This window comes from Zingiber officinale, chromosome 9A (assembly GCF_018446385.1).
Source record: "Zingiber officinale cultivar Zhangliang chromosome 9A, Zo_v1.1, whole genome shotgun sequence".
NCBI classification, from domain to species: domain Eukaryota; kingdom Viridiplantae; phylum Streptophyta; class Magnoliopsida; order Zingiberales; family Zingiberaceae; genus Zingiber; species Zingiber officinale.
Genome location: NC_056002.1, coordinates 68,983,270 through 69,055,358, shown reverse-complemented (window position 1 = coordinate 69,055,358; position 72,089 = coordinate 68,983,270). Strand labels below are relative to the sequence as shown.

Here is a 72,089-nt window from a genome sequence, read left to right as displayed (position 1 = left end):
CGTACCTGGCCAGTGGAGAGGATTCCGCTTTTTATTCCACCTCATCTAACCTCCACAGTCATGAGATGGACCTCGGTTTTTTAAAGATTGTTAGGAAACGACGTAAGTCGAAACTACAATAATAGTTTAAGGAATCTTTTTCTTACCCCAGATCTACCTTCTTTGTCGTTTAGCATACCTGTGGAGACTTCTAGAAGCTATTTGTCGCCAAATTAATTAAACTATCATATGATCACATATTCTTATGATTCACTTGTTACATACACTTGGTTAGTCACATAAGCCCATTCTGTATATATGAGGAATATTTTCTATTGTACTAGTCTCGGCCGGTATTCTATACTCGGTCAGTTATTTATACCCGACTAGGACTCTACTATTATAAATATGCTAGAAACCGTGCAAGGTTGAAGACCTTTATGCTCGATCTACTTTCCATGCTTGACCGGTCTATTGAGCCTGACCGGTCATACCTTACCGACCGAGATTAACCAATCGGCCGTATACAAACACTATTGCCCGGTAGACGTTCCCTCGGTCGGCCGTATGCTAAGGATCGTGCGAGACTAAACGCCTCTGTGCTCAGTCGGTGTATTGAGCCCGTCCGGTCACACCTTATCGACTGAGATTAACCAATAAGGCATATACAAACACTATTGCCCGGTAGACCTTCCCTCGGTCGGTCGTATGCTAAGGATCGTGAGAGACTAAATGCCTCTATCCTCGCCCGGTCTATTGATCCCGGCCGATCATACCTTATCGACCGAGATTAACCAGTTGGGCGTATATAAGCATTCAGGACAACTTAAGGCTAAGTTCTTCTACGTTTGATCAGTTTCTTACACCTGGTTTGTCTTTGCCTGCCGAACTTATATGATCGGTTGGTCTATTACGTTCGATCGGTCTTTGCCTTCCAAACGTGTAACAACACTCTTACCAAGTCAAACCTTTTTTCTGCCTTCCTAGTCCTTATTGTAACACCCATGAAATGATAAGCTATACATATGGGTATTTTTTATTTTAGAATAAAAGAAAAAAAAGAAGAGAAATGGAACTAGAAACCAAAATGAAATAAAAAAAAAGAGAAGTTAAGGTTTGAATCTTGAACCTCCCACAAATGATAGAGTTAAATTAGTGTATGGTAACCACTAGAGTAATGAATAATATATGAATAGAAAAGAATGAAAATAGTAGTTAAAAGTGAGAATATAATTAAGTAAAGGAACAAGAGAAAAGCAAGTAGCTTTCCTCCTCTTCCTCTTGGTTAAGAAAAGAAGCAAGCAAAAGACAAGTTGTCTTTCTTCCTTCTTCTCTATTTTCGTGGGAATTAAGAGAGTGAGGAGATAGAGGAGTTAAGGGGATGAATGGGGACATGTTCATTCTCATTGGGAATAAATAGGAATGAGAGAAGAAAAGGGAAAGAAAGTTGGTTAATTCTTCCTTCTTCTTCTTCCTCCTCCTTCCTTCTCCTTCTTCCTTCTCCACCGAGACCTAAACCTCTTCCTCTCTCATTTCCGAAAATCCAAGCTAAGTTTCTTCTTGCTAAGAAAAACAAATTCACAAGAAGGAGTCCTCAAGATCTACTCCTTACAAGCAAGAGAAAAAAGGAGAAAACTAAGAAAAGAAGTTTCTTCTTCCTCTTCACAAGGGTACCATCTTCCTTAGGAAAAACAAGCAACAAGTTGTAAGTATCCCCTCACCTGTGATACAAGTTGTTTACATGTTTTCCATAAGGTTAGACTGCTTAAAAAAAAAACCTAGGATCACTTTTTGGAAATTTCGGCCAAAAACTTGAACAAAGGTTTTAGATAAAGCTTAAGACCAACTAAGCATGCTCACTATGCTCTTATGATATGTACCCTAGTATAGGAGTTAGTGAATGTTTCTTATGCTTGTATGCTTACCTAAAACTTAGATCCATGCTCTTGAACTTCGGCCAAGTGTGAAAAAAATATTAGGAAGGCATAAGACCTAAACTAAATATGCTCACTATGTCTTTATGATATGTACCCTATGATAAGAGATTAGTTTGGTGTTTTTATGCTTGTATGTTGCTTTAAACCTAAATCTATGCTCATGAAGTGTTCGGCCATGATAGAGAAATTGACTAAGAGAGGTTAAAAATTTAGTCTACCATGATCATGACTTGCTTATTAATATGTTATGAAGAGTACTTAGTGTTTTTTCACACTTGTATGATTTTTGGAACCGAAATACATGCCACCTTAGGGAATTAGGGTTTCAGCCATGATCAATTTTAGGGTCCAAGGAAGCTTAAATATTAAACCTAGCATGCTTATGAATCCCCTTATGATATGATATGAAGTTAGCTAGATATTCATGCTTGTATGTTATTTAGAGCTTGATTTTCTTCTTCATGAACTTTCGGCCATGATAAAGATCAAGACCTAGGAAAGCTTAAAAATTGGATTAACATGCTTATGACTTTCCTTATGATATGATATGAAGTTAGCTTGATATTTATGTTTGTATGTTGTTTAGAGCTTGATTTTCTTCTTCATGAACTTTCGGCCATGATCAAATTTAGGGTCCAAGGAAGCTTAAAATTAAATCTAGCATGCTCATGAATTCCCTTATGATATGATATGAAGTTAGCTTGATATTTATGCTTGTATGTTGTTTAGAGTTTATTTTCCTAATTCATGAACTTTTGGCCATGATAAGGATCAAGACCTAGGAAAGCTTAAAAATTGGATTAACATGCTTATGACCTTCCTTATAATATGATGTGAAGTTAACATGAGATTCTTATGCTTGTATGTTGTTAGAGCTTAATTCCCTTCTTCATGGACTTTCGGCCATGAAAGAATTAGAGACCTAGGGAAGCTTAAAAATTGGATTAACATGCTTATGACTTTCCTTATGATATGATATGAAGTTAGCTTGATATTTATGCTTGTATGTTGTTTAGAGCTTATTTCCTCCTTCATGAACTTTCGGCCATGATAAGGATCAAGACCTAGGAAAGCTTAAAAATTGGATTAACATGATTATGACCTTCCTTATAATATGATATGAAGTTAACATGAGATTCTTATGCTTGTATGTTGTTAGAGCTTAATTCCCTTCTTCATGAACTTTCGGCCATGATAAGGATCAAGACCTAGGAAAGCTTAAAAATTGGGTTAACATGCTTATGACTTTCCTTATGATATGATATGAAGTTAATATGAGATTCTTAGGCTTGTATGTTGTTTAGAGTTTAAGTTCATACTCTTTGAACTTTCGACCATGATGGGATTAGAAGCCTAGATGTGCCTCACATGCTACGTTATGAATTAAGAGATGTTATTTAATGATTCCATGCATGATGATGTTTTTCTATGATAGGTGATGTGTTCATTTATGTATACCTATGAACCATGCATGATAATGTCTCTTATGATGTGCTATATGCTCAAGTATGCATGCTTTATGATATGACAAGTAATATGCTCATTTATGTATGCTTATGATCCATGCATCATAATGTCTCTTATGATGTGCTATGTGCTCAAGTATGCATGCTTTATGATATGATAAGTAAAGGCTTAAGAGTTGCTTCCCTATTTGTTGGGATTAAGAGCACTCTCTATGATATGACAAGTGAAGGCCTAAGAGTTGCTTCCCCTTGGGGACTAAGAGCACTCTTCATGATATGACAAGATATGATATGCTATGTTATGACATGAACCATGATATGCTATTTTACTTTGTATGGCTTGTACCAAGGGTGGGCTCCATAAGCGCCCCTAGGCCGACGGACTATGAACGGGTCTAGTAAAAAGGGATGGGCTACTTAGTACGCCCCTAGGTCGACGGTCGTAGTACAGGCCTAGTTCCCTAGTAGGTTCGGGGCTAACTACCCTGTCCTAGGGATTGCATGCATTTATGTATGTATGTGGTACAAGCCGGGCCCTCATTATGATATTATGTTCAAGTACTATATGATATGTTTAAAGACATCTTGCACATGACATGACACATGTTTTAAAAGACATCTTGCATGATATGATTTATGATATGATATGCTATGCTCTTATGATTTATATGACATGATGCTCTTATGATTTATGATATGATATGCTTTTATGATTTATATGACATGATGTTTCTTATTAATGATATGATACATCATGATATTTCTTTATGATATGCTATGCCCTTATGATTTATATGACATGATGCTCTTATGATTTATGATATGATATAGCATGATATTCTTTATGAGATGATATGTTATGATGCTATGTTTTCACAATATGATGTTAGATGATTATGTTTCCATTGTTATATGCTTATGTGATTATGCTATGATATATGATTTTTGTGAGTAGGAAAGGATCTTACTAAGCTTGTGTGCTTATAGCATACTTTCCTTGTACCACAGATAAAGGCAAAGAATGGATGAACTAGGGGAGCCGCAGGAGAGGCAAGAGATGTGTGTGGTGGTGGCTCGGCTAAGACAAATAAAAGACCTGCTTATGTTATTTTTTTTATGTTGACATGAACTAAGTTTATTTATGTTAATGTTCCGCATGACTTCATGATACTTCCGCTGTTTTACTTTAGAAAGAAATTTTAATATGCATGTATGTTTCCGCAAGTAGTAAAGTAACCCCACCCTACTAGCAGGAGGGGTGGGCGTTACACTTATTGCCCCCTTCTTCTCTCGTGCAAAGGGTCCACTTCTCATAACCCATATCACTTGCCTCCCCTTCAAGTCTAGTGAAGGAGGTGTAGCCGACTGACTAGACCTAAATCTATCTCTGTCTTCTTGATACCTTCTATGGCCACCCCATGATAACTTTTACAATGATCTGGTGACATCTTTTTACAGTGATCTCGTGATTTCTTTTATAGTGATCCCATGACTCTTCCTATAGTGATCTCATGACTTCTTTGAGCAAGTTAAATAGAGTTGTGCTCTTGCTCCCTTCCCCCTTCACCTTCGCTTCTTGTAGTCTTACTTTCCTCTTAAGATTTACTGAGAGTCATGACTTCGAAACCCCCTCCTTGTGTTAGTTGGAGCCCTAGAGCCAATTATTTGATGATTGTATTATGGACTTGTTGTATCATATTCTTATATAAATAAAGGTATTTGTTTATTTGGTTATTAGACTTACTTGTATTGGTGCCAAATAAACTGAGTATAATAGCGTCCTTGAGTAGAAGGTTCTTACCTATATCAATCGGTTAGTTGAACCGATAGTGAGATGATATAGGGAACACTACTCTTAATCATTCCTAGTCGAGTATTAACATTCAGGGACAATGTTAATGCAATAAGACAAGCATGTAGGTCAACTCGATGACTTGATCTCACAAGTCATGGATATAGAGATATCAAGTTGACACATGGGTATGCATTGGAGAATGTATACTGAATGACCCACCATGAGAAAGTATCATGGATCGTTATATGAGTGTCATATACTTTCTCATGTGACTATTAGTATGACTACTAGTCCTTAGACCTGAAGTCACTATGGTTCCCTACATAAGGAGTTATGTACTTTGGTTTCGTCAAACGTCACCCGTAACTGGGTGGACTATAAAGGCGATTACTGGGTATATAACGAATTATGCAGAGGGATGTGAGTGATGTCGATGGAATTTATCCCTCCTATATGACGGGAGAGACATCGATATTCTTGATAGAGTGAGACCACGAAGTACATGGCCATGCCCAAACGAGTCAATATGAGATATTGAGCTCATTTGATTTAGTGAGTCTACTTGGAGTTCAAGATTTAGATTGATTAGAGGATGACACGATCTATGCCTCACATTGATCAATCTAGATGTCTAGGATAGAAGGACACTTGTCATATATTGTGAGGAGTCACAATTAGTAGTCACAAGGTGATGTTAGATCTCAACATTCTTGTAACTTGGGTAGTAATGATGTGTTGCTAGATACCGCTCATTACTTATGCTTCTAAATGGGTTTAGGGGCATTGCCAACGTTACAAGAACCTATAGGGTCACACACAAAGGACAATTAGATGGAGATTAGGTTCATATGATGAACCAAGAGGATTAGATTCATTTGATGAATCAAATTGGATTAAGAGTAATCCTAATTGAGCTAATTGAGTTGGACTCAAGTTGATTCATGTGTTCAATGAGTCTAATTTAGATTATGATTCATTGAATCAATTTAATTAAATGAATTAGATTCATTATATTAAATTGTCTTGAATTAAATGGTTGGATTAGATCAACCATGAGAGAGATTAAGTCAAGTTTGACTTGACTTGAGAGGAAGAGGAAGAGTCAAGTTTGACTTGACTATTTGCCACCTCATTTGTGAGTTGGCATTAAGAGGACTAATGATGATGTGCCACATCATCATAGTTGGCACATGTGTGTGCCACCTCATGGAGGTTACAAGTCCTCTCTTCAATTGCCTCCACATTTAATGAAAAGGAGTTACACTCCTTAATGTGGCCGGCCACTTATGGGGTTTTGATGAGGTGAATTTCATTCAAGCATTTTGTAACTCTCATCTTCTTCCTTGCTCCAATTATTCTCTCCCTCTTCTCTCCATTGCCGAGACCTTCTTGGAGTGCTAGCACACTCTAAGGTTCTCCCTCCATCGATTTGTTCGTGTGGATACTTCTAGAGGGTTGTCTACTTTGACAATCTTGAGATCTGGCACCTTGGACGAGCGGGATGTAACACCCACAAAATTTTAAGATAAGTATATGAGCATTAATCTCTTTAGAGCATGAAAGTAAGAGGAATCAAAGAAATAAATAATAGAAATAAAAAAAAAAAAGAGGTCAAGGTTTGAACCTTGGACCTCCCACAAATAATGAAGATAAATTGATGCATGACAACCACTAGGATAATGATTTACATATGGATAGGAAAGAATGGAATCTAAGTTAAAGGTGAGAAGAAAAATAAAAGAAAATTAAGCAAAAGAGCAAGAGAATACCAAGTGACTTACCTCCTCTTCCTCTTGGTTAAGAGAAGGAACAAGAAGAAGGCAAGTTGCCTTCCTCACCCTTCCCTCTCCTCATTTTCGTGGGAATCAAGAGAGGAGTGATGGATGAATTAAGGGAAGGATTAATAAAGGCATAAATTCCCCTCATGATGAATAAATAGAAAATGAGAAAAGAAATCTCTCATTTTTTTCTCCTTCTTCCTCCTCCTTCTCCCTTCTCTCTTCTCCACCGAGACTGGGGTCTTCCCTCTCCTTGATCCGAACACTAAGTTAAGTTCTTCTCCAAGAAAGCTAATTTCTGAGAAGAATCTTCAAGTTCTAGCCCTTCCAAGCAAAGGAAACCAAAGGAGGCACAAGAAGAAGAAGCTTCTTCCTTTCTTTAGCAACTAGAACATTTTTTCTCTAAGAGAAACCACAAGCGAAAGGATGTAAGTTCCCCTCACCTGTGGTACAATAGCTTATAGGGATTTTTCATGTAAATAGATTTGCTTAGCAACCTAGGTATTGTTTCATGAAAATCCATGGTTTTTAACCAAGATCAAAAGAAAGAATCTAAGTTTAAAGACCTAACTAGATGTGCTCAATATACTTCTTGTGACATGTATATTATGGTAGGAGTTTATCCTTATGTTTTTACGCTAAAAGGGTTATAGGTTCATGAACTTAATATTTCGGCCAAGCATGAACAAAAGAACTAGAAGAGCTTCAAAACTAAATTAAGCATGATCTCTTGTACTCATAATATGTGCTCTATGATAATAGTGTGGTTAACATATTTGTTCCCAATTGTATGTTGATTTAACTTAATTTTCATTCACATGGGTATTCGGCCATGATAAAACTAAAAGCCTAGGAGAGCTTTAAATCTAAAACTAAGCATGCTATGTTTCTCTAAGATAGGGTAATTATGATGTGCCATGATTGTATGAAAATATAAACCCTATTTCATATGCAAGAAGATTCAGCCATATTAAGATGTGAAGCCTAGGGAAAATTTATAACAAGTCTAAGACGCTCATGACCTTCTTGATGAAATGATATGAAGTTAACTTGTTGCTTTTATGCTTATTTGTTGCATAGAATGATGATTACATGTCTATAACCTTCGGCCACTTAAGGTTCCAAGACCTAGGATGATTAGAACTTGAACCAAATTGCTTATGTTATTTCCTTATAAATGATACCATGAAATTGTGTAGGTTCTCATGCTTTTTAGGACACTTGAACTTTGGTTTTGAGTCCTACACCATACGGCCATATCATGTTTAAGGGCCTAGGAAACCTAGAACCTAACTCAACTATGCTCATGTTAGTCCTTAAAATGTTTGCTATGAAATATGTTTAAGGTTCTCATGCTTTTAGGACACTTGAACCTTGGTTTTAAGACCTATACCATTCGGCCACATCATGTTTAAGGGCCTAGGAACCTTAGAGCCTAACTCAACTATGCTCATGTTATTCCTTGGAATGTTTGCTATGAAAGTTGTTTAAGGTTCTCATGCTTTTAGGACACTTGAACCCTAGCATCAAGTCCTACAAGTTTCGGCTATGATGAAAGTAGAGACCTAGGAATCTAAGAACCCAAACCAAACATGTTCAAAGTATTCCTTATGATGTAAGATATGATAAAGGCTTGGGGTTCATATGCTTTCATGTTGCTTACTAAACTAGGTCACAAATTAGCATGTTTCGGCCATCACATGATATTAGGGTAGAAACCTAATTATGATCTTTTATGTGCCTCACATGCAATGCTTTATGACATGATAAGAATATGCTATGTAGCTATACTCATTTATGTGATTAGGACTTATGAGTAACAATGTGCTATATGCCTAAATTCATGATATGCTGTGTGCTCAAATTTATGATGTGCTGTGTGCTTAATTATGCTTATGACCATGATATGCTGTGTGCTCAAATTCATGATATGCTATGTGCTCAAATTTATGATGTGTTGTGTGCTTAATTATGCTTATGATCATGATATGTTGTGTGCTTAAATATGATTATGATATGCTGTGTGCTCAAATTCATGATGTGCTGTGTGCTTAATTATGCATGTGATCATGATATGCTGTGTGCCCAAATTCATGATATGCTATGTGCTCAATTTCACATGCTTTAAGTATGCCTAAGAGTTGCCTCCCTACAAGTGGGATCAAGAGCACTCTTCATGATATGAATATGACATGAAAGTTATGCTAAGAATTATATTATTATGACATGCTACTTTACTTTTAAGGCTTGTACCAAGGGTGGGCTCCATAAGCGCCCCGGGATCGATGGACTAAGAAACGGGCCTCGTTAGGGATGGGCTTCTAAGTGCCCCTAGGTCGATGGACTAAGAAACGGGCCTAGTATGTATGCCTTGTAGGGTTCAAGACTTGCTACCTTGGACCTACATAGGACGCGTGCATTTATGTATGTGGTACAAGTCGGGGCCCTAATCATGTTGAGATTATGTTTAAGTATGTATGTTATAAGTTTTAAAAGACATGTTGCATATATTTTCATGATGCATGTTTAAGAGTTCACCTTGCATACACCTTAGGTGATGCCATGATACCTTATGTTTATGACATGATGATGCCATGATATTTATGATGATGCTTATGACATGTATGATGTTTATGTTGTGTGATACCATGATATCTTATGTTTATGTTGTGATCATGCCATGATATGCTACAGGATATGATGAAATTAACTCCATATGATATGACTTGTGTTCTTAATATGCTATACGATTTTTGTGAGTAGGAAAGGAACTTACTGAGCCATGAGTGCTCACAGCTTACTTTCTTGTACTACAGATAAGGGCAAGGGATGGATGAACTAGGGGAGCAGCAGGAGGGGCTAGAAGGATGTGTGTGGCAGTGATTTGGCTAACGAAAAAGAAAAGACCTGCTTTCATAAAAAAATAAGAATTATGCCTAGCTTTATGTCACTACTTCATAACTCCATGATATTTTATTATGTGTTTGAGTATCATGTTTCAAAAATATGTTAAGTATGCTGTGTGGTTTATATGTTAGATGATTTGTCATGGTGAATTTAAAAGCTAAAGAAAAGTTTTAAAATTTTACGAATAAGACTTCCGCTGTAATTAGTAAGTATGGTAAAGTAACCCCCGTGGCCTTAGCAGGAGGGGCGGGGCGTTACACGGGATTTGCGAAAGGCGCGCATCAAGGGTAAAACTCGTACTCTAATGTAGATCTAGAGTTTGTAAACTCGTACTCGTAGTTTTTTTTTCAAAATTTTATTCTTTGCACAGATCCGGTGGTGGGGGTTTCGGGGTTTCCACGACGCGAAAAAGTGGTTTTCACGGCCCGAAAGACCCAACAGTGGTATCAGAGCCACGTGCGAAGCGAGTACGAATTTAATTTGTTTTTTATGAAAAATATAGGTTCTGTAACTTCCTGTAATTTTATGATTTTTATGGGTATTTTTCTCGTAGAAGCGAAGCACAAGTGTTTCGACACTTGTAGGCTTCGACTACCGAGAAGATTTTTCTGAAACGGCAAGGTTTCACCCCAAAACTTTTGGGACAGCAGGCTAAGGCACTGTAGGATCGCTTAGGGACACTCGTGATGGTTAGATCGCGGGTAGGGGCGCTGCCCCTGGCCCCGCAAGGGGATTCGTTCCACGATTGTGCCTGAAAAACGCTAAACGGGACCGCCGGGAATTTTTACTCGTAAAAAATTGTAAAAATTGTAGAAAAATTACAGAAAATTATAGAAAATACATAATTTAGAATTATGTATTATTTGTAATATTTTTTGATAGTCATGGCCCAAAAAAAGACCCAATTTGATTGGAAATGTGTTGTAATTCATATTACGGCCTGCGCGCCGTCATTTGTGTTGTGTGTGCTGTATATTTGATACGCGACCTGCGCGTCGTGCCTTTCTCCATTTATTCTTGTTGTAAATTATTTTAGACTCGAATGTAACTCGAGTTTCAAAAATTGTAATGTACAAAATTGGAGCGGTGGAAGATCCACTCGAGACGAAGTTACGAGGAGGGCGCGAGCAATACAAGATAGTCAAAGGGAGGAGCTTGAGAAGCTGTTGACCTTAGGTTGACCATCTGATCTTCTCATTGCCTTGAGAAGATCGTAGTAGGGCCATGACTAATCACAAATAATTTAATTAATTGCTTGTATGTATATGATGCATAATTAGTAATTAATTAGTGCCTAACGATTAGATTAGATCTAAATCGTGTACAAGATGCACCCTCTCGATTAGATTAGATCTCAATCACGTCAACTCAAATGCCTACCGTGCCGTGATACCTATCACTACCTCACTCACATGTGTTGTTGAATCTGCCAAAGGGCGAAGTGGACCTATGAGTAGGCAATGGTGCAAGAGTTGCTGTTATAGCTATAGGAACATATTCCTTATCTTTGCCCACTGGACTTGGTTTAGAACTTGAAGAGTGATGTTATGTGTTTGCCTTAACTAAGAACATCATCTCTGTTTCTTGTTTGGACAAGAAAGGATTCTCATTTGTAATAAAAGATAAATGTTGTTCCGTTTATTTCAATGAAATGTTCTATTATAGTGCATATCTCGTGAATGGACTCTATGTTCTAGACTTTGACAACCCAATCTATAACATAAATATCAAACGGTTCAAGTCTAATGATTTGAACCAAATATATCTCTGGCATTGTCGCTTAGGTCACATAAATGAGAGCCGCATATCCCAACTCTATAATGATAGACTTTTGGACTCATTTGATTTTGAATCATATGAAGTATGTGAATCTTGTCTTCAAGGCAAGATGACAAAAACTCCATTCAGTGGATATGGCGAAAGAGCTAATGACTTGTTAGAACTCATACATACTGATGTATGTGGCCCTTTCAGAATAGCAACTAGAGGAGGCTATCATTACTTTCACTGATGATATTAGTAGATATGGCTACGTGTATCTGATGAGACACAAGTCAGAATCCTTTGAAAAAGTTTAAAGAATTCAAGAATGAAATACAAAACTAACTTGGTAAGCGTATTAAGATGCTTCAATCAGATCGAGGTGGGGAATACCTTAGCCAAGAATTTCATGACCATCTCGTTGAGTGTGGGATCATATCTCAACTTACTCCACCTGGCACCACAATGGAATGGTGTATCAGAAAGGAGAAATCATACTTTAGAGAACTTCCTAAAGTATATATGGTACGATCGATGATGAGCCAAATAGAACTTCCTACTTCCTTCTGGGGATATGCTCTAGAGACGGCCGCTTTCACACTAAACCGCGTTCCATCTAAGGCTATCATAAAGACACCATATATAATATGGACTGGGAAGAGTCCCAAGATGTCTTTCATGAAGATTTGGGGATGTGAGACTTACGTTCGACGACAAGTCTCAGATAAACTAAGACCCAAATCAGATAAGTGCTACTTTGTAGGATATTCCAAGGAAATAAAGGGATATTACTTCTATAATCCCACATAAGACAAAATGTTTATTGCTAGAACTGGTGTCTTTCCAGAAAAGGAATTCATTTCTAGAAAAACTAGTGGGAATCAAGTCGATCTTGAAGAAATTCAAGATACACAAACTAGCACCGAGGCCTTAATGGAAACTCAATAGGTACCACAAGATATTGTGAATCATGATTTTGTTACACCACAAGAAATTATGGAGCAACAACCTATTCAAGTAGCACAAGCTCTACGCAGATCTGATAGGGCCCGTTATCAACCTGAGAGATATTCTTTTCTCTTGTCTGACAATGGTGATGTAGTGCTAGTTGGTCTCAATGAGCCTACGTCTTATCAGGAAGTTGTACAGGGCCCAGATTCTAAGAAGTGGCTAGAGGTCATGAGATCTGAAATAGAATCCATATATACTAACCAAGTATGGGCTTTGGTTGATCCACTTGAAGGGGTTAAACCCATTGGGTATAAGTGGGTCTTCAAAGTGAAGACTGACATGGATGGGCATATGCATACCTATAAAGGTAGATTGGTAGCTAAAGGTTTCAAGCAAATTCATGGTTTAGACTATGATGAAACTTTTTCAACAATTGTGATCCTCAAGTTTATTGAGTAATGGATTAGACTCATTGGTTTATTGAGTTAATGGCTTATTGGGTTAATGGTTAATCTAATATTCTAAATCCAACCCATTAAGATTAATGAATATTAATAAAGATTAATATATCATTAATCAAAAGGAAAATCAAGAGATAAAAATATTTGTATTCATTGGATGAATACAAAAGTCATTTGAAAAAGTAACCTTTAGGTGAAGTAACTGTTGGAACCCCAAGGTTATTTTGGTGTGATCAACAAGTTAAGTTAGGTCCTGTGTGTTTTTAACCTTGTGTCTAAGTGTGCAGGAGCTTAGGAGCATAGGTAATCGAGTGAAAGACACAGCTAGCAAGAAGGATGACACGCGGTGCATCCGAGGGACGAGGCGCTGCAGATGAGTACATTGGCGGGCAGGAAGGAAGTGCGCGGTGGTTCCGAGGGATGAGAAGCCAGAGTGGAAGACTGCTCGGGGAGCAAGAGACGCAGCTAACGAGAAGGTCGGCACGGGGTGCAACCGAGGGACGAAGACTACGGATGAGTACACTGGCGGACGAGAAGGAGGCACACGATTCCGAGGGACGAGAAGCCGGAGCGGAAGCCTGCTCGAGAAGACCGGAAGTTGGGTTCGGTTGAACCCTATTATGGATGGCAGAGATCACCCAAGCGAGCGAAACTAGAGTAGAAGACCCAGACCGAAGCAGACGGAACCGGAGCAGAGGGCCCGGACCGAAAAAATCAACATAGGTTGACTTTGGGGTCCCAGGCGCCCGGAACCATTTCAGGCGCCTGGAACAATCCGGGGCGCCCGGAACCATTCCAGGCGCCTAGAACAGTCTGGGGCGCCCGGAACCATTCCGGGCGCCTGGAACAGTCCGGGGCACTCGGAACCCTTCCAGGCGCCTGAACCAAAATTTCATCCAGATCACGATCAAACCGCAATCTGTGCGTAGGGGATAAAATTTTATCTCCCCCAGGGCGCGTGGAACCCTTTGGGGCGCCCCGACCAAGGCTATAAATATAGCCTTGGTCTAGAAGCTTTTATTCATTCCAAGCAATTCATTTTCCAACACTTGTACGCTTCAGTTTAGTTAGCTTCTTTCTTTTCTTGCATCATCATTATAAGAGGCTTCTCCGCCTGAAGGGGATACTAGTGCAACATCTTCCTTGGATTAACAACCTCCCCGGTTGTAACCAAGTAAATCCCTGTGTGCATCTTCTTTTACTTTTTGTCTATTTACTTATTATGCAAGTTTTAGTTTAAGAAGTTCGAGAAGGGTTGGTCTTTATTTTGGCAAGCTATTAACCCCCCTTCTAGTCGGCCCCGGCGGTCCAACAGTAGCCTTTTTAGTAAAGTAACCTTTTTGGTGATGTAAGCTATTTGGTAAAGTAACGCTTTTGTGAAGTCATCTTATATAGATGAAGTGACCTTTTGGATGAGTGTACTCTTCTTGGTTTTTGCTCTTCTTCCTTCTTCCACTCTTGGCCAAAACTTCCACAAGAGGTTGCTAGCACAACTTTTGGTTGTTTCTTTCTCCATTTTGTAAGTTCATGAGACGGGTAGAAAACGTGTTCGTGTGGATACCATAGAGGCGCGGATGTGTTGATCGCGTTGAGATCTACATTCTAAAGAAATGTTGCTGTTGGGATTGCGAAGGGCACGCAACAAAGGTATATGTCTTTTAACAAAACTTAGTATATGGTTTCCTTTGCATGGATCTTCTGGATAGGAACTTATTTTTCCACTGTGCTTTTTGGCGTGTTTAGCGCTATAGTTCTGATCGAACCATAGGATCGGTCGATCGAACCCTGATGACTCAGCACAGTTCAGATTGAGCAGAAGCAAAGAAGGAAGAGCGACTAATCGGTTGATCAAACTAGGGGATTGGTCAACCGAACAATCATCACTTAATGACGCATTAATTCCAGATCTTGGCGAACAGGGAAGGATCTCTGTTCGGTCGACCGAACAAGGAGATCGATCGACCAAACAAGGGGATCGGTCGACCGAACACTTAATTGTCATTAAATGTTGAAGATCGAATCAGCATAAGATCTTAGCAAAGATGGAAGGGAGCTGGTTCGGTCGATCAAACCAAAAGGATCGATCGATCGAACGTTGACGACTCTTATAAAAGTGAGCTCGAGGTTCGAGGCTGAGGCAACGAAATTTGATCTGTTTGAAGTTCATCTCTGTGCAAGCTACTATCCGTACAACTACTCTTCATACGCAAGCTACTGCTCCAAGAAGTGCCGACAAGCTGCATACTCATTCTTAAGTTGGTATAATTTTACTAGCTTGTAATTGTACTTATTTATTGTAGTATAGTAGGTTGTTATTATCTTACTCATTTGTACACATTGCTTCTTTCTGAGGTTTTCGGAAAGAAGAGTTTTAGTGGATTTCTCATCGGTGCGATTAAGGATAGCAGGCCTTGGAGTAGGAGTCGACCTATGTTTCAAACCAAGTAACCGAATTATGTTTTCTATTTTTCGCTGCACGACTTTAATTTTAACAAGTAAAAGGATTATTTTTAAAAGCGCGATATTCACCCCTCCCTCTATCGCACTCTTTTGACCTTTCAGTTCATTTGGTCCATGATCATATAATTAGCTGTGCAACAAGTATATGACTTATGGTACAACTCACATTAGTCGAAACCAATGCGTTGCACCATCATTTATTTTTGGAAAGGCTCTCCTCGAAGCTCATCCCGAGGCACTAATCTCGTATTGTCACCACACATGCACGTATTCCTCTACTTATCCATATAACTCTTTCATATCATACATCGCAAGTATACATGCATGGTTCTTAAACTGTCTTCATAAAGAGAACTACTTATAACTTCACATGGTATTAGTTACACATTGGAACCATATGACACATGCATATTATCATCAATTTCATAACATACATGTCCCTAAAACAACTAACTAATCTAACATACTAAGTTATCAAAATATAATTGAGTGCATATATTAAACCCTAAAAGTCAGAAACACATAGAATTAACATATAACTCATTAAGTTAACATGATGAAGAGAAAGAAGAAACATGGGCATAGCTAGATCCAACATCCTAATTCCCTAACATTAACATGTGACTCATTAGTTAGCATGATAAGAAGCAAAAATAAACAAAGGTATAACAAAACCAAATTCAAAAAATTTACATATATCTTATGCACAAGATGGTTAGTTTCATGGCAACTTAACCCCTAAGATCCGAACCTACACATGACACAAAGTAATCATAAACTTGGGTTCAACCTTATGGTATCAAAATTTCTAGGAGCTATCATGGTATCAACATCTAAGTAATAAAAGAGCATGAGGTCTTATACAATCCAAACCCTACAAATCTATAAAAGCTAACATGGTATCATCTCCTTAACACATACATACAACCAAACCAAAACTTATATAGGGTACCTAAACATATATGAACTTAAAGAACTAAAATAAAACAAGATGTGAGAAAAACATGGAGCAATGGTAGTGCAATATCATGATGAATAAGACCCCCTAAACAGAATTTAGAACTTCTCCCATAAATCTGAAATTTAAAAGTTTAATACTTAGAATTAAGCATGGATCTTCTAAGGGAAGACAACTAGAAGCATGTCCCAGATTGTAATGCAACATTCATATTCATAATTCTTAAAACAAAATTTAAAACTCACCACAATAGAACCAAAAGCAGCAAGGTCACAACATAATTCCATATTCGGCAATCAGTGGTATAAAAATCATTTGAAATACATCTTTGATCTGAAAAGGGTTCTGTAAACTGGTAATGAAAACTAATTAAATTTTTTACATTTCAATAGAATACACTGAAGTAAAATGTATTCACCCATTGAAACTAATTTATACCACAACCAAACCAAAAGAAGCAGGGTCACAACATAATTCCAGATTCTTCAGTCAGTAGTATAAAAATTATATGAAATTCATCTTTGATCCAAAAAAGGGTTCTATAAATTGGTAATGAAAGATAACTAAATTTCCTACATTTCAATAGAAGACACTGAAGTGAAATTTATTCACTCATTAAGGCCAATTTATACTACAACAGAACCAAAAGCAGCAGGGTCACCACATAATTTCAGATTCGTCAGTCAGTGGTATAAAAATCATATGAAATTCATCTTTGATCCGAAAAGGGCTATGTAAATTGATAATGAAAGCTAAATAAATTTATTACATTTCAACAGAAGACATCGAAGTGAAATTCGTTCACTCATTGAGTCTAATTTACACCACAACAGAACCCAAAGCAGTAGGGTCACAACATAATTCTAGATTTGTCAGTCAGTGGTATAAAAATCATATGAAATTCATCTTTGTTCTGAAAAGGATTATGTAAATTGGTAATGAAAGCTAACTAAATTTATTACATTTCAACAGAAGATACCAAAGTGAAATTAGTTCACCCATTAAGACTAATTTACACTACAACAGAACCAAATCTAACAAATTATAAAATCCGAAATTTCACAAGACATAGAAACTAAATAAAACAATAACATGGTTGAGAGCATGCCTTTAAATCGTAGCTACCAACCCCTCCTTTAGTTGTCTTCTCTTAGAGCTCTAGAACCAGTGGAGTTGGGTGAGGTGAGGGTTTAGGACCCGTGAAAACAAGAAGACAAGGTAGAATTTTAGGTGAGGGTTTAAATAAAAGAGGGAAATTAGGATTTGGTCTCAATTTCTAATTCCTACCAATTTTATAAATGCTAAGTCCTATATATTATTTTTACAAAAATTAATACTAAGTCTAAATAGAAATCTATATCCATGATTATATAATTCCACACACACACACACACACACACACACACACATATATATATATATATATATATATATATATTACTTAGTCATATAAATTTTATTCATGATATATATAATTTATAATACTATAGTTTCTTAATTAGTTTATATGCACTATATATATTTTTACACGTTCCATATCTTATATTTATTTATGCTTTATAATTTATATTATACATTTTATATTATATAATATATTATTTCTATATTAATTAGATAAATAATCTATAAAAATTTATAGACATATAAATACTAAGTCTATATATTTATATTCTAGTACTATTACGTTATATAAATTTATATATACATACAAAGTTTTATCCCTTTATAAATGCTAAGTCTTATAATTCCTATATACTAAGTTTTATCCATTTATAATTCGCAAATTATAGGTTCTTAATTATTATATACACATTACATTAAATTTATACTCTATAATTTGTGTTATATATATAATATATATAATATATATTATTTATATTTCATTTCCAAATTGATTAGATGGATAATTTATACACATAAATTATATAAATACTAAGTCTTTATATATTTGTATTTTTCCATTTTCTTAATATAATTAACTAATCCAAATTTTCTAATTGTAGGCTAACTTAATTAATTAAATCTATTTATGTAAATAAATTCTTAATTAAATCAAGTGAACAATTACAACTACCCCAATAAATATCTTTAATTAAATAAATTTGAAATATAATTAAATTATAATTAATCTAATAAATACTCTTAATTAAATAAATCCATATTCTAATTAAATTATCATTTAATCTAATAAATTCCCTCATTAAATAAGTGGTTTCAAACATTACAAGGAGAGTCATCTCAGTTTCGAAAAACAAAAAAAAAAACACTCATGACAATTAAAGCGCCTTGAATCAATTTGAGGCCCTAAATCATGTAGGGCGAGTCGGGTATGATATATATATATATATATATATATATATATATATATATATATGACAATTAAAGTGCCTTGAATCAATTTGAGGCCCTAAATCATGTAGGGCGAGTCGGGTATGATATATATATATATATATATATATATATATATATATATATATATATATATATATATATATATATATATATATATAACACTCATGAAATGATAAGCTATACCTATGAATATTTTTTCTTTTAGAATAAAAGAAAAAAAAGAAGAGAAATGGAACTAGAAATCAAAATGAAATAAAAAGAAAGAGAGGTTAAGGTTTGAACCTTGAACCTCCCACAAATGATAGAATTAAATTGGTGTATGGTAACCATTAGAGTAATGAATAATATATGAATAGAAAAGAATGGAAATAGTAGTTAAAAGTAAGAATATAATTAAGTAAAGGAACAAGAGAAAAGCAAGTAGCTTTCCTCCTCTTCCTCTTAGTTAAGAAAAGAAGCAAGCAAAAGACAAGTTGTCTTTCTTCCTTCTTCTCTATTTTCATGGGAATTAAGAGAGTGAGGAGATAGAGGAGTTAAGGGGATGAATGGGGACATGTTCATTCTCATTGGGAATAAATAGGAATGAGAGAAGAAAAGGGAAAGAAAGTTGGTTAATTCTTCCTTCTTCTTCTTCCTCCTCCTTCCTTCTCCTTCTTCCTTCTCCAACGAGACCTAAACCTCTTCCTCTCTCATTTCCGAAAATCCAACCTAAGTTTCTTCTTGCTAAGAAAAACAAATTCACAAGAAGGAGTCCTCAAGATCTACTCCTTACAAGCAAGAGAAGAAAGGAGAAAACTAAGAAGAGAAGTTTCTTCTTCCTCTTCACAAGGGTACCATCTTCCTTAGGAAAAACAAGCAACAAGTTGTAAGTATCCTCTCACCTGTGGTACAAGTTGTTTACATGTTTCCCATAAGGTTAGAATGCTTAAAAAAAAAAACCTAGGATCACTTTTTGGAAATTTCGGCCAAAAACTTGAACAAAGGTTTTAGATAAAGTTTAAGACCAACTAAGCATGCTCACTATGTTCTTATGATATGTAACCTAGTATAGGAGTTAGTGAATGTTTCTTATGCTTGTATGCTTACCTAAAACTTAGATCCATGCTCTTGAACTTTCGACCAAGTGTGAATAAAAGATTAGGAAGGCTTAAGACCTAAACTAAATATGCTCACTATGTCTTTATGATATGTACCCTATGATAAGAGATTAGTTTGAGGTTTTTATGCTTGTATGTTGCTTTAAACCTAAATCTATGCTCATGAAGTGTTCAACCATGATAGAGAAATTGACTAAGAGAGGTTAAAAATTTAGTCTACCATGATCATGACTTGCTTATTAATATGTTATGAAGAGTACTTAGTGTTTTTTTTCAGACTTGTATGATTTTTGGAACCTAAATACATGTCACCTTAGGGAATTAGGGTTTCGGCCATGATCAATTTTAGGGTCCAAGGAAGCTTAAAAATTAAACCTAGCATGCTCATGAATCCCCTTATGATATGATATGAAGTTAGCTAGATATTCATGCTTGTATGTTGTTTAGAGCTTGATTTTCTTCTTCATGAACTTTCGGCCATGATCAAATTTAGGGTCCAAGGAAGCTTAAAATTAAATCTAGCATGCTCATGAATTCCCTTATGATATGATATGAAGTTAGCTTGATATTTATGCTTGTATGTTGTTTAGAGTTTATTTTCCTACTTCATGAACTTTCGGCCATGATAAGGATCAAGACTTAGGAAAGCTTAAAAATTGGATTAACATGCTTATGACCTTCCTTATAATATGATATGAAGTTAACATGAGATTCTTATGCTTGTATGTTGTTAGAGCTTAATTCCCTTCTTCATGGACTTTCGGCCATGAAAGAATTAGAGACCTAGGGAAGCTTAAAAATTGGATTAACATGCTTATGACTTTCCTTATGATATGATATGAAGTTAGCTTGATATTTATGCTTGTATGTTGTTTAGAGCTTATTTCCTCCTTCATGAACTTTCGGCCATGATAAGGATCAAGACCTAGGAAAGCTTAAAAATTGGATTAACATGCTTATGACCTTCCTTATAATATGATATGAAGTTAACATGAGATTCTTATGCTTGTATGTTGTTAGAGCTTAATTCCCTTCTTCATGAACTTTCGGCCATGATAAGGATCAAGACCTAGGAAAGCTTAAAAATTGGGTTAACATGCTTATGTCTTTCCTTATGATATGATATGAAGTTAACATGAGATTCTTAGGCTTGTATGTTGTTTAGAGTTTAAGTTCATACTCTTTGAACTTTCGGCCATGATGGGATTAGAAGCCTAGATGTGCCTCACATACTACGTTATGAATTAAGAGATGTTATTTAATGATTCCATGCATGATGATGTTTTTCTATGATAGGTGATGTGCTCATTTATGTATACCTATGAACCATGAATGATAATGTCTCTTATGATGTGTTATATGCTCAAGTATGCATGCTTTATGATATGACAAGTAATATGCTCATTTATGTATGCTTATGATCCATGCATGATAATGTCTCTTATGATGTGCTATGTGCTCAAGTATGCATGCTTTATGATATGATAAGTAAAGGCTTAAGAGTTGCTTCCCTATTTGTTGGGATTAAGAGCACTCTCTATGATATGACAAGTGAAGGCCTAAGAGTTGCTTCCCCTTGGGGACTAAGAGCACTCTTCATGATATGACAAGATATGATATGCTATGTTATGACATGAACCATGATATGCTATTTTACTTTGTATGGCTTGTACCAAGGGTGGGCTCCATAAGCGCCCCTAGGCCGACGAACTATGAACGAGTCTAGTAAAAAGGGATGGGCTCCTTAGTACGCCCCTAGGTCAACGGTCGTAGTACGGACCTAGTTCCTTAGTAGGTTCGGGGCTAGCTACCCTGTCTTAGGGATTGCACGCATTTATGTATGTATGTGGTACAAGCCGGACCCTCATGATGATATTATGTTCAAGTACTATATGATATGTTTAAAGACATCTTGCACATGACATGACATGTTTTAAAAGACATCTTGCATGATATGATTTATGATATGATATGCTATGCCCTTATGGTTTATATGACATGATGCTCTTATGATTTATGATATGATATGCTTTATGATTTATATGACATTATGTTTTTTTTATTGATGATATGATACATCATGATATTTCTTTATGATATGCTATGCCCTTATGATTTATATGACATGATGCTCTTACGATTTATGATATGATATAGCATGATGTTCTTTATGAGATGATATGTTATGATGCTATGTTTTCACAATATGATGTTAGATGATTATGTTTTCATTGTTATATGCTTATGTGATTATACTATGATATATGGTTTTTGTGAGTAGGAAAGGATCTTACTAAGCCTGTGTGCTTATAGCTTACTTTCCTTGTACCGCAGATAAAGGCAAAGAATGGATGAACTAGGGGAGCCGCAGGAGAGGCAAGAGATGTGTGTGGTGGTGGCTTGGCTAAGACAAATAAAAGACCTGCTTATGTTATTTTTTTTTTATGTTGACATGAACTAAGTTTATTTATATTAATGTTCCGCATGACTTCATGATACTTCCGCTGTTTTACTTTAGAAAGAAATTTTAATATGCATGTATGTTTCCGCAAGTAGTAAAGTAACCCCGCCCTACTAGCAGGAGGGGTGGGCGTTACAATATATATGACAATTAAAGCACCTTGAATCAATTTGAGGCCCTAAATTATGTAGGGCGAGTCGAGTATGATATATATATATATATTCCTCAAGGGAATATTTTCTCAAAACTTTGATCTCTACTTTCTTATAATAATTTATCATTCAAGTATCAACTAGGTTATGCTAGTAGGATGGATTAATTTTACACTATATTAATCCATATAATAGAGCTTAAATGTCTTATTGCTGCTAGTGGGAATCCAAAATAATTCATTTGAATTAAAAAATTAAATACGTTCTTTAGTCCATCAAAATGCTAAATTTACAATAATTTTTTTTTTAAAAAAAATGAATAATTATGAAGTTTCTATCTTTCAGACCAATGAAGGTGAAATGATTAAGGTAAAAACATAAATGAATATTTAAGAGTATTAATTTGGTGTAAAAAAATATAGATACGTTATATTAATTATTTTTTTTTAGTATGTATCTTATGGATATAGAGGGAGATAAATGTAGGTACATAAGCGTTAGGTATATGGTGGAGTAAATTCTAAATCGTCAGTTCCTAAGAATCGACTCCTGATTATTTCGTCAGATATGTCATGTACCACCATCTATGCTACACCTTGGGGGCCATTAATTTGGCATAAAGGTTCTATGACTCTAGACGCTTTACACGATTGGTCCATTGTTATTTATAGAAAGATAAATAAACAAATTAATCATGCCACTATATAAAAGGATATTTCTCTTGACTTCATTAAAAAATCAACTTTATTTGATTGATAATTTTATCATGTGATAATCTAACTCAACTAAATCATGAGATAATTTTTTAAGAGCATTAAGAACGTATTAGTGGTCTTGCCTTTTTTTTATTCTAATGGTCCAAATTTATCAAAATGGTTTAAGGCAAACCACCTTCTTGGATTCGAGAAAGCCAACTGGGTGAGGAGAAAGCAACAAAAATACTTATTAGCATTAGGAGCATCAAAGTGATTTGACTTGAACAATTTTGAGACCAAAACAAATTTATTGGTGTCAACTAAAAAAAAATTCAAATAGAAGATTGATTTATGTATTTAATTGTATTTTTATTTATCTTAAAAAAATAAATTCGAAATAATATTAAAAAGAAAAAAATATAATTTTTTTTTTAATTGAAGATTGATTTGGTGATTTAAAACTATCAAAGGGTAAGAGGAATAATTTGTGTCCAAATCGGATGTATCAATTCAGAAGACAGAATGTATTTTTATTTCCTTCCTTCTTCATTTCTATTTTTATTTGCTTCCTTTTTTATTAGGGAATGAATTTTATTTCTTAAATTTAGATAAATCGTCCTTCTCCATTAGTGAATGAATTTATTTCTTAAATTTAGACTAGTACATAGCTGATATAAAAATATTTTATCTAAAATATAAAATTTAAGAAAATTGATGGCAAATTATTGTTCAAAACAGATGATATAAAAATTGTTCAGCAATTCAAGTTATTCTTTGCTTCCATCTGCTACTTTTCTTTTCTATCTTTAAAGATGCTGTCAACCTGCACACCGTTCCTAGCCACAAGCGCACCTACCAATGAATTTCTCGAATGCGCCAAAGTCCGGCAACAGGTTCTTTTCGAGCAAAAGCAAAAGCAAAGCTAAAGATGAACACTGGCGTCGCGAATCCAACCAGCGCCTTCCAATTTCTAACGCGGCAGCTCCACGATCCCGCCTGATCCGATGCAAATGTTCACTTCCTTTCTATCCAACTCACCAACTACAAAACGACACGTTTCGACTATCAGCTGACTGGGATACGTGGCCTTCTACGAGCTCTCCTTGGTGGCGTGTCTGAGGGCTGAATTGTTGCATTCGATCCGCGTCTCACCACAAGCTACAGAAGCTCTCGCGTCCGCTTCGGGCTTTTCTCGGTCGTTATCAATGAACACTAACTAATTTGAAAGGCACATGTAAAATAAGTAAAAAGGGTACGGCAGTGGGAGAGCCTTCCTCATTTCCACGATCTGATCGTCTGATTCCCTTGCCAATTGCCGGAGGGGATCGGCGATGTCCTTGTGCTATCGCCTACTCCCCGGCGCCTCAATCATCCCGCCGTCGGATTCCCGGCTTCAGATTCTCCGACTCCGACCGGTCTCCGTCCGCTCGGCGCTCTGCGATGGGATCTCCCGTGCCCTCCGAGCCGAGAGCAGATCACGGTTCTCCGAGCCGGTCGTGCCCCCCTTCCAGGAAGGCGGATGGTCATTCTCGAGGGTGCGATCTCGATCGGCGAAAGGTATCGGTGCTATAGGGGAGATGATTGGGGAATTAGAGGTGGATCTGAGGCGGCAGAAAACGGCGGAAGTATTGGCCGCGGCGGCGGTCACGGTGGTCCTTGGCACCGGCAACCGGGTGCTCTACAAGCTCGCGCTCGTGCCCCTCAAGGAGTACCCTTTCTTCCTCGCCCAGTTCGCCACGTTCGGGTAAATTCGTCTCTCTCTCTCTTGTTTGCACGCGTCTCGCCCCCGAGACCTGCTTTTCCCCCTCCCTTACACCCTCACCTCCCGGTCCCACCAATTTTTTGACTTTTATATCCCTTATTCAGCGTCTATGTTTTTTTTTTACAAAATTTTATTTCTTTTTAATCAGTTTTTTTATCAATTTTTTTTTAACGGTTTTATTTTTTAATCAGTTCTTTTATCATTTTTTTTAATCAATTTTATTCTTTTTAAATAATTTTTTATTATATATTTATCATGGTAAATAATATTTATTTAATATTAAAAAAATAGTATAATTTTTTAATATTTTATTTATTTTTTAATTATATATTTTCACATTCCACCCCCTCTTCCAGCTCCATCATATTATTTACCTTTATACTATTTTTTTATTCCATTTTTTTTATTTTTTATTAAGTATTTTCTCGACAAGAATATCATATTTGTAATCTGAGATCAGATTCTATGTCCCTAATTTTCTCTGTCCCCGTGTTTCACTCGTCGCCTCAGCCCACTATCGGCGACCTCTGGCCGTCGTCCCGACCAGAACTATACCCTAGGGGGAAGGTGAACCCAGGAGGATCGCCATTGACACGATCGACATCGGTATTCGACCGAATCTGAGCAGGAACTCAGATCGACGGTGAAGGAAAGTTTGCTCAGATCCGATCAAATTTTGACGCTGATCGCGCTGATGCGACCTCACTACGTTCACCTTCCCCCTAGGATATAATTTTAATCGAGGCGGCAACCGAGGGCCTCCGACGGTGCCACCGACGATGGGCTAAGGAGACGAGTGAGAACAAGAGCAGGTGATATTGGAATAGAGGATTGATCTCTCGTAATTTTTTATTTTTTTTTAAATAGTAAATTTTAGGGGTTATTATTTATAAAAAAATTTAAAAGTAAAATATGGATAAAAAATAAAAAAATTTGATGAAAAAATAATAAACAAAATTTATTAAAAAATAAAATTAAAGAAGTAAATACAACTGGAAAAAATTTAAAGAAGTAAATAAAATTAGAAAAAAAATAATTTGTTATTTAAAGGAGGGGTGAAAAAGTCATTTAATAGAGGAGAGAGAGGGGGGTGGGCTGTCAGAGGGGGTGGGAAAAGCAATTTACCTCGCCCCCACGGGCTGGATCAGCTGGAAGGGTGCCTGACGCTTGCAACGTAGGTTTCGAGTCGCCAGTTGCATACGGACATAAAACCTCGGTTTGCTGCGCTTTAAATTCCACTCGACCCCAGTCACTCCTCCTGTCCAACTTAACCATGATTTATCCCCTTTAGATATCTGTGGGGCCGGACCCGGGGCCGCTAAGGTGGCGATTCCACCTTTTTGCAATCGTTTGCACGCGTCTCATTTAGGGGCGTGTTTCTGTTGAGGTGCGAACAACCGCTGACACGCTCTAGCTGCAAGCAGGCGGCCAAGGTGAGTTAGGAAGCTCGGCTCCAAGGTCGAAGCGCGTCGAGAAAAGCACGCTGACAAACTTTATGAAAAAAAAAGGAAATAAAATCTACTGCGGGTATGCGACAGGTTCACTGGTCTCGCATGTCTTTCGTTAATGTAGTCAGCTTATATTCGAATGGACCAGCTTGCTTACTAATGCTTCATACTGTTTGCCACCAGTATAATTTAACGAGAGGTCCTCATTGAGAGAGACAGATTGGTTAGAAGGTATCGTTTTAGGTTATTTAGGACTGAGAGACAGATTGGTTACAAGGTGTTATTTTGAAGTTATTAAGACAAAGGGCCCACGGTTTGATAATTTATTCTTTGTATTACCAGACTTTTTTTTAAGAGCTTGCAAGTGCAACTATGCTACATAAAGCCCGAAAAAATTTGGAGATGGTAGTGTGCAGGGACAGATTGATCATTGTTAATGAGACACAGTAGCCGTGCCTTCTGCAGGAAAAAAAAGCAGAACATGAACGCTCTATAGGGTAAACTGAAGAAGGGTCTTTTTATGCAATTAGATGCTATTTGTATGGTTCTTTGCAATAGGGACCAACTTTGATGCTTGACCATGTTAAGATACATGAATAGAGTTCAAACAAGCCATTTTTAATAAGCAGAATGATAGCTAGTCTTATCACAAATGTCCTTCTACAGATGAACTCAAACACACTTTTAGAAAAATATAAAAACACTCAAAAATATATAGATGATGAATGCATTGAAGAATCATTACTTTGTTTACATTCTTTCAAAAGCATTTGGATTCATCTTAATATTTCATCTATAGAGTGTTGTGAAGCAAAAGATCTAATAGGTAGCCTGTTTGTCCATTTTCAAACAAGGAGTGCCTTATTTGATTGTTTTTTTTTTCAACATTAGGTTTGTTTGAGCAACTTCCCTTTACTTCCTGTTTCCTTTGAGTTTTGCCTCTCTTTGCCAACATATGATAGGCTACGGATCTATAGGTTGGCATCCAATCCAAATCAAATTTGGGTAATAGTTATCAAAGTTTTAGATCTATAACTAATACTTGATAGTCTTGACACTATTAGGGTTAAGACGATTAGCGTCAAAACTTTCTTTAATAATATCATTTATGATTATTATAGGTTAACATGGTTAGGGTTGTAATGAACCAAAACAAGCTTGGTGTTCAACTCGATTTTATGTTCGTTCATTATGCACAAGGTCAATTAAATGAACAAGCTTGAATTACTCATTAAATTAAATGAAAAAGCTTGATCACATATGTATTCAACTTGTTAATGTTCATACTTTTCATGAACAATGTCCACGAACAAAACTTGTGAATCGTGTTCATCCACAAATCTCTTATCAAACTTGTAAATGGGAAAAAAATTTAAAACAAACAAACAAGCTTGTAATATTAAGCTCACCAACCAACCAAACAAGCTCAAGAATATAAAAGTTTCAAACAATCAAACAACCTTGAATTAAGAGTCGATAACATTTAAATGAACCAATCTCAAGCTCGGAAAAAAGAAACCATGCCAAACTTGAACAACTGTTTTAACTTCGTTCATTTTTGGCTTGGTTTGACTTAGTTTGTCTTGATTACCTTATCAAACAAGCTTGAAAAATACAGAACTTGACTTGTTTACAACCCTAAGCATGGTGATGCTCTAACATGCTAAAATTAGACGGTTTACTATATGTTCTTGATTCTCTAAGACTTCATACTATCAGAACATTTTGGGGCCTACCTATGATTCATGTCTTCTTCCTAGCATGGGTCATCACAAAAGATAGGCTACACACAAAGAAGCTTACCCACATTAGAATACTTGCGTATGCAATCTGTACTATAGAAGTCTTTGAGAAGAGACAACACATAATTTTTTTTCTTCCATTGCACCTTCTCATTATATGATTGGAGCATTGCATATCTCTTCTAGAGGATAACCCTTTCATTTATGGATGTGCTTCTTACATCTCCTCTCAATTCCTTGTTTCCAAGAAATTGAAAGAGGATTTGTTTTGTATGGATTTGAACCAAATACTTCTAAATAATTCTAACTTCATCTTTCACAACACAACAAGTAATTGGCAGGAGCATTTGCTGGGCCTATGTGAACTCCAACACAAAAAAACTTTGTTTGTAATCCACTTGTTTGTATTAACACTTAAATAAGTAAACAAATTGTCTGTAATCCACTTGTTCGTAACAAATAGGGCTTTGTCTTCCTCCAACAAGGATTTCCATCGGTCTAAAATGCTTTAGTCTATTCTTTTCATTACTCTAGCCTATTGATAAGGTTAGCTATATATATTATTTTCAACTCTAGTTTTTTCATTTTTGTAGATACTTGGTGGTTTACTTTTCAATCCTTTACATTCGTTATCAAGCTGGCATTGTAACCGATGAGATGCTTTCGCTTCCAAAGGCCAGATTTTTGGCAGTTGGACTTTTGGAAGCTTTGGCCGCAGCATCAGGAATGGCAGCTGGAGGTATGCAAAACTAGTTATTTATTTGTGAGGTATGCAAATATATGTGATTAGCTGTATGCATCTAATATTGTCTAGCAGAGTCCTCTCAGGCCTGTAAATTTCCGCATCATTAGAACATAAGTGGAGGTTGTGTATCTTATTTATGTGTTCCTCTTGATGTCGATGGGGGCAAACAATTCTGTCCTAATTTACGGCCTTTCTTATGAATTTTTTTTTTAAGTTGTTCTTATTGCATAACCATATACCATATGTTGTGTATCTTTTGTGAGCGACATATAAAATAATTTTGGAAGGTTTAAATATTGGTATAATTTTTTTTTAAAGAAGCATATACTTAAACCTTTGTGGATCTATATGATCAATACTACAACAACAACAACAACCAAATCTTATCCCACTAGGTGGGGTAGGCTATATAGATCCTTTTATGCACATTGGGCTCTATCTCCTACTATATCATCATTTATACTTAAATAAATTTTATTTTGTTGTATTGTTGCTAACTATGATCAATCCTATAAGATAATGATATGCAAATTAGTAATATGTGTTGAAAACAAAATAGATTCTGATAACTCTTTGAACCTTTTCTGTCAAATATTCTACACTATCCAAAGCTTGGAACATTCATGAATGTCCCATTGATCAGGTTGTCTTCTCATCTATTCTATGTTTAGATGGTTCAAAAAAAAAGTATTTCAACTTATAAAATTGATTGAGCACATGACTATGCCTCTTGTCAATTGACAAGAAAGCAAACCAGAGTTCAAAGTCAACCTACACAACGGAAAGTAATTCCGGTAGCACAATGAGATAGTGAATTAATTTAAGGTTGAACTTTGAACTTTAGCTTCCTTGTAAATTTTCAACTCATCTTTCTACGTTGTGTTTCATCTTGAAACACTTATACGTGTTTGTATCAATCAATGGGCTCTCCTTATTCAAAGCATAGTAAATTGTTAATGGGTAATCTTCACAATTTTTCCTAAGAATGCCTAATAATGAGTTAGGTTTCAAAATATTGAAGTGTATACTTCAGAACCTTAAAAATAGTAAACGCCTTATTGATTAGCAAGATTGTGGACTATGACATCGTATCAACTTGAAACAATAGAAAGTGTTGGGAGAGGGAAAATGGATGGGAAAGTGAAGAGGGAAAAGAATGAAGGCTACTTTTATTTGGAACGACAGAGAGTGAAAGAATTACTGGTTAGTTTTCCTTTCCAACTGTTTTACACAAGAAATTGAGGGGAAACTTAGGGAGATAGTTTCTCTTCCCAGTAAAAATGGAAAAAATCTTTTTTCTTTTAGTTATGCCTTCAAATAAACACAGTCAAGAAATATTATCATAATGATCAAATGTTGTCTGCTTCTAAACTGTCTCTTTGCATGCATGAGAAGAGTGAATGAAAATCAGAAAATTCAGAGGAAATTCTGGTTAAGACATACAGATGCTACATTTGAAGTAAAGAAAAAAATTCTTGTTAACATATATGCATGATTTTTTGTCCAAACTAGGAAATGGAATACAGCATACTCAAACATGGAAATTGAACCCATCAAGTGTGTTTTTATTTAGATTTTCCTTTCTCTGTTTCTTTGACAATAGGCTTCTCTTCCCTCATACTGAATTTTTTAATTTAAAGAAGTTTCATATAAAAGCATTTACTCATAGAAACTTCACTGACTTGTGTTATTCATTTGGTTTTTCGCTAGAGTAGCTGTTCTTTCTGGGGCATCAATCCCAATCCTTTCCCAGGTAATGAGATTCAATAATCACCTTTCCTAAGACATCATGTAAACATTCATCAGATAACACGTATTTAATCATGTTTTGCAGACTTTTCTTGTTTGGCAACTTCTCTTTTCAGTTGTTTTTCTTAAGAGGCGATTTCGATTAACCCAAATATTAGGGTGCTTTCTTGTGACCATTGGAGTGGTAATAACTGTGACAAGGTATCTTCATAACATATCAAATGTTCATTTCAATTTTAGTTAAATGAAGATATTTGAACCCTGGTCTTGGGCCTGCTTATGGCAATAGATTACAACTGTACGTAAAATATACGAGTCAAATATGATTATCACAATATAAAATGTTATTCTCAGAGTCCAATATTATACACTTTCTATGACCACCTATACTGGTGTAATACAATTAATGATAACACAATTAATGAGTCTTGATCAGGCAGCACTAAGCAGTAAGTCTATTTGCTTGTGCAGTGGGTCTGGTGCTGGTATCTCATTAAAAAATGCTGGAATATTTTGGTCACTTCTTATGATACTTTCATTTCTATTGCAAGCAGCAGACACTATTTTGAAGGTAGTAGATTTCTTGGTAAAATTATAACCTTACCCATGGACGGTTTTTCTATAATCTGCTGTTTTGTGTATGTAGGAAATTATATTCCTGGATGCGGCTAAGAAACTGAAGGTATGTTCCTGGCCCAATCAGCTTGAGTTTTTACAAGCTAGAGTTGCTATATTCCAATGTGCTGCTATTCTAATAATAACTCTTATGATGGTTTTGTCAATATAACTACTTAATTTTAGGATTCTAATACTTTATGTTGTTTCATATGTCAGGGAGGTTCCATTGACCTTTTTGTTGTAAATTCTTTTGGATCTGCTTTTCAGGTTAGAATTACTCTTGGGTATTTTTTTTCTTAGATGTTAAACTTCCATTTACCGTAAAAGCTATGTTAATGCAGGCCTTGTTCATATGCCTTTTGATGCCATTCATGTCGAAACTATGGGGCATACCATTCAATCAGTTGCCTTCATATATTAGAGATGGAACAGCCTGCTTCCTAAATGTTGGATCATTATCAGGTCTGTCATTTATACTTCTCTGGTTTACTTCAGAAAACATTTTTTTTTTCTTGAAATACTTATAGTCATAGAAACTTTGTGAAGTACAAAATTCTTGAATTATTTTTTTAGCTGCAACATTCTACATTTTTTTGCACGTAAGTGCCTTAATCATTACAAATGAAAGGCGTCTCTAAACATTTTAATTGATTATATGGCGACACACTTTGTGCTGTATTTGATGGAAATGAAGGTTGACCTTTACTGTACACCATGAAATTAAATTGCAGCAAAATATCAACTTACGAGTATAAGGATGACAGCGTCGTGTCCCCACTAGAACATGCATTTTAAATAGTTTCTACTCATTGCATCAGCATGAAGTTAAAAAAGGAATTTTTGTGAGCCTGTCTTAAGTATAAAGACTTGATCTTTGGTAACACAAACTATTGTGTTTGGTAGAGTATATGTTTGTTGGCTGAGTCAATTTTGCTGAAAAACCAACCACACTGTTAGCATTTCTACTGAAAGAATCAAATCTGATTCAAACAGGTGGATTCAATTACAAAATTTCTTGAATATATATTTTATTCATATTTATTGTTGCCAACTACAAGTAGCCAATCTTTTAAGCTTTGCACAGTAAGTTATTGATTTTCTACCTATGGATAGGCTGTGGTATGTATATATATATATATATATAAAGGTAAGCAAACTGTGATAAACCTAGAAAACAATTCTTGATTTAAAGGGGGCACCAAAGGTCTATGCTCTACCATCACTTAGATACAGAGGCTAGGTGAACCTTTTAGTTTTTTACATGTTGTCAAATAGATTATAATGAATTTGAAATAGATGGCAAGTGCTTGATCCAATTGATCAGGTTGTATAGAGATTGTGTAGGAACAAGGTTCAAGTCTCTCCATATGTTTGAATTCATCAATTATATATACTATGCACTTCCTCATATTGCCTATCATAATAATAATTGACTCAAACTCATATGACAAAGAAATAAACGAGAATTTCTGAAAATATTTTTTATCTCATTTCAGTAAGAGGATTACAATATATAGACATCAAGAATTATCAAATTCTTTAATTCTAGGGTCTAATATAGGAAGAGATAGAATCATAATTCAGCTTATCAAATCCCTTAATCCTAGGGTCTAACATAGGAAGAAATACAACAATAATTATAAGGGATATATACAACAATAATGGAAATCTTAGAGAGGTAATAAAGGGATATACAACTGTAACAAAAGGAAAGAAGAATATATCGACATCCCCCCTCAAATTATGCAGCTAAGTCTATCAGCATCAATTTGAGAAACTTGTGTCGTTGCCTTTTTAAAGCTTTCGTAAAGACATCAACTATTTGAAGATTAGTAGTAAGATGAGGAAGAGTGATAACACCTCGAATAAAGGCCTCCCTAATGTAATGATAGTCCACCTCTATGTGCTTTGTGCATTCATGATATATTGAGCTATTTGAATAACACTGGTATTATCACCATAAAGTGGAGTAGGATTAAGTGGAGGAAATCTAAGTTCAGAAAGAAGATCACGTGACCATACAATTTCAGAATAAGTTGCAGACATGACTCTATACTTGGCCTCCGTGGAAGATTTAGAGATACAATCTTGCTTTTTACACTTCCAAAAAAAATTAAAGTATCTCCAAGAAAAATACACCAGCCTATTGTAGACTTTCTAGTATTCGTGCAATCAGCCCAATCTACATTACTATGCGCAGTCAAATATGAGTAGATGACCCAATTAAGTATTGAATAATGCGATGAACTGTAGCAATATGAAGATGTCGAGGTGATTATATACATTTGCTAATTATATGGACAACATATGATATATCGGGCTTTGTGTTTATTAGGTAGATAAGACTACCAATAAGTTGTCTATATAAAAAAGGATTAGACAAGAGCTCGCCTTTGTCTTTTGATATTTCACATTCACCTCAATTGAAGTATCAACCGCAGTAACATCCTTTAAACTAGCTAGCTCAATGAGATCTTGGATATATTTATGTTGATTCAAGAACATACCCTAAACTCGAGAGTGAACTTCTATCCAAAAAAAAAATACGTGAGATATCCAAGATTTTTCATTTTAAATGTAATATGCAATATATTTTGAAGCTTAGTGATTAGTCCATTGTCATTATCAGTGATGATAATATCTTCAACACAGACTAAGAGAAAGACCATTTTAGGGTTGTCTTGTGAAAGAAAAGTGTAGAATCATATCGACTTTGTGTGAAAGAGAAGGTGAGGAGTGTTATGAAACTTCTCAAACCAGACTCTAGGTGTCTGCTTCAACCCATATAAAGAGCGTCTTAGCTTGCAAAATTCATGAGAAGCTGTCATTAACATACTAAGTGGAAGTTTCATGTAAATCTCTTAATACCCCCATTCAAGAAGACATTTTTTACATCCTTATGATGTAAAGGCCAAGATCTAGAGAATGTGTTTCTTCATAGTCAAGAGACCATATTCTTGTTTATTGCCAAAAGCAACCATTAGAGCTCTTTATCTATCTAAAGACTCATCATACTTGAGTTTCACATAATAGACCCACTTACTATCAATGGACTTATGTTTGGATGACAAGAAGCAATGTCCCTTGTATGATTTTCCTCATGCGCTTGAAGTTCTACTTCCATTGCTTATTGCCAACACTCATGTTTCATAGTCTGTTTATAACAAGTGGGAATAGAAATAGAAGACAAAGCAATAGACATAGCCAAGGGGGTTGAAAAACCATACCTTCCAGGAGGTTTATAAGTTCTAGAGCTTCTTCGAAGAGGAGGTAGATCATTGGAAATAGGATTAGACGCCGCAAGAAGATGTGGAGGAACCTCATTGAAGTGACATTTGTTGGAGGATTAGATGCAAGAGGAATGCATCTATGGTAAACATAACCAGGTTTAAACTTTGGAATTGGTGTTGGTGACTTAGGAAAATATGATAATATAGATATTGAAGGGAATTCTGAGGTCTGTTGTGTGCTAAAGAACTGATTTTTTTTTAAAAAGAACATTCATAGAGACATGAGTTTGACGAGTATGAGGATCATAGCAAAGAAATCATTTTTGGGTTCTAGCATATGCTAATAAAGCACACTTGACAGATTGAGTAGCAAGTTTATTTCTTTTATGTGCAGGAAGGTGAACAAAACAAACACATCCAAAAATATGAAGATTGGATTAATTTGGTATATGCCCAAGCAAACGAAAGTAGGAAGAATCATTGTTCAAGTTGGGAGATGATAATCTATGAATCAAATAAACAACAATAGACAAAGTTTCACAGCCAAAATTGAGAAGGAACACGACTCAATTAGAAGAGTGCGAACAACATCAAGAAGATGACGATTCTTTTTTTCAGCCACACCATTTTGTTGTGGAGTGAAAAGACAAGAATGTTGTGATATGATCCCATGATTTTGAAGAAAAATTAAAATTCATTCGGCATATATTTACCACTTGAATCTAATTGTAATGTTTTAATTTTAGAGAAAATTGTATTTCGACTAAAACATGAAAGATATTAAACACAGGGAAAACCTCACTTTTAGACTGAAGAAAATATACCCAAGTAGAGCGAGTGAAATCATAGATAAATGTAACAAAGTATTTGTAATGTTCATGAGAGATTACAAGGGCAATATCACATACATCAGTATATACAAATTTAAAAGGTTTGGTGGTGCAGTTTTTATGCAATGAAAAAGGGTGCTTTGCTTTTACCAAGTTTGCAAGATACACAATTAACAAAATCATTATTAGAAGAAGTCAAATTTTTATTTCCAAATAAATCCGATTTAAGCAAAACTCAAACTACATGAGAATTAGGGTGTCCTAAACGTCTATGCCGCACCTGATCATCATATTGAACAACATTACAAGCAACAAGTTTGACACCGGAGAGGAAGATAGAAACAAAGAATAGAGACGTCCTATTTTAGGTCCCTTCATGATCATCTTCCTGACACTTGATCCAACACAAGATAACCAGAATTTGACAATTAAACATTACAATTGTTGTTAACTAAGTGACCGATAGAGATAAGATTAGTGGACAACTTAGGGTGACAAAAATATTATTTAAAGAGGTTGAAATATCACCAACAACTATGATAGGTAGGGAATTACCATCGATAGTGTGAATCTAAAGATCTCTTTTATATTTTTTACCATTATTTAAAAGTAAGGCAGTGTTGGTCATGTGATTGGAAGCACCAAAATCAAAATACCAAAGCTTAGGATTAGAATTTTTGTTGCCTGGAAGGCCTAAAGCAGAAAGGGCAGAAACTATCATTTGTTGGGCTATTTCAGGAGTAATAGAAAACTGACTAGGACTAGGGGCATTTGAGGAACCAATGAGACATAGTGGGCAATTTCAATTTCTTTGGAGGCCGAGTGGAACAATCTTTGATAATATGCCCTAGTTTCTTACAATAATTGCAGAATTTTTTAGTACAATTAGTGGCAATGTGCCCGAAATCCTTTACAACTATAGCATTGAATATTAATCATATCTCTGCCTCCTTTAAACCTCCCACGAGCAGCGTAGGCAATAAGAATTAGAGTAGAATGCTGAGCTTTTTCCTCCAAGACAGTGAATGCCATTGTTCTTCCTTGAGAAGTCTCCTACACAAATATCCAATAAAGGAGCTGGTTCTTTGTTCATAAAGTTGAAGCTAATTGCTTCAAACTCCCCCCTTAACTTCATGAAAAAACTAGTCACATTTGCTAGTCTTATGCACACTTTGGATAGCAATGAGTCATTCAAGAGGTACACTTGCATATACAATATTGGTGTACTCAACCTAAAGATTTCCAAAGGAAGAATAAAATTCTTAGATTGACATACTCCCTTGACTGAGCTGATACAACTTGAGATCTAATTGAAACCTTATATTGCTTTGGTTGTAAATTTTCTTCAAGTAATCCCTAGTGTTTATAAATGGCGGTAGGCGGTGGCGGGGCAGTCCGTGACCGCCTACCACCTCGGCCGTTTAAGCGGTGCCTAGGCAGTGCTTAGGCGGTTGAATATTTTTTACTTTTTTAATACATAATTTTATAAATAATCAGTATTCTTTATAATATTTACTTTTAATCAAATATATTAATTAAAAATTAAAAATTTAATCTAAATGTTTAAAAATAAAAAATAAAAAATATATATATTAAATTAATAGGTTAATTTTATTAGATTTTAATTAAGTTTATTTAAATTATCCCAATCATAGTTAGGAGTTGATTAAAATTATTAACATAAAGTAATTTAATTAAATCTTAACTTACAACTTACCCGCATACTCTGTTTCGGTTGGGCGACGAGTTTGACATATTGTCGGGACTGCGCGATGAGTTCGGAAGCGTCACTAGGCTTGAGCAACGTGTCGAGGCCTATCGCCGAGTCTGGGCGACGCCTCCGGGCCCGTCGTTGAGCTTGGGCGACGCGTCTAGGCTTGCATGACTCGTCGCAGGGCCTGGACACTGCGTACGAGCTCGCACGATGCATTCAAACTCGTTGTTAGACCCAAGCCATGCATCCGGGTATGTCACAGTGGTGAAACAGTTGCAGCGGCGACTTCAGGCGTGACAGTGGCTAAAAACGTGAGTTACTGCTAAAGCACCGCCTCAACCTGAGGCGGTGCGGTTGATGCCCTCCTCCCACCTAGGTGGCGGCTAGGCGGCCGCCTCGACCGTCATTTAAAACACTGGTAATCCCACATTTCTTTAGAGGTCTTATAATGCTTGAGATTGAAAAGTATGGAGGGTTCCATATTTCCAAGGATCCAAGACATAATCTAAGCATCCTTCACCTCCCATTTCACATATTTCTCTTTCTCCTTCTCGTTGTTAGGTGTAGGATTTGTCCTATCAATATGATTCCATTATTCCTTTTCCTTGATAAAGATTTGAAATTGGAATGCTCATGCAGAATAGTTCTTGCCATTAAATCAAAAGAAAATGTTCACATTGTTCCAAAGACATTATTCAGTCAGAATAAGTACTAAGAGATTAAGTTTAAGAAAATAGATTAGAAGAACATGAAACATAACAAAACACAAGATTTTGGAGCTAGACAAGTAACCAAACACAAGATGAAATGATCTAAGTTTTGGCTCCGATACCATGACAAAGAAATACACAAGAATTTTTGAAAAAAAAATTATCTCATTTCAATAAGAGTTTTACAATATATAGACATAAAAAATTATCAAATCCCTTAAACCTAAGGTCTAATATAGGAAGAGATACAACAATAATGTTGGATCGTGAGAGGGGGGGGGGCCTGAATCACATTCGTTGAAAATTGCAAGTTAAACGACCAGCAGAAAGATTAAAGAAAAGCAATACATAAGGAAAATCTGTTTTACTTGGTTTAGAGTCTTCGGCGACTCCTACTCCAAGATCCAGGTCCCGCGAACCTATCGATGGACAATCCACTAAACGCCTCTTCTAGAATCGCCGGAAGAGGTAATCGAATACAAGATAGGGACAGTGTAACAATCTACACTTCCCTTTAAAAATAGTAGTGTGAGAAATTTGCAACACAATTAAAGTTACCAACAATTTGGACGCGTTCGTGTGTTGCTGTCGGTTTGCCGGAGATGATTGGTTGACCCGGAAGCAGCTCGGTGGCAGATAGACTTCTTTGAAGCAGCAGCAGGAAGCTGAGTAGTCGGAAGCCCAATCGGAAGCGCAGAAGCTCGTATAAGTGATGGATATGATGGATTGGGCGAGCACTCCTTTTATTGAGCATGGAAGGCGCCATTCAAAGCCTTGAAGGCGCCTCCAATGTGGCAAATCTGATCCCAAACAGCCCGGACCTTATCTGTGACGAAGTCTGAATTTATCCCGCGAAAGGCGCCTTCCATAGCCTTGAAGGCTCCTTCTGTGAATAGTACGAAGGCGCTTTCTATTGCTTGAAGGCATCTCTGACATTGTTCATCGGAGGCCTTTTGTGCTCCTTTTGCCCTACAAAAAGTGTTAGTTCAATAACCTGCAAGATAAGTGTTTGCACAATAATAATGAGTAGTAATTAGACTCTCCCCGAGATCAGGAATCTAATCAAGGTTTCAGTTTAGGAATTCAAAATGGACTTAAACTGGACCGACACCTATTGTTCCTCAACCAGGACGCGTTCTCACCGAGTCACTCTCGTCCAGTGAGTTACTTTCACTTACCAACTTGCAGTCGGTTGGCTAGTCTCTTACTCACTAGGTCTTCATGTTAGTTGTCAGGTCCACAGATCCAACTGAACTTCTGCCAGCTATCAGTCCCCATGGATCCAGTTGGACTTCTTGCCAGATATCACGTCGGTCTTTGACCTATTTGGACTTTACACCAACTATCAGGTCCCACGGACCGAGCTGGATTTCAGCCTGGTATCAAGTTCTCTAGACCCATCAACACCTGCACATTTGGTAAAGCAATTAGATCACAAAAAATATCTAACTTAACTCACTTATTATTTATCAAAATCTGAGTTAGACCGTTAGAGAACTTGACGCTTTCTTGTTGATGCTATCCTACTCTTGTCGTGATTGCCAATTTTTTCTTTTTTCTTTTAATAATAACCTTTCAAATGTTTTACCCAAATTATTTTCTTCAGAATTTATAATATTTATTTTATTTTTCTCTTACACGATTTTATAAATAAGACTGAATGGCAGCTAAGACTGTAGGCTCTGTATGTGCAAGCGTAGGCATGTACCCTTATGTTGTTAATTTATTTTAATAAGAGTTATTTGGATAGTACCGCTTGGAACACATTTTTTTTGTATATTTTGTTATGCCTAATTTAAATAATCTTCTGCTAATGCATTAGTGAACTCTTCCAATATTTTTACGCTAAAACCTACATGGAAACAATGTTGATTTACAGGATGCGAAGGTGCGCCACTTTTGCCAGTATTATTTGTGATTGTTAATATGGCCTTTAACATATCCTTGCTACATCTTCTAAAGATTTCTTCAGCAGTAGTTTCTTGCCTTGCATCCACTTTTTCAGGTTCACTTCTCTCTATTATTTCCAATGCTATTTACGTGTATCTCATTAAAGTTTCTGCATTTTCCTACTGTGTTTTTTTTTCCCGTAAGCTTATCTATGCTCGTAAGCTGACTATTTATGAACACCTTTCCACATAGTTGCTTCTCTAGCAAGGTGGTTCATTATTAGGTTAAAATGTCAAAATTTAATTGCATTTTGTAAAAAAAGTGAGTTCTCTTGCAGGATGATGAAAATTCACAAATTTAAATAAGCTGATTTTGAATGAAAGTCATGCCACTAGCTGATTTCCAAATCGGCTAGCAGATCATCCTGTGCTAGATAACCCATGCAAGATTATTTGCTCATCTATCTTTATGCACCATTCAGATGTGAGACTAAAATGAACATTTTCCGGCAAAAGATGAATATCTTAGCGGTCTCTCTAAGGTGGCCCCACACACTCTAGACGGAGGTAAATTACAAGGCTTATTTAGCTTTAGCTAAGCGGCCTTCCTAGACATAGGACACGAGATAACTCGAAATAATATTTACATCTGTCGGGAATCGAACTATGCCTCTCTGGTGGCAAGCCCTAACTCGGCTACACCAGCAAGGATGAAAGATGCACATTTTCAATGCATACCAAGTTGATTCAAAGTGAAAATCACATTGCAAGATGACGTATAAAGTAAAGTTGTCCACTATTTTGTGCCAATGCATGTGTATTTCGCCAATTTTTATGCATCATTAGAATATTGATGATTGCAATTTTATTTAAAAAAAAGTTATCTTTGAGAAAATCATATTGGCATTGTGTCAATTAGACCCCATAAGGATTTATCTGTATTTATGCATTATTACAATGTGTAAGATGCCAAAATGAATATTGTATAATGTAACTCAAACAACCCAATTATTGAGGAAAATTGTATAGCAAGCTGAGTTTCAAACCAACTGCCAATTAGCTTGTGGAAATTGATTCGAATAAATTTTGGAAGTTTTTTAGAAATTGCTAGGTAAAATATGGGGGAGTTACTTATTACGAACCGCAAGTGTACGGTTACGTCGTCAGTAATACAAAAGATTATCGATCCACAGGGGCTGTTAATTAAGCATTAGTTAACTTCGCACAGCAAATTATCTAGACAATCTAAAATGGTTCACAAATGCTAGCGAGAAAGAAAGAGAAATGAGAGAGAGTAAAGAGCGTAAGTGAATGAAAGATGATAGATACTAGGATTTGAGTTTCGTTGCGATGCTAGTTAATGTCCCTATGCATTATTCATTTACCTAACTCCATGCTTACACTCGTGTAGGAGTTCTAACTAAAGTCCGGTAAAATATCACGAAGATCACACCGAAGAATTTATCTAAGTTCTAACGCCATTAAGTAAAAGAAGTAATTTAGGAAGTCCGGTTATAGGGCTATCCTTCTATCACAAGGGCCCTCAGTCCACGTTCCTAGATTACACAAGTCACTTCCTAACGGTAGATTAACGCAATTAAGTAGAAGAGGTAATTTAGGAAGTCCGATTATAAGGCTATCCTTCTGTGACCAGGGCTCTCGATCCACGTTCCTAGATTACACAGATAACTTCCTAATATTAATTTGGTAAAACTCTCTAAACTCTAACTAATCTTCCTAACAAGGATCAGTCCTTATGTTAAGATCTTTTGACTCTAGAAATTGGGTAAGTATCATTGTCCTGTGTCACGGACATAATATGTTCGGTTGAATGGGTATCCCTTTGTCACAAGGATCCCTTAGTTATCTAGTAGCAACCTTAACATAAAGACAAATCCCTCATATCTACATGAATTGTCCTCACACATATTTCGTCAAACACATACAAGGCACAATACACAATAGAATATGATATAAACACTTCATACCATAAAGAAACATCCAAATACCTAGTTCATACATTACATCGCATCACAACTACGTCCTACATCCTAGATCTAGAGATCTACTCTATTGCAAGGGAATTTACAACCAAAGACGATAAGTAAAGCAAACGACAACTAAATACATGAAGATATAGAGAAGAGAAAGTTTATCCGTGATGCGTGGCGTCCTCGAAGGCGCTCCCTTACTCCGGAGGACGGATAGGCGAAGATGGAAGCTCTAGGGCCTCCCCAAGCAATGGGGAAGGGCCCCAAGCCAAAGATGGATGAAAAGGGGAGAAAACCCTCTTTTATAGGCTTAGACACGGGTCATGACACGACCCGTCCACACGACTGTGTGACCCACACGACCATATCTTGTTTCTTCTCTGGACTAGTGACATGGTCATGTGGTTCACATGGCCATGTTCTGCTTTAGTTCTGGATGGGCTACACGGCCGTGTGGCTCACACGGCCTACCTGTTCTTGCTCTCTGGAAATATTGCACGGTCGTGTGGCTCACACGGCCTAGCCTTGTAGGCCATTTTAGCACCTCTTACCGTGGTATTCTTGAGTTGAGGTCTTCATCAAAGTTATAGATCTTGAATTTAGCTACAATTCAGTGTAAAGAACAACCCAAAACTCCAATAGAGCACAAAGTTATGTCTGTTTTACTCTTTGTGTACAGTGCAGAAAATGCAGGATTTGACACGGCCATGTGCCAAGGCCGTGTCTCATAGATATGCATTTTAGACCTTCAAGACGTAGTTTTCTCTAGTTGAAGTCTTCATAAGAGTTGTAGATCTTGAAGTTATCTACATTTTGATATCTGGAACGACTCATAACTCCAACCGAGCAGAAAGTTATAACTATTTTACTTTTGGTCTGCAGACATGGCCGTGTGGAATTGACACACCCTTGTGAAATTGACATGGTCGTGCCTTTTAGGCACGATCAGGCTGTGTGGACCTTGTTTTATGCCATATTTCACACATCCATGCCTCATAAGTATGACTCGGGCATTTTGGAAGCTCTAGACTCCATTTAAGCTCTGTTTTTGCTCCAAATCACGTTCTGTCAATTAAATTATGCAAAGAGAAGATCTCCGAACATAATATAATGAAAGTATGATATTATAATGAAATAGGATATAATAAACATAGATTATGCTAATGAAATACAAGTAGATGTGCGTTAAAGTATGCATAAAAGTGTATATAATCTACGCACATTACACCCCCAGACTTAAACCTTTGCTTATCCTTAAGCAAAACCCACAATCTAGATTTATGTGCGTAGTGACATGTAATAATCTCTAATGAATCAATATAAACCTATCATATAGTTTTATTGATGAGCATGATACAAAAATTATTTGTGTGGCCTAAGTAGAAGTTCTCCGTGCTCAGTGTGATAAGTGACTTAACTTTCTCAAGTGTTAATCTCTAAGCCTAATCAATTTTTCATTTAACCGTGTTCCTCATACTTCCGGCGATAGACACTTACCTGCCACACGCAAGGTATTCCCCACAAAAATGCTATGCATCGTCTATACAATGTCTCAAAGGAATACTCAGTATTAAGAGAAACATAGCATTCATTTCCCCAGTAACCTAACTCGGTCTCAAAGAGGTGAATTATTAGTTTCCACTCACGATAACTATTTTTTGATCCCTTATTTTTTTCTTTCTTTGAATGTTTGCAAAGTATCAAACTTGAACAAACCTTCATTCATTTTTTTTAGGGATTGATTTTTCCAAATGAACTTGCATGATCTAAGTTTATCCAGTAACCAAAATGTAGTTGAGAGGTCATTATAGAAACAAGAGTACTAGTCCGATTCTATGAATCATGGCTATTTTCCAAAATATCTACCATCAAAGTCAAGCATAATGTGAAGAAATCATAAAACTATGCCAACATTCAAATTCCTCTAGTAATAACAATGCTCACTTCATGCTACTATGGATAGGAAAACATAGATCAATAGACATACTAGCATACCAAATTACACAACATAAATATCTAGATGAAATGTGCTAGTATTTTGTATTAAGGAATAAACAATCATGATGTGATGAATGATGCAACTAGGAAAAATTTCAAAAAGAAATATGCAAAAACTAAGAAATATGACAAACACTAATCTAAACCCAAACATCCTCCCAGATTTAAACTTTTCATTATTCCAATGAAAACTAGAAATGGAATCTGGAGGAGATTTATTAAGTTTAAAGAAGTTACCAAGTGATGAACTCCAAATGGTTAACATTCATGTGTTTGAAGATACTCTTCTATCCGATACTCACATTCCTCCACAACTTTGAAATCTACAAAAATAAGATAGACAAGAAAAATTAAGTAGAGGATATGATTTTATTATTAATAAAGAAACTAAAAAGGGTCTTACAGGAAACTAAAATTAAAATGAAAGCAAGATTGAACTTAGGTTGCCTCTCAAGAAGTGTTTGTTTTAGGTCATTAGCTCGACCCCTTATTCGGCTCGCTTAAATCGTGACCTTGTCGAAGTGAGAAACTTCCGGACTTTTCTTCCAATGGTCCGATTCATTATGAAGATAGTTGTCGTTATAAGAACAATGTAGTGTATCTCCGCTCTCTTCATCTTCGTCTCCTTAAGAATCCTTTCCGACGGTCGGAGACGGTTAGTGAACTTCTAATTATTGGCCTCTTGAAAACTTGCACACCCACAGAAAAACATATCTCCCATATACATGTTAAATAAGTAAGAACCAAAATCATATCAAGTGTAGTTATGCAGTTATAAGTAATGGAATCACATCCAACAAAATCAAGCATAGGTACCTCTATGATGTTTTCTAAAAGATCGCAGTAATTACTAATCATGTATTGCTGAAAGGTACCTGAAAGTTCCAAACCAGTAGATGCGACTTCTTTTGAATCAAATAATGGTTCTAACTCTGGCTCAGGTGATGTTGCAACTAAAGATGGTGATTCTAGAGACTCTGCTAACTCTGCATAAGTCCCTACACATTGGTTCACAACATGTTCAATTTTTGCAATTCTCATAGTCTCTAAGGAGTGTGGACAAAGGAGGTGATTCTTGAGATGCTGCTTCCACACCACAGCTCCCTACACTTCCTTCCATATCATTATCATCAACACAAATATCAAAAAATAAACCAACATCAATGTCCTCAATAAGAGAATCAGCTATAGGAGGACCACTGACTTCATTTGCATTTTTGAGTTGATCTACCTCATTACATTCATCATTTGAAAATTCAATTTCATCATAACATCTTGTAAAACTTGGAGGTAGATCTGAAAACTTGTTATCCACTGGATTATCATTACAATCCTCATCTGAAGAGTCTTTATCTTTATATACATCCAGAAATCTGCACTCAACAATATTAGAATCACAGAATTTTTTTAAAATCTTTGTTTTCATTGACCTTCACTAGCCTTTGTGGAAAAAGAACCCTTAGTGAAGGTCTTGGGAAAGATTGAATTTCCTTTTGCTCATATTCCCTTTGAGCTTGCGGAGGAGGTCCAACTTGCTTAGCTAGTGATGGTGTCATCAACCGTTGAGAAAAAGGTACTTGTGGCCTTTGAGTACTTTCTGAAATAATAGAACTGAGTTTTTGTGGTCTTTTATTATTCTTCTCCTCAATTCTGTACAAATCCTTTTTCAGAAGTTTTTCATGATTCTTGCTACTTCTTAACTTAATATCATTACAATTTTCACTAGATCTTGTCTGTGTAGGAGGGGGATCATGTTTGAACCATTTTGAAACTATGCTATCAATCTTTGCTTCTAACTATTTGAACCCCTCATTTTGTGACTTGTGAATTTCAAAATTCTTGGATGGTTGAATTGTAATTTGTTTGACAGGCTCTCTTGCATTTGACTTGTACTTCTTGAATTTTTGAGGGAGATTCCATCCAACTTTTGTTCGACCATTCATGGAGGTTCAATGCACTTGATCAATTAATGTATATGCTTTGTCTACACTCATGTTCATAAAAGAACCTCCAACTGAAGAATCCAACAAAGATTTATCTGAAAAAGAAATCCCCTTGTAGAATATATGCAATGTCAGCCATCTTTCCAAGCCATGATGAGAGCACTGTCTTTGTAGACTCTTGAATCTATCCCATGCTTCAAATAATGATTCTCCATCTGCCTGAACAAAATTTGTGATGCAATTCCTCATATATGCTGTTCTGCTTGGAGGGAAAAATGATTCAGAAATTGCTGCTCCAATTGTTTCCAACTTGTGATGCTTTGAGGATGGAGAAAATTAAATCAAGTCTTTGCCCGATTTTTAATACTGAAAGGAAATGCCATCAATCGAACTACATCCGTTGAGACATCCTTACAGTTTACCATATCACAAAGCCTCAGGAATTCTTCAAGATGAAAATATGGGTTTTCTGATATTTCTCCTCTAAATTTGTGACCTTGTATCATGGTGATTAACTCTGGGTCTAATTGGAAACTCTCTGCTTCAATATGAGGTTGCACAATCGGAAATAAAAATCTTACGGAAATTAGTGCAAAAAATTATCTCAAAGACCTGGTTGACATGTTAGTGTTCGTGGATATCTAAGAAAAAAAATTATGAGAAAAAAAATGAAGATTTAAAGGCAAGAAAGAAAATGCAGAATTTAAATTGCAGGAAAGAAAAATGCAGAAATTAAGGGAAGGAAAAAAAAATAAACTGAGCTAAAAGCTAATAACAAGAAAAGTAAATGCAGAAATAAAAACAGACAAATAAATGAAAACCCTATTAACAAGTATAGAATAACTCATATGCTAATCAACTGATGTTAATCGAAAACAGTCCCCGGCAATGGTACCAAAAACTTGTTACGAACCATAAGTGCACGGTTACGTTGTCAGTAATACAAAAGATTATCGATTCCACATGGACTGTTGATTAAGCATTAGTTAACTTCGCACAGCAAATTATCTAGATAATCTAAAATAGTTCACAAACGCTAGAGAGAAAGAAAAGAGAATTGAGAGAGAGTAAAGAGCATAAGTGAATGAAGGATGATAGATACTAGGATTTGGGTTTCGTTGCGATGATAGTTAATGTCCCTATGCATTATTCATTTACCTAACTCCATACTTACACTCGTGTAGGAGTTCTAACTAAAGTCCGGTAAAATCTCGCGAAGATCACACTAAAGAATTTACCCAAGTTCTAACGTCATTTAAGTAGAAGAGGTAATTTAGGAAGTCTGGTTATAGGGTTATCCTTCTGTCACAAGGGCCCTTGGTCCACATTCCTAGATTACACAAAGTCACTTTCTAACGGTAGCTTAATGCAATTAAGTAGAAAAGGTAATTTAGGAAGTCCGATTATAGAGCTATCCTTCTGTACAAGAGCCCTCGGTCCACGTTTCTAGATTACACAGATCACTTCCTAACATTAATTTGGGAAAAATCTCTAAACTTTAACTAATCTTCCTAACAAAGATCAATCCCTATGTTAAAATCTTTTGACTCTAGAAATTGAGTAAGTATCGCTGTCCTGTGTCACGAAGGACATAATATGTCCGGTTGAATGGGTATCTTTCTGTCACAAGGATCCTCCGGTTATTCAATCTAGTAGCAACCTTAACATAAAGACAAATCCCTCATATCTACATGAATTGTCCTCACACATATTTTATCAAACACATATAAGACACAATACACAATAGAATATGATATAAACACTTCATAACATAAGGAAACATTCAAATACATAGTTCATAGATCACATCGCATAACAACTACTTCCTACATCCTAGATCTAGAGATCTACTCTATTGCAAGGGAATTTACAATCAAAGACGATAAGTAAAGCAAACTACAACTCAATACATGAAGATATAGAGAAGAGAAAGCTTATTCGTGATGCGTGGCGTCATCGAAGGCGCTCCCTTGCTCCAGAGGAGGACGGATTGGCGAAGATGGAAGATCTAGGGCCTCTCCAAAGGGGAGAACCCTTCCCTAAGCAATGGGGAAGAGCCCCAAGCAATGGGGAAGAGCCCCATGCCAAAGATGGATGAAAAGGGGAGAAAACCTTCTTTTATAGGCTTAGACACGGGTCATGACATGACCTGTCCACATGGCTGTGTGACCCACACGGCCATGTCTTGTTTCTTCTCTGGACTAGTGACACGGTCATGTGGTTCACATGGCCATGTTCTGCTTTAGTTCTGGATGGGCTACATGGTCGTGTGGCTCACACGGCCTAGCTCTTTTTGACCTCTGGAAATGTTGCACGGTCGTGTGGCTCACACGACCTAGCTGTTATTGCTCTCTGGAAATGTTGCACGATCGTGTGGCTTATACGGCCTAGCTCTGGTTGAGTTGGTGGGGTGACACGGCCGTATGGCTCACACGGCCTAGCTTTGTAGGCCATTTTAGCACCTCTTATCGTGGTATTCTTTAGTTGAGGTCTTCATCAGAGTTGTAGATCTTAAAGTTAGCTACAATTCGGTATAAAGAACAACCCAAAATTCCAACGGAGCACAAAGTTATGTCTGTTTTACTCTTGGTGTACAGTGTAGAAAATGCAGGATTTGACACGGCCATGTGCCAAGGCCGTGTCTCATAGAAACGTATTTTAGATCTTCAAGACGTAATTTTCTCTGGTTGAAGTCTTCATAAGAGTTGTAGATCTTGAAGTTATCTACATTTTGATATCTGGAACGGCTCATAACTCCAACTGAGTAGAAAGTTATGACTGTTTTACTTTTGCTGAAAATGACATGGCCGTGTGGAATTGACACGACCGTGCCTTTTAGGCACGGCCAGGTGGACCTTGTTTTGTGTCATATTTTCACACATCCATGCCTCATAAGCATGGCCCGGGCATTTTGGAAGGTCTAGACTCCATTTAAGCTCCGTTTTTACTTCAAATCACGTCCTGCCAATCAAAATATGCAAATAGCATATCTCCGAACAAAAATATAATGGAAGTATGATATTATAATGAAATAAGGTGTAATAAACATAAATTATGCTAATGAAAAACAAATAGATGTACATTAAAGTATGCATAAAAATGTATATAATCTATGCACATCATTCCCGAGGACTGCTATTGGGTAAATTTGATTATTGAGGTGGGATTTGGTAACAAACCATTTAGAAAAAATCCTTTTTTTACTAAATTGCCCTTATATCTTTGCTTAGTGAAACAATTTTTTTTATTCCTAGTCTCTGATTTTTTGCTTTACATAAACAGTAGGATTTTATAAGTTGCTGAAGACCGTTGTCACCAAAATTGCATTTTTACATCTTCTGTAAGAAGCCACGGAAGTAGTAGAAGAAATGTTTCTTTTAATTATTTATTTGGTGAAACTGCAGACATGTGAGATGATTTTACACTGGAGTCATTTATTTTGTACGTACACAGGCAGTACAGTTGAGATGCGATAGGTTTTTGTTTGGAGGCCATTAAGATCATCCTCTCTGCTAACATGGTGTTCAACCGTGAAACATAATTTTAATACTTCATTATTTTCTTTGTTTAGTTCCCCTCGCCATCTATGCCTTCACGCTGCCACTGCCATACATTGGAGTAGCGTCGTCCCTCCCTGCCGGCTTTGTCACTGGAGCTATGGTTCTTGTTGGTGGTCTCCTCCTTTATTGCTGGTGTTCACTTCCACGGACTACCTCACACAATAAAGTATTATAAGTTCAGAAAGTCCACCACTTTCTTTAATTTTACTCTCTCTCTCTCTATTATTTGGCTTATTTTATCTCTTAACTGAGATAGATGGCCTTTTTCTGTATTATTTATTCACAAATAAAATGAGTTTTGCCCAAAATTGCATCGTTAGAAAGAAACTTTGTTGTTGCGTATGTTGTGATCTCATCATATTTGCATGTGCCTTTGTTCTTCATTTACGCCGCTCACATTAAAAATATACCTCGAGTGATACCACTTTTTTCGAGTGGTCCAGTGTTATTGGTATTTTTTTTAATGATTTAGTTTGGTGTTTGTACTTTGTTTGACTAATTTTGGAAGTACTTAATTTGTTGGATAGATTCAAAGTATAATTTATAAATGACTTTTAGGATACTTATTTCATTTGATTTAAATTGTGCATATCATTTTTTTTTAAAAACTGTTTTTACTACTACACAAGCGGGCGCCGGGGTTATGTAGGTAGAAATTCTAGAAGGTTAGCTGACACTTAAATATTTTGGTGAAAATTATTTGATAAATCTATTTTATTAAAAATTAAAAGCCAAAAGCAATGGTTATAACAATGAAGGGCAAAAATATAAAAGACGTCAAATTAAAGGAAACATAAAATCAACATTTTTTTTTTAAAAATAAAATAAATGGCCACCCCTTATGATTTTATCTTAAGAATATTTATGAATTTTGAGCTACTGTAGAAGCTATCAAGTAATTTTTATAATATATAGAAACTACTTTATAGTTATTATTGATTGTTATTATAACGTGTTTAAAGTTAGTTTAGGATTTAAGATTCAAGATTATACCGTGTAGAAATTACTAAGTAGCTGTTAAATATGATAGTTTCTACAATATATATAAATTATTTGTTAGTTGCTACAATGTATTTAAAGTGAGTTTAGGATTTAAGATTTAGAGTTATATAATATAGAAATTACTAAGTAGCTGTTACAATGCGTAGAAGTTATCAAATAACTACTATAACTTATAGAAGTTATCCAATAGTAGTTATAATATGTTTAGGGTTTAGAATTGTAGCAACTGTATAATAATTTTTACAACTATTTAAAAGTGATTTTGATGAAGTTTATATAATGTTGACCAAGTTGATAAATAATATTTTGATATAATAATCCTAAATTATAAACCTTAATTTTATACTAAACATATTGTAGCAGTTACCTAGTAGCTTTTACACGTAGCTGCTACTAAGTAATTTCTATACGTTGTTGCAGCTATTAGATAACTTACATATGATATAAATCCTAAATTCTAAATTCACTTTAAATACGTTATACCAGCTACAGGGCAACTTCTACACATTATAGAAGTTATCTAGTAGTTTTTACATGTAGAAGTTACTCGATAATTACTACATATTATAGAAGCGACTTGGTAGCTTCTATAACAATGTTGAGTAAAGGAGTATTTATAGAATACAAATCATGAGAGACGCTCATTTTATTTTTTTTTGGAAAAAAGGATTCTTTTTTTTTGTGATGATTTATAAAATTTAAGACGTTCTTTTTTTTTATTGTAACCCAAAAATGAATGCCTAGCCTTAAAATATAATTTTGACAAAAGTACAAGTATTACGGTAAATTACTGAATCACATAGATAAATTTTTAAAATATCTAAATTATATACCCTAATTTTAAAATTGCTAAATCACGTATCCAATGTCATTTATACCCTTGTTATTATTCCTAATCGATTGCTATAGTATAACAATCAATTCAGGATAGTATTCATCAGTATAGTAAAGTCCCTAATCGATTGTTACACTATATCAATCGATTAAAAAACCTATTTTATGTTTAAAAATTATTATTTTCAATGTAGTGGGTCAAATTGATATTTGTGAGCATGAATATAATTAGAAAAACTAGATGAACATATAAAACTTAGTTCCATATTATTCCGAGTTCTGTAGGTCGATCAGTTGGTTTCAGTTAAAATCGAGTCAAAATCGATTGATGAATTTAGAGAGCTGGAAATGATATGAAATCAGATTCTATGTGTTCGTGTCACGCCCCAGAAGAGTCCCTGTCCGAAGAAATTTCGGCAACATCTCCCCTGTACGGCAGACAATCTGAAACTTTACTACATCACTATATACCTCAGCCACATGCGGCTGGAATAATAACAACAATAGACAAACAATCACACATACATCCACGCAGTTTATATCAATTTCAGCCTCTGGCTGACACAACCACGCAATTTAATAGTAATGATAAGAAGACTCAAAATCCACCCTACTCAACTACACACATAAAGCTCAAAACCGATGTCCTACTCTACTACACTCATAAAACACAAATCACAACGAACTTACCTCTTCTGTCCTCTAGGCAGGCATGTAGTAAAAACAAATCCAAATAAAAGTCATCCACAAGTAAAACAAATCCATACAAGATCCAAAGTATCCAAAATGGAACAAGTCCAAACATAGTCTAGAAAAGAACACCAAAAGACAAATAACCATCCTCGTGGACTGCAGGGGACTAGCGATGGAACTCTCTCCTGACAGGATCAACCTGAAAATAGCAACGGAGGAGGGTGTGAGTCCAGCACTCAGCAGGTACAACTGATATGCATAATAAAGAAGATAATAGGCAGCACTAATCATGCGCACAATCTCCTGATACAAGAAGGATAAATGCAACTGAAATAAAACAGGAGAAAACTGTACTAACCAGAACCAAGGTACAAGTACAACAGGGTCGTCAGACCGAGAGTGTCATAATCCTGTATGCATGTCAATCATATGCATCCATATAAATGCAGCAAGTAAATGCAGCAAACACAAGCAATAAATGTATTATGCATATGATGCCAATGACATGGTCACCCCTGACGCCAGTCAGCCATCTCACACACAATGGTGAGTCCGATTGGGTAGGGCTGTGACAATCGTGCACTCTGACATCACTGCCCCTGATGAGTGACCGAGTGGACGGGATGCTGTCGGAGTACACACATACACCTACCCCAAATTATAAATGGGGGAGCGCAATGCTCTCATCTCTCGGTACACAATGACTTGGAGGAAATCTCTGCTGGCTACCACGCTGCGTCACACTACCCATGAGCGGACCAACGAAGCCAAACAGAGTCCAACCGCCTGCCGGCTACCACGTTGTTACACTAAACCAGCGGAGCCAAAAAGAGCAGAACTGTCTACCGGCTACCACGCTGAGTCACCAGACCAACGGAGCCAAACTACAGAACTGTCACACACCTGTCTGATCTACCACTAACCCATGAGTGGTGGTGTGTACGGATACATGTAACTGGCGATGTGCTCGACAATAATGGAGCAGACTATCGCACAGCATGCAATCATGCAAAATGATGCATGACACTAAACATGACAATATCATGAATAGAATAGCAAGATCCATATATAAATATAAAATGTGTACCACAGGACAATGTATCAAATGAAAGGTACACAGATCAGATAGGGTATCAAATAAACCCTAAGTCCTGAACATAATGTATAATATGGTTGTGTCACTACCTCTAAAAGCAGGTATGATCAGGTAAGTACTAACATGCAGTGCATAATAAGTAAACAAGCAAGCATGAATCAGATCATGTAGTGACCAACCGAAACAAATGGAAAACATAATCATTGCTATATGTTAAAAACATTATTATGCATATCAAAAGACATAAGTCAAAGTACCCGCCTCCAATAAGAAAAGTCCAATTTGGTCCAAATCCAACGTCGAGATGCTCGTCTCGCGTCAAAACCCTGAGTCACCTATATACACATTTTTATTTAGCTAAAATTCAATAAATAGCTAAATAAAATCCCTATGACTAATTTAGGATAAAACCCTAATCACATCATCCAACTACAATATGTATCCAAATTCCTACACCATACCTCAAGCTCAACCGCTGTTGAACACAGAACAAGGTGAGCTGATTGCTGCTGGAAACAAGGTATACCACAACAAGGCCTCCTTGATGAAGTTTTCCCCACAGCGCACAACACTTGGCTCGAATCCTACCTACTCACAGATCAAGATGAGATCAACAAGAAGATCACAGATCAGAACAAGACTAGAGATCATTAATTCAAGCAACAATCTAATTACAGTAATAACCTATTCTCACCACCTCTTCCTCTTTAGTAGCTACCAAGAGCCATGGATCGACAGAGTCAACAACAAGCTACTGATGCAATGGTAGCCGGAACCAACCTAGGTCACTATCCGCTTAAGATGTAGCAACCGAATACCCCCTGCTCGGCCGTCGATCCACTGGAGGAAAGGTAGGCCGGCGGTGAAGACCAGAGCGGGGCATGTTGGAACTGATCTGGTGGCCGGCACTGCTCTGTGCGACGGCGGCTCTCAGCTCTCGGCAATGGCAGAAGAGGAAACTCCTCAAATCAGGGAGCTAGGGCGCAGAGGAGGAGCCCGACGGTGGCTTGAGCGTCGCTGGCTCGTTCCTGATCTCAACGGCGGAGAGGGCTCGCGATCCAAGCTATGGCAAAGGCAATAGGTCGTGGCCGGCGCTAGGGCTGTGGAGGAAGGAGATGTCGGCACTGTGAGTTTCGGGCGGCAGTGGATCTAGGGCACGGCTGGCGCAAGTGTCGCCGACGCTTGGGAGAAGAGAAGAAGAGAAGAAGAAGTGGCGGGTGGAGGATGGCTCGGCTAGGGCACAGGGACGGCGTGGAGAAGAAGAGAGGAAAAATTCCCAAACAAATTAGGAGAAGGAACTGCCTTGTGCGGTTCGGGCACGGCACGCGTGGGGAAGAGAAATGGAGGAAAGGAAAAGCAAATAGAAAAAGAAAAGAAAGTAAAAAGAAAATCAACATTTCTTCACTTAAATCGGGGTAACCCAAATAGGCTTTCCCAGGGCCCAAATTTTATCCCCGTAACCTACACCATACGGTCTCTGAAAAATTCCCAGAAAATTTTCAAAAATTCCGAAAAATTCCCTTATGGAGTTTTGTCTATTTTCGGTATTTTACATTCTCCCCCACTAATAAAAATTTGGTCCCCAAATTTCGTTATCTACCATCAGCAAATATTATCGACAGATAAACAGTACAAATGCTGAACAGAACCTTAACTTACATACCTCAAGTAAAAATATGGGGATATCGAGCTCGGATAGTATACTCGAGCTCCCAAGTAGCCTCCTCATGTTAGTTAGAGCCCTAGAGCCAATCATTTGATGATTGTATGGACTCATGTATATCATATTCTTTTATATTAATAAAGGCTTTTGTTTGGTTATTATACTTATTTATATTAGTGCCAAAAAGACTAAGTATAATAGCGTCCTTGAGAAGAAGGTTCATACCTATATCAATCGATTAGTTGAATCGATAGTGAGATGATATAGGGAACACTACTCTAAATCATTCCTAGTCGAGTATTAGCATTCAGGGACAATGTTAATACAATAAGACTAGCATGTAGGTCAGCTCGATGACTTGATCTCACAAGTCATGGATATAGAGATATCAAGCTGACACATGGGTATGCATTAGAGAATGTATACTGAATGACCTGCCATGAGAAAGTATCATGGATCGTTATATGAGTGTCATATACTTTCTCATGTGGCTATTAGTATGACTATTAGTCCTTAGACCTGAAGTCACCATGGATCCCTACATAAGGAGTTATGTACTTTGGTTTCGTCAAACGTCACCCGTAACTGGGTGGACTATAAAGGCGATTACTGGGTATATAACGAATTATGTAGAGGGATGTGAGTGATGTAGATGGGATCTATCCCTCCCATATGACGGGAGCGACATCGGTATTCTTGATAGAGTGAGACCACTAAGTGCATGGTCATGCCCAAATGAGTCAACATTAGATGTTGAGCTCATTTGATCGAGTGAGTCTACTTGGAGTTCAAGATTTAGATTGATTAGAGGATGACACGGTCTATGCCTCACATTGATCAATCTAGATGTCTAGGATAGAAGGACACTTGTCATTATTTTGTGAGTAGTCACAATTGGTACTCATAAGGTGATGTCGGATCTCGACATTCTTGTAACTTGGGTAGTAATGATGTGTTGCTAGATACCGCTCATTACTTATGCTCCTAAATGGGTTTAGGGCATTGCCAACGTTACAAGAACCTATAGGGTCACACACTTAGGACAATTAGATGGAGATTAGGTTCATATGATGAACCAAGAGGATTAGATTCATTTGATGAATCAAATTGGATTAAGAGTAATCCTAATTGGGCTAACTTGAGTTCGACTCAAGTTGATTCATGTATTTAATGAGTCTAATTTAGATTATGACTTATTAAATCAATTTAATTTAATGAATTAGATTCATTATATTAAGTTGGCTCGAATCAAATGGTTGGATTAGATCAACCATGGTAGAGATTGGGTCAAGTTTGACTTGACTAGAGATGGAAGACCAAAGGTCAATTTTGACTTGACCTTTTGCCACCTCATTGGTGAGTTGGCATTAGGTGGACCAATGATGATATTCCACATCATCATGGATGCCACCTCATGGAAGTTACAAAGTCATTTTCTTATTAACTTCACATTAATTGCATTTAATGGGGAGTTACTCTAGATAAAAGTGGCCGGCCACTTTGTGAATGTGTGTGAATTCATTTTCATTCAAGTGTGGTGATTCTTCCTCCTTCTTCCTCTCAAGCTCTCCCTCTCCCTCTCCTCCTTGCTTGGCCGAATCTCACCTAGGTGCTAGCACACCTTTGTGTGAGGTTTTCTCCACCTACGTGTCCGTGTGGATACTTCTAGAGGACCGGCGCTTGACGGTCTAGAGATCCGGCAACTCATTGGACGAGCGGGATAAGCGAAAGGCACGCTTCGAAGGTATAACCCTTATCTAGTGTAGATCTAAGGTTTTACAAACTCGTACAAGAAAAGGTTTTTCGAAAAGTTTTTGTTTTCGAATCTTTGCACGGATCTACGACTTTGGGTGACTCGGGGTTTCCGCGACGCGAAAAAGTGGTTTTCGCGGCCCGAAGAACCCAACACCTCATCCAAATGATGCTGCCATCTGACTTTAACCAGCCGGATAGTCTTGTTCCGCAACTGACGCTCCTTCCGGTCCAAAATCTGTATCAGAACCTCCTCATAAGTGACCTCAGGCTGAACCGGAACTGAGACATCTGTCAGCACATGCGTCGGGTCAGGTAGGTATCTTCTTAGCATAGAGACGTGAAATACATAGTGCACGCCTGCCAAAGACGGTGGTAGTGCCAGCCGGTAAGCTACTGCTCCAATCCTCTCCAGAAAGTAAAACCAAAATCGGAGTCGACACAAATCTCCGCTTCAGCTCCTAAAAGCTGGTCTCACAATCGTCGGACCACGTGAACTTCACGCCTTTCCTGGTCAGGCATGTCAGTGACATAACTATGCGGGAGAAACCTTCGACGAAAGGTCTGTAATATCCTGCCAGTCTCAAGGACTGTGGATCTCCTGCACTGATTTCGGCTGCTCCCAACGGTAACAACCTCTATCTCCTGTGGAACCACGGTATACTCCTACTGATGACCATGTGTCCCAAACATCTCACATAAGACAATCCAAATACGCACTACTGATCTTCACATATAGATGTTCTCGTCGAAACATCTCTAGAACTATGCAAAGATGTATACGTGACTCACCCCAGATCCGAAATAGACCAGATCCGAAATAGACCACAACATTATCAACAAAGACAATGGAAACCGACCCAAACATCCTAGAAATACCAGAAATCATCGAGTCCCTGAAAACATCTAAAGTTCCGCAAGCTCTAATGGAAAAATCAAGGACTCACAATGTCCGTACTAAAGACATTCCTAACCATAAGATCTCTGACAATAAATCTGAAATCCAATCACCAATAATATAAATCACCAAAGAATAGATCCACCAATGTGAAAATACCACATATGTGGGAGCAACGCTCTACTACAAGAAATCCTCAATATGTGGGAGCAACGCTCCACCACAACCAAATCCGTAATATGTATCTACAATATATACATGGGGCAATACTCCGCTACAAGCAATCCACAATAGGTGGGAGCAACGCTCCACGACAAACATCCCACAAGTGACCAAGACACCTGACTAGCCAACTAGAGACTGCATGAGATCACTCTACCCCATATTACTGTGGGCAGCCAAGGGTATAACAACCTAGTAAGAATATCAAATCCCTTGTCAACTCTCTCCACATCATAGTGGGTCACTCATTAGTAGAAGAAGTAGTTGACAAGGTGTACAACCAAAGACATAATGATAAACACTCAACATAGGTAGAATCATCATGAGACTACCAATAATGCACCTGACACACGTGCACACACAACTAGGGTATGATCAACATGATCCTCTAATTAGTACACACCCAACACACTCAAAACACAGGTATAAATCAGTGTGATACTTCCAACAACTCATAATAGACACGAGTGTACACACAGAACAAACATAATCAACAAGATACCTCGAATATTACACCGAACACATCTGCACATATCACAACTCAGATTAAATCGATAAGATACTTCCAATAAAACACTCAAACACATGTGCACATTTCACAACATAGATTTAATCGACTAAATACCTCCAATAAACAATCAGACATGTATGCCTAACCACTCGGGTATAATCTACTAGAAACCCACAATCATCATAACTGGACAAGTATACACCCACTACGTGCAATTTAAACCGTCTATCAAGAACTTCTACAACACATAATAATCATATATACACACCTCATAGATATGCAAAAATCAACATACTTAATCCAATCAACCTGACATTCCCTATTTTACCTTCTATGTTATCCAAATCCGACACAATACTCAACCATTTTCATCCAGCCTTGACATTGATGAAAAATTGGTTACATTGAACACTTCAATAAAATTTATATCCTCAATATCTGAAACCATTACTAATCATTCATATGAAGTTATATGATCAAAGAATTTTTTTTTTTGCCAGGATTCACAAACCAATCCAATAATAATCAACCAGATATCATGTTCCATACATGTATCCATTATAATTTTAATACTCGGAAAGAAATCCATGCAAATTCGAAACCATCATATACTAAACATAGGTTTAGTACATCTTTAGAATACTGCTCAGTTTTCCCGACTCATAAACTGTTTAGAGACATTTTGCTTCATGGAAATTTTAATAAGATTATATATATTTGAGAAGAGAAATGAATTTCTTGTATAAACAAACACAACGGTCAACGTATCCACTCAGCAGACCCATAAAAATTTTCAACTATGACAATCAAAGGCAGCACAACAAAAATCCTACCAGTTCATTGATCCATAATCCATACAGAACTATCCGAAGGGATCCATCTTTATAGACACCAGAGCAAGTAACAACTTGACCCCCAAATAAATTGTCAAATAACTAAATCAGTTCATGGGTCAATTCAACACTAATTACATCAACTCAAACTAGAAAATGCCAACCCACAAAATATCATATGTATAAATGTGTACGACCCAAAAGAAAAAGCCAGAATTCAAGAACATCAAGACACTCTCATTTTTTTTATCCTCAAAAATATCAGCCCACATAATATCAGATGAATAAGTCTCTACTCCCCATGAGAGCAAGCTATCATTCAAAACATCAAATCATTATTTATCCACATAGTCCAATATCAGAGGAAGCAAATATTAATTTTATCATCCTGTTAACTAACCACAACTAACCAGATTTATTAAAATCTCATAGGCACATTCAACCATAAACTCTCTAGCACCCGATTTATAATCTGATCACCAACTATAATCATCAAACCTGTGAATATCATACATGACACTCACTATGTCACCATCAACGACAACCCAAATAATAGATCATCAAAATAGTTATCCACTAATAGATCATCAAAACAAATATCTAGTAATAGATCATCAGACAACCACATAACATTTACTCTCATAAATCATTAGAAATCAACACATCACAATATCTGACCTCACAATATCCCTCAACCTCAAACCATTCTCAACAATGATCAAACATGATAACTCCCCAATGACCAATTTTCATCTTATCGGGTACCCTAATATCCAAAAGATATGCGTATAAAAACTCTACTGGCTAAGTCAACAGGAATATGTAGGTATCATCCACTACCCAGCTAACAATAGCAGAGGCTGGTATGTGCCTCCATCTCCTCATATCTGTTAAATTATATCACAGATATTACTACAAGTATAAACAATTTCAAAATAACATCATACCTAATTGTTGTCTGGAGATGTTCCGTCGCTGTCTAGTCCCCAAATTGACCTCAAAATTCTGAACGAGAAAATCGCCAGAAATCCATATAAATCCGAAATAGAAGTCCAAAACATATACGTAATGGAAAACCCGTGCAACCAAAATAACTACCCAGTTTGACTCGCAAACTTGGGCTAGCACAAAATATCCAGAATACTAAAAGAAGGTATCACACCCTGCTCTGATACCAATAAATTGGTATCAGATAAATCTCGAAAATCCAACACACGGAAATCAAACAAGTATCGCCAAACTTTGGCGCTCTGATACCATATAAATTGGTATCAAGTTATCCCAAATATCCAAAATATGAAAACAATGAATCGTAAAACCTCGCTATAATACCACTAAATTGTCACGCCCCGGAGGAGTCCCTGTCCGAAGAAATTTCGACAGCATCTCCCCTGTACGGCGGACAATATGAAACTTTACTACATCACCATATACCTCAGCCACATGTGGTTGGAATAATAACAACAGTAGACAAACAATCACACATACATCCACGCAGTTTATATCAATTTCAGCCTCTGGCTGACACAACCACGCAGTTTAATAGTAATGATAAGAAGACTCAAAATCCACCCTACTCAACTACACCCATAAAACTCAAAATCGATGTCCTACTCCACTACACTCATAAACACAAATCACAACGAACTTACCTCTTCTGCCCTCTAGGCAGGCATGTAGTAAATGTTGGGTTTTTCGGGCCGCGAAAATCACGTTTTCGCGTCGCGAAAACCCCGAATCACCCATGCCACTGGATCTCGTGCGAAGGATAGATTTCAAAAATTTACATGTACGAGTTTCTACTTAGATCTACATGAAGAAAAGGTTATACCTTTGAAGCGCGCCCTTCGCGAATCCCGCTCGTTCAAGGTACCAGATCTTTAGACCGTCAAGCGTATAGTCCTCTAGAAGTATCCACATGAACAATCCTTGATGGAGAAGACCAAACAAAGGTGTGCTAGCACCTTGTCTTGTTCGGCCCAAGAGAGGAGGAGAGGGAGAAGAAAGAGCTCCAAGAGGAAGAAGATGTGAATGCACTTGAATGAGAAAAATGAATTCTCTTCACAGTCAAAGGTGGCCGGCCACTTCCCAAGTGTAACCCCCAAATTTTGCATTAAGTACAATTAATGTGAAGCCATTAAAGAGAATGACTTTGTAACTTCCATGAGGTGACACCCCATGATGATGTGGAGTAACATCATTAGTCCACATCAATGCCAACTCACCAATGAGGTGACATAAAGTCAAGTCAAACTTGACTTTTAATCTTCCTCTCAAGTCAAGTCAAACTTGACCAAATCTCTTTCATGGTTGATCTAATCTAACCATTTGATTCAAGCCAACTTAATATAATGAATCTAATTCATTAAATTAAGTTGATTTAATGAGTCATAATCTAAATTAGACTCATTGAATACATGAATCCACTTGAGTCCAACTCAAGTTAGCCCAATTAGGATTACTCTTAATCCAATTTGATTCATCAAATGAATCTAATCCTCTTGGTTCATCATATGAACCTAATCTCCATCTAATTGTTCTTAGTGTGTGACCCTATAGGTTCTTGTAACGTTGGCAATACCCTAAACCCATTTAGGAGCATAAGTAATGAGCGGTATCTAGCAACCACATCATTACTACCCAAGTTACAAGAATGTTGAGATCCAACATCACCTTGTGACTACTAATTGTGACTCCTCACAATATATGACAAATGTCCTTCTATCCTAGACATCTAGATTGATCAATATGAGGCATAGACCGTGTCATCCTCTAATCAATCTAAATCTTGAACTCCAAGTAGACTCACTAAATCAAATGAGCTCAATATCTCATATTGACTCATTTGGGCATGGCCATGCACTTCGTGGTCTCACTCTATCAAGAATATCGATGTCTCTCCCGTCATATAGGAGGGATAGATCCCATCTACATCACTCACATCCCTCCGCATAATTTGTTACATACCCAGTAATCGCCTTTATAGTCGGGTGACGTTTGACGAAACCAAAGTACATAACTCCTTATGTAGGGAACCATGGTGACTTTAGGTCTAAGGACTAGTAGTCATACTAATAGCCACATGAGAAAGTATATGACACTCATATAACGATCCATGATACTTTCTCATGGCGGGTCATTCAGTATACATTCTCCAATGCATACCCATGTGTCAACTTGATATCTCTATATCCATGACTTGTGAGATCAAGTCATCGAGTTGACCTACATGCTAGTCTTATTGCATTAACATTGTCCCTGAATGTTAATACTCGACTAGGAATGATTAAGAGTAGTGTTCCCTATATCATCTCACTATCGGTTCAACTAACTGATTGATATAGGTGAGAACCGTCTACTCAAGGACGTTATTATACTTAGTTTATTTGGCACCAATACAAGTAAGTATAATAACCAAAAACCAAATGCCTTTATTTATATATAGAATATGATACAACAAGTCCAAAATACTATCATCAAATGATTGGCTCTAGGGCTCTAGCTAACAATCTCCCACTAGCACTAGTGCCAATTAGTGTAGGCTCTAAGCCCAAATGACCTAGTGTGACCATCATGCTTCCTCTGTGCCAAAGCCTTGGTCAAGGGATCTGCGATGTTAGCCTCTGTAGGTACTCTACAAATCTTCACATCTCCTCTCTCGATGATTTCTCGAATGAGATGGAAGCGCCGTAGTATGTGTTTGGTCCGCTGGTGTGAGCGAGGTTCCTTCTCCTGTGCTATAGCTCTATTGTTGTCACAATAGAGCTCAATAGGGTCAACAATGCTAGGAAGCACCCCAAGTTCAGTGATGAACTTGCGAATCCAAACTGCCTCCTTTGCTGCCTCTGATGCAGCAATATACCCGTCCTCTGATGCAGCAATATACTCGTCCTCTGTTGTAGAATCAGCTACTGTGTCCTGCTTCGAACTCTTCCAGCTCACATCACCACCATTAATGCAAAACACGAACCCTGACTGTGATCTATAGTCATCCTGGTCGGTCTGGAAGCTAGCATCACTGTAACCCTTTACAACTAGCTCATCATTGCCTCCATATATCAAGAAATATTCTTTAGTCCTTCTTAAGTATTTAAGAATATTCTTGACCGCTATCCAGTGACTTTCACCTGGATCTGACTGGTATCTGCTCGTCATGCTCAAAGCATACGAGACATCAGGTCGAGTACATAGCATGGCGTACATGATAGATCCTATGGCTGAGGCATAAGGGATCTGATCCATGTGGTCTCTCTCCTCTCTAGAAGAGGGACCTTGAGTCTTCGAAAGACTCACACTATGTGACATCGGCAGAAATCCCTTCTTGGAGTTCTGCATGGCAAACCGAAGGAGTACCTTGTCAAATATATGTACTCTGACTTAGGCCAAGCAATCTCTTAGATCTATCTCTATAGATCTGTATCCCTAGAATGCGAGATGCCTCACCTAAGACCTTCATTGAGAAGCAACTCCCTAGCCAGGTCTTGACAGACTGAAGCATAGGGATGTCCTTCCCAATGAGCAGTATGTCATCCACATACAATATGAGGAAGACAACTATGTCCCCTACAACCTTCTTGAAGACACAAGGTTCATCTTCGTTCTTGATAAAACCAAACTATTTGATTGCATCATCGAATCGAAGATTCCAGCTCCGAGAAGCTTGCTTTAGTCCATAAATGGACCTATGCAGCTTGCATACTCTGCTAGTATGTTGTGGATCTACAAAACCCTCAGGTTGTGTCATTACACATCCTCGAGTAGGTTTCCATTCAGAAACACGGTTTTGACGTCCATCTGCCAGATCTCGTAATCGTGGTAAGCTGCAATAGCAAGCATGATCCGAATGGACTTAAACATCGCTACTGGAGAAAAGGTTTCATTATAGTCAATACCATGAATCTGCTTGAAACCTTTAGCTACCAAGCGACCCTTATAGATAAGTCCATCCATGTCAGTCTTTCTCTTAAAAACCCACTTACACCCAATGGGTTTTACTCCTTCAGGTGGATCAACCAAAGTCCATACTTGGTTGGTGTATATGGATTCCATCTCGGATCTCATGGCTTTTAGCCATTTCTCGGAATCTGGTCTCATCACAACTTCCTGACAGGTGGAGGGCTCATCCTCTTTGAGCACAATGTCATCATGGTCAGACAAGAGAAATGAGTATCTCTCAAGCTGACGACGTACCCTATCAGACCTGCGAAAAGGTATGCCTACTTGAATTGGTTGTTGTTCCTCAACTCCTTGTGGAACAACATCATCCACAACACTTTGTGGTTCCAGTTCAATTTCCATCGAGGCATCAGTGCTATTGTTCGCATCTTGAACTTCTTCAAGATCGAACGTGCTCCCACTAGTCTTTCTAGAAACAAAGTCCCTTTCTAGAAAGACCCCAGTCTTTTCCACAACTACCTTGTGCTGACTGGGAATGTAGAAGTAATATCCCTTAGTTTCCTGAGGATATCCAATAAAATAGCACTTGTCGGATTTGAGTCCTAACTTGTCTGAGACTTGACGTCGAACGTAAACCTCACAACCCCAAATCCTCATGAAAGACACCTGGACATCTTTCCCAGTCCATATCCTATATGGTATCTTTATCACGGCCTTGGATGGAACTTGGTTGAGTATAAAAGCTGCCGTGTCTAGAGCATAGCCCCAAAGGTATATCGGAAGATCTGTGTGACTCATCATCGATCATACCATATCTAATAGGGTATGATTCCTCCTTTCGGATACACCATTCCACTGTGGTGTTCCAGGAGGAGTGAGTTGGGATAGAATCCCACACTCAGCTAGATAGTCACGGAACTCATGGCTAAGGTATTCTCCACCTCGATCGGATCGAAGTATCTTAATACTCTTGCCAAGCTGGTTCTGTACTTCATTCTTGAATTCTTTGAACTTTTCAAAGGATTCAGACTTATGTGTCATCAAGTACACATAACCATATCTACTGAAGTCATCAGTAAATGTGATGAAGTACCTATAACCGCCTCTAGCAGCGACATTGAAAGGGCCACATACATCACTATGTATGAGTCCTAACAAATCAGTCGCTCTTTCGCTGTGCCCACTAAAGGGAGTCTTGGTCATCTTGCCTCGTAGGCATGACTCGCATATCTCATATGATTCAAAATCAAATGAGTCCAGCAAACCATCCTTATGGAGCTGGGATAAGCGCTTGTCATTTATATGACCTAAGCGACAGTGCCAGAGATAGGTTTGGTTCAGGTCATTTGACTTGAACCTCTTGGTATTTATGTTATAGATAGGGCTCTCAAGGTCTAGAATATAGAGTCCGTTTATCAGAGGTGCACTACAATAGAACATATCGTTTAAATAGACGGAACAACATTTGTTCTTTATTGTAAACGAGAAACCTTTCTTGTCCAAACAAGAAACTGATATAATGTTCTTAGTTAATGCAGGCACATAACAACAATCGACTAACTCTAGTACAAGCCCAGAGGGCAGAGATAAAGTAACAGCAGCAACCTGTGCTCCATTGCCTACTCGTAGGTCCACCTCGCCCTTTGTCAATGCCCTGCTATTTCTCAGCGTCTGCACGTCAGTACAAATGTGAGAAGCACATCCAGTATCTAATGCTCATGATGTAGAAATAGATAGATTGACTTCTATAACATATATACCTGAAGTGGAAGTCTCACTTCGCTTCTTCTTAAGATCCTCCAAGTATACCTTGCAGTTCCTCTTCCAGTGCCCGGTCTGACCGCAGTGGAAGCAGGTAGCATCCTTGGCGACCCCTCCTTTAGGCTTCAGTGCCTTGTCTTTGCCCTTGGTTTGGGACTTTCCCTTACCTTTGGGTTTGCCCTTGCCCTTGTGTTTCTGAACCATCAGAACAGAGTGGGGCTTAACATTCTTATCATGCTAAGCAGCTCGGGCAGTGGCTTGTCAATCTCGTTCATATTGTAGTTTAGAACGAATTGACTGTAGCTATCCGATAAGGATTGCAAGATCAGGTCAGTAGCCAGCTCTTGGACAAGAGGGAACCTCAACTTTTGTAGGTTCTCTATGTACCCAATCATTTTGAGTACATATGGGCCCACTAGAGCCCCGTATGACATCTTGCACTGAAACAGTGCCCTTGAGATCTCAAATCTCTCATGCCTCGCTTATCCTTGATACAGTTGATGAAGATGTTCAACCATATTGTAAGCGCCCATTAACTCGTGTTGCTTCTGAAGCTCAGAGTTCATGGTCACGAGCATTAGACAAGACACATCTAATGCGTCATCTTGATGCTTCTTGAAAGCATCTCGGTCAGCTCGCGGGGCAGTGGCAGGAGGAGCCTCCGGAATGGACTGCTCCATAACGTACAGTTTACGTTCTTGGGTGAGAACTATTCTCAGGTTCATGTACCAGTCCAGGAAGTTTGCTCCGTTGAGCTTGTCCTTCTCGAGGACAGATCGCAGGGAGAAGGTGTTCGTGTTCGACGTCATGGTAATCAACAACAGAAATAAAAGCAGAAATAAATATCATATTCTTAATCATTTAATTAGGCCTTTAACTAAATGATGTTCCCACTAAATTCTATAATTCATGTGGGACAAGATCCACATCATACTAACCCTTGAGTTAGCTTTGTCTAATACGCCCAAGACTTAGTATAATCGGTAGGTAACTATTATCAATTACATCTCTATGCAACTCTTGTTTATAGGATCAAAATCCGCATTTATATTAAAACTCGAGTTAGCTTTGGCTAATACGCCCAAGAGTTAATATAAACGTGATTTTGACCTATCTACCAACCATTGGATAATGTCTATAGTTAAACTCGATCCAATTGAGTTAACTAGTTACTCAATCTAATTGAGTTGTACTCACCCATGCGTTGATAGGCGGGACCAAAATTGTCCCTCCGTACCCTACCAAGATAGTATGTGTTGCTCTGCTTTGGCAGATTCAACAACAACATGCGATCGAGGTAGTGGTAGGTATCACGACATGGTAGGCATTACGAGTTGACGTGATTTAGATCTAATCTAAATGATGATGCGTATCAAATACTTGATTTAGATCTAATCTAATCGTGGGGTGCATCATGTGCACGATTTAGATCTAATCTAATCGCTAGGCACTAATTAACTACTTAATTAAACATGCATCACATACATATAATCAATTAATTAAATTATTTTGTGATTGTGTCATGGCCCTACTACGATCTTCTCAAGCCAATGAGAAGATCGGATGGTCAACCTAAGGTCAACAGCTTCTCAAGCTTCTTCCTTTGACCACCTTGTGATGCTCGCGCCCTCCTCGTAACTCCGTCTCGTGTGGACCTTCCACCGCTTCAAAATTACATTGCAATTTTTGAAACTCGAGTTACATTCGAGTCTAAATCTAATTTACAACCATAATATAAGAGAAAGGCACGACGCGCAGGTCGTGAAAATAAAATAAATAAAAAATAAATACAGCACGCACATCACATAACGGCACGCATGCCGTATTATAAATTACAACACATTTTCAAATCCAATTTGGGTCGTTTGGGCCATGACTATCAAAAAATTAATATATAATTAAAAATTATATATTTCTATAATTTTCTATAATTTTTTTATAATTTTACAATTTTTGCGGGTACAATTTCCCGGCGGTTCCGTTTAGCGGTTTTCGGGCGCAATCACGGAACGAATCCCCTTGCGGGGCCAGGGGGAGCGCCCCTACCCGCGATCTAACCATCGCGAGGGTTCCTTTGCGATCTAACAGCGCCTTAGCCCGCTGTCCCAAAAATATTTGGGGCGAAACCAAGCCGTTTTGGAAAAATCTTCCCGGTAGCGGAAGCCTACAAGTGCTGAAACACTTGTGCTTCGCTTCTACGAGAAAATTATCCATAAAAACTATAAAAAACCTAAATTTACAGAAAATCACAGAAGCTATTTTTTTCATAAAATCAAAAATAAACTCGTACACGCCTTCGCACGTGGCTCTGATACCACTGTTGGGTTTTTCGGGCCGCGAAAACCGCGTTTTCGCGTCGCGGAAACCCCGAATCACCCATGCCACTGGATCTCGTGCGAAGGATAGATTTCAAAAATTTACATGCACGAGTTTCTACTTAGATCTACTTCTAGATCTACATGAAGAAAAGGTTATACCTTTGAAGCGCGCCCTTCGCGAATCCCGCTCGTCCAAGGTGCCAGATCTCTAGACCGTCAAGCGTACGGTCCTCTAGAAGTATCCACGCGAACAATCCTTGATGGAGAAGACCAAACAAAGTTGTGCTAACACCTTTTCTTCTTCAGCCCAAGAGAGGAGGAGAGGGAGAAGAAAGAGCCCCAAGAGGAAGAAGATGTGAATGCACTTGAATGAGAAAAATGAATTCTCTTCACATTCAAAAGTGGCCGGCCACTTCCCAAATGTAACCCCCAAATTTTGCATTAAGTACAATTAATGTGAAGCCATTAAAGAGAATGACTTTGTAACTTCCATGAGGTGGCACCCCATGATGATGTGGAGTAACATCATTAGTCCACATCAATGCCAACTCACCAATGAGATGGCATAAAGTCAAGTCAAACTTGACTTTTATCTTCCTCTCAAATCAAGTCAAACTTGACCAAATCTCTTCCATGGTTGATCTAATCTAACCATTTGATTCAAGCCAACTTAATATAATGAATCTAATTCATTTAATTAAATTGATTCAATGAGTCATAATCTAAATAAGACTCATTGAACACATGAATCAACTTGAGTCCAACTCAAGTTAGCCCAATAAGGATTACTCTTAATCCAATTCGATTCATCAAATGAATCTAATCCTCTTGGTTCATCATATGAACCTAATCTCCATCTAATTGTCTTTAGTGTGTGACCCTATAGGTTCTTGTAACGTTAACCCATTTAGGAGCATAAGTAATGAGCGGTATCTAGCAACACATCATTACTACCCAAGTTACAAGAATGTTGAGATCCAACATCACCTTGTGACCACTAATTGTGACTCCTCACAATATATGACAAATGTCCTTCTATCCTAGACATCTAGATTGATCAATATGAGGCATAGACCGTGTCATCCTCTAATCAATCTAAATCTTGAACTCCAAGTAGACTCACTAAATCAAATGAGCTCAATATCTCATATTGACTCATTTTGGCATGGCCATGCACTTCGTGGTCTCACTCTATCAAGAATATCGATGTCTCTCCCGTCATATAGGAGGGATAGATCCCATCTATATCACTCACATCCCTCCGCATAATTTGTTACATACCCAGTAATCGCCTTTATAGTCCACCCAGTTACGGGTGACGTTTGACGAAACCAAAGTACATAACTCCTTATGTAGGGAACCATGGTGACTTCAGGTCTAAGGACTAGTAGTCATACTAATAGCCACATGAGAAAGTATATGACACTCATATAACGATCCATGATACTTTCTCATGGCGGGTCAATCAGTATACATTCTCCAATGCATACCCATGTGTCAACTTGAAATCTCTATATCCATGACTTGTGAGATCAAGTCATCGAGTTGACCTACATGCTAGTCTTATTGCATTAACATTGTCCCTGAATGTTAATACTCGACTAGGAATGATTAAGAGTAGTGTTCCCTATATCATCTCACTATCGGTTCAACTAACCGATTGATATAGGTGAGAACCGTCTACTCAAGGACGTTATTATACTTAGTTTATTTGGCACCAATACAAGTACGTATAATAACCAAAAACCAAATGCCTTTATTTATATATAGAATATGATACAACAAGTCCAAAATACAATCATCAAATGATTGGCTCTAGGGCTCTAGCTAACAATCTCCCACTAGCACTAGTGCCAATTAGTGTAGGCTCTAAGCCCAAATGACCTAGTGTGACCATCATGCTTCCTCTATGGCAAAGCCTTGGTCAAGGGATTTACGATGTTAGCCTCTGTAGGTACTCTGCAAATCTTCACATCTCCTCTCTCGATGATCTCTCGAATGAGATGGAAGCGCCGTAGTATGTGTTTGCTCCGCTGGTGTGAGCGAGGTTCCTTCGCCTGTGCTATAGCTCTATTGTTGTCACAATAGAGCTCAATAGGGTCAGCAATGCTAGGAACCACCCCAAGTTCAGTGATGAACTTACGAATCCAAACTGTCTCCTTTGTTGCCTCTGATGCAGCAAAATACTCAGCCTCTGTCGTAGAATCAGCTACTGTGTCCTGCTTCGAACTCTTCCAGCTCACAGCACCACCATTAATACAAAACAAGAACCCTGACTGCGATCTATAGTCATCCTGGTCGGTCTGGAAGCTAGCATCACTATAACCCTTTATAGCTTGCTCATCATTGCCTCCATATATCAAGAAATATTCTTTAGTCCTTCTTAAGTATTTAAGAATATTCTTGACCGCTATCTAGTGACTTTCACCTGGATCTGACTGGTATCTGCTCGTCATGCTCAAAGCATACGAGACATCAGGTCGAGTACATAGCATGGCGTACATGATAGATCCAAAAGGCATAAGGGATCATCATGCGGTCTCTCTCCTCTCTAGAAGAGGGACCTTGAGTTTTCGAAAGACTCACACCATGTGACATCGGCAGAAATCCCTTCTTAGAGTTCTGCATGGCAAACTGAAGGAGTTCCTTGTCAATATATATACTCTGACTTAGGCCAAACAATCTCTTAGATCTATCTCTATAGATCTATATCCCTAGAATGCGAGATGCCTCACTTAAGTCCTTCATTGAGAAGCAACTCCCTAGCCAGGTCTTGACAGACTGAATCATAGGGATGTCCTTCCCAATGAGCAGTATGTCATCCACATACAATATGAGGAAGACAACTATGTCCCCTACAACCTTCTTGTAGACACAAGGTTCATCTTCGTTCTTGATGAAACCAAACTGTTTGATTGCATCATCGAATCGAAGATTCCAGCTCCGAGAAGCTTGCTTTAGTCCATAAATGGACCTATGCAGCTTGCATACTCTACTAGTATGCTGTGGATCTACAAAACCCTCAGGTTGTGTCATGTACACATCCTCGAGTAGGATTCCATTCAGAAACGCAGTTTTGACGTCCATCTACCAGATCTCGTAATCGTGGTAAGCTGCAATAGCAAACATGATCTGAATGGACTTAAACATCGCTACTAGAGAAAAGGTTTCATCATAGTCAAATAAAACATATCCAAATAAAAGTCATCCACAAGTTAAACAAATAAAACAAATCCATACAAGATCCAAAGTATCCAAAATGGAACAAGTCCAAACATAGTCTAGAAAAGAACACCAAAAGATAAATAACCATCCTTGTGGACTACAGGGGACTAGCGACTGGAACTCTCTCCTGACAGCATCAACCTGAAAATAGCAATGGAGGAGGGTGTGAGTCCAACACTTAGGAGGTACAACTGATATGCATAATAAAGAAGATAACAGGCAGCACTAATCATGCGTACAATCTCCTGATACAAGAAGGATAAATGCAACTTAAATAAAACAGGAGAAAACTGTACTAACCAGGACCAAGGTACAAGTACAACAGGGTCGTCAGACCGAGAGTGTCATAATCCTGTATGCATGTCAATCATATGCATCCTTATAAATGCAGCAAGTAAATGCAGCAAACACAAGCAATAAATGCATTATGCATATGATGCCAATGACATGGTCACCCCTGACGCCAGTCAGCCATCTCATATACAATGGTGAGTCCGAGTGAGTAGGGCTGTGACAACCGTGCACTCTGACATCACTGCCCCTGATGATTGACCGAGTGGATGGGATGCTGTCGGAGTACACACATACACCTACCCCAAATCATAAATGGGGGAGCGCAATGCTCTCATCTCTCGGTACACAATGACTTGGAGGAAATCTCTGCCGGCTACCACGCTGCGTCACACTACCCATAAAATGTCTACCACAGGACAATGTATCAAATGAAAGGTACACAGATCAGATAGGGTATCAAATAAACCCTAGGTCCTGAACATAATGTATAATATGGTTGTGTCACTACCTCTAAAAGCAGGTATGATCAGGTAAGTACTAACATGCAGTGCATAATAAGTAAACAAGCAAGCATGAATCAGATCATGTAGTGACCAACCGAAACAAATGGAAAACACAATCATTGCTATATGTTAAAAACATTATTATGCATATCAAAAGACATAAGTCAAAGTACCCGCCTCCAATAAGAAAAGTCCAATTTGGTCCAAATCCACCGTCGAGATGCTCGTCTCGCGTCAAAGCCCTAAGCCACCTATATACACATTTTATTTAGCTAAAATTTAATAAATAGCTAAATAAAATCCCTACGACTGATTTAGGGTAAAACCCTAATCACATCATCCAACTACAATATGTATCCAAATTCCTACACCATACCTCAAGCTCAACCGCTGTTGAACAAAGAACAAGGTGAGCTGATTGCTGCTGGAAACAAGGTATACCACAACAA

General features: G+C 37.4%; 1 protein-coding gene and 1 non-coding gene across 5 annotated transcripts; both read left to right on the top strand.

Annotated features, from left to right (window-relative positions):
• Positions 1-24,443: 24,443 nt before the first annotated feature.
• LOC122019812 (protein CLT1, chloroplastic-like) lies at positions 24,444-49,520 on the top strand. Of its 4 annotated transcripts, none has more exons than XM_042577353.1 (10): positions 24,444-24,954; positions 28,756-28,901; positions 30,623-30,660; positions 30,742-30,857; positions 31,128-31,227; positions 31,303-31,338; positions 31,491-31,541; positions 31,616-31,736; positions 39,638-39,763; positions 49,151-49,520. In XM_042577353.1, the coding sequence occupies exons 1-10, from the start codon at positions 24,542-24,544 to the stop codon at positions 49,312-49,314; spliced, it is 1,311 nt and encodes a 436-aa protein (XP_042433287.1). In that variant the 5' UTR covers positions 24,444-24,541; the 3' UTR covers positions 49,315-49,520. The 4 variants fall into 4 exon arrangements, with proteins under 4 accessions (XP_042433287.1, XP_042433289.1, XP_042433288.1 ...); XM_042577356.1 differs by having other exon boundaries at positions 24,585-24,954; positions 28,739-28,901; XM_042577355.1 differs by lacking the exon at positions 28,756-28,901 and having other exon boundaries at positions 30,618-30,660.
• Positions 45,725-45,830, top strand: LOC122022052. Its single transcript, XR_006122801.1, has one exon. It is a non-coding gene; the product is annotated as a small nucleolar RNA R71 (small nucleolar RNA).
• Positions 49,521-72,089: the final 22,569 nt, after the last annotated feature.

Bases quoted from the DNA above. Each gene is read 5' to 3' on its own strand.
- LOC122019812 (XM_042577353.1), top strand. From the start codon at position 24,542: ATGTCCTTGTGCTATCGCCTACTCCCCGGCGCCTCAATCATCCCGCCG. The intron at 28,902-30,622 runs GTATGCAAAACT...TCGCTAGAGTAG, and splicing joins ATCAGGAATGGCAGCTGGAG to CTGTTCTTTCTGGGGCATCA. The intron at 30,661-30,741 runs GTAATGAGATTC...CATGTTTTGCAG, and splicing joins CAATCCCAATCCTTTCCCAG to ACTTTTCTTGTTTGGCAACT.